We start from the raw sequence: 70,833 nt of genomic DNA, 5'->3' as shown, positions 1-70,833 counted from the left end.
ACTAGAACTTAGTGATGAACTATAATATGCAAGGGATGACAAAAGTAATTCCCAAGCTCTTCGTGATGCTGAAGTCGACGAAGGTAGAAATCAAGAAAAGCATCAAGTGTTGATGGTAAACAAAACCACTAGTTTCAAGTAAAGGGACAAAGGGAAGAAAGGGGAACTTCAAGAAGAACGGCAAGCAAGCTGCTACTCAAGTGAAAAACCCAAGTCTGGACCTAAGCCTGAAACTGAGTGCTTCTACTGCAAAGGGACTGGTCATTGGAAGCGGAACTACCCCAAGTATTTGGCGGATAAGAAGGATGGCGAAGTGAACAAAGGTATATTTATACAGATTATTGATGTGTATTTTACTAGTGTTCGTAGCAACCCCTCGTTATTTGATACTGGTTCAGTTGCTAAGAGTAGTAACTCGAAACGGGAGTTGCAGAATGAATAGAGAATAGTTAAGGGTGAAGTGACGATGTGTGTTGGAAGTGGTTCCAAGATTGATATGATCATCATCGCACACTCCCTATACTTTCGGGATTAGTGTTGAACCTAAATAAGTGTTATTTGGTGTTTGCGTTGAGCATGAATATGATTTGATCATGTTTATTGCAATACGGTTATTCATTTAAGTAAGAGAATAAATTGTTGTTCTGTTTACATGAATAAAACCTTATATGGTTACACACCCAATGAAAATGGTTCGTTGGATCTCGATCGTAGTGATACACATATTCATAATATTGAAACCAAAAGATGCAAAGTTAATAATGATAGTGCAACTTATTTGTGGCACTGCCGTTTAGGTCATATTTATGTAAAGCGCATGAAGAAAAACCATGCTGATGGGCTTTTGGAACACTTGATTATGAATCAGTTGATGCTTGCGAACCATGCCTCATGGGCAAGATGACTAAGACTCCGTTCTCCGGAACAATGGAGCAAGCAACAGATTTGTTGGAAATCATACATACTGATGTATGTGGTCCGATGAATATTGAGGCTCGCGGCAGGTATCATTATTTTCTGATCTTCATAGATGATTTGAGCAGATATGAGTATATCTACTTGATGAAACACAAGTCTGAAACATTTGAAAAGTTCAAAGAATTTCAGAGTGAAGTGGAGAATCATCATAACAAAATAAAAGTTTCTACGATATGATCACAGAAGTAAAATATTTGAGTTACGAGTTTGGCCTTCAGTTAAAACAATGTGAAATAGTTTCACTACTCATGCCACCTGGAACACCACAGTGTAATGGTGTGTCCGAACGTCGTAACCGTGCTTTATTAGATATGGTGCGATCTATGACGTCTCTTACTGATTTACCGCTATCGTTTTAGGGTTATGCACTAGAGACAGCTACATTCACGTTAAATAGGGCACCATCTAAATCCGTTGAGACGACACCGTATGAACTATGGTTTGGCAAGAAACATAAGCTGTCATTTCTTAAAGTTTGAGGTTGCGATGCTTATGTGAAAAAGTTTCAACCTGATAAGCTCAAACCCAAATCGGAGAAGTGCGTCTTCATAGGATACCCAAAAGAAAATGTTGGGTACACCTTCTATCACAGATTCGAAGGCAAGATATTCGTTGCTGAGAATGGATCCTTTCTAGAGAAGGAGTTTCTCTCGAAATAAGTGAGTGGGAGGAAAGTAGAACTTGATGAAGTAACTATACCTGCTCCCTTATAGGAAAGTAGTTCATCACAGAAATCTGTTCCTGTGACTACTACACCAATTAGTGAGGAAGCTAATGATGATGATCATGTAACTTCAGATCAAGTTACTACCGAACCTTGTAGGTAAACCAGAGTGAGATCCGCACCAGAGTGGTACGGTAATCCTGTTCTGGAGGTCATGTTACTTGACCATGACGAACCTACGAACTATGAGGAAGCGATGATGAGCCCAGATTCCGCGAAATGGCTTGAGGCCATGAAATCTGAGATGAGATCCATGTATGAGAGCAAAGTATGGGCTTTGATTGACTTGCCCAATGATCGGCGAGCCATTGAGATTAAATGGATCTTCAAGAGGAAGACGGACGCTGATAGTAGTGTTACTATCTACAAAGCTAGAATTGTCGCAAAAAGGTTTTTGGCAAGTTCAAGGTGTTGACTACGATGAGAGTTTCTCACTCGTATCTATGCTTAAGTCAGTCCAAATCATGTTAGCAATTGCCACATTTTATGAAATCTGGCAAATGGATAAACAAAACTGCATTCCTTAATGGATTTATTAAAGAAGAGTAGTATACGATGCAACCAGAAGGTTTTGTCAATCCTAAAGGTACTAACAAAATATGCAAGCTCCAGCAATCCATCTATGGACTGGTGCAAGCATCTCGGTGTTGGAATATATGCTTTGATAAGTTGATCAAATCATATAGTTTTATACAGACTTGCGGTGAAGCCTGTATTTACAAGAAAGTGAGTGGGAGCACTACAACATTTCTAATAAGTATATGTGTATGACATATTGTTGATCAGAGATAATGTAGATTTATTCTGCAAAGCATACAGGAATGTTTGAAAGGAGTTTTTCAAAGAAAGACCTCGGTGAAGCTGCTTACATATTGAGCACCAAGATCTATAGAGATAGATCAAGATGCTTGATAAGTTTTCCAATGAGTACATACCTTGACAAGATTTTGAAGTAGTTCAAAATGGAACAGTCAAAGAAGGAGTTCTTGCCTGTGTTACAAAGGTGTGAAGTTGAGTAAGACTCAAAACCCGACCACGGCAGAAGATAGAGAGAGAGAATGAAAGTCATTCCCTATGCCTCAGATATAGGTTCTATAAAGTATGCCATGCTGTGTACTAGACCTATTGTATACCCTGCCCTGAGTTTGGCAAGGGAGTACAATAGTGATCTAGGAGTAGATCACTGGACATTGGTCAAAATTATCCTTAGTGGAATAAGGATATGTTTCTCGATTATGGAGGTGACAAAAGGTTCGTCGTAAAGGGTTACGTCGATGCAAGTTTTGACACTGATCCAAATGACTCTAAGTCTCAATCTAGATACGTATTGAAAGTGGGAGCAATTAGCTAGAGTAGCTCCGTGCAGAGCATTGTTGACATAGAAATTTGCAAAATACGTACGGATCTGAATGTGGCAGACCCGTTGACTAAACTTCTCTCACAAGCAAAATATGATCACACCTTAGTACTCTTTGGGTGTTAATCACATAGCGATGTGAACTAGATTATTGACTCTAGTAAACCCTTTGGGTGTTGGTCACATGTCAATGTGAACTATGGGTGTTAATCACATGGTGATGTGAACTATTGGTATTAAATCACATGGCGATGTGAACTAGATTATTGACTCTAGTGCAAGTGGGAGACTGAAGGAAATATGCCCTAGAGGCAATAATAAAGTTATTATTTATTTCCTTATTTCATGATAAATGTTTATTATTCATGCTAGAATTGTATTAACCGGAAACATAATACATGTGTGAATACATAGACAAACAGAGTGTCACTAGTATGCCTCTACTTGACTAGCTCGTTGATCAAAGATGGTTAAGTTTCCTAACCATAGACATGAGTTGTCATTTGATTAACAGGATCACATCATTAGGAGAATGATGTGATTGACTTGACCCATTCCATTAGCTTAGCACTTGATCGTTTAGTTTGTTGCTATTGCTTTCTTCATAACTTATACATGTTCCTATGACTATGAGATTATGCAACTCCCATTTACCGGAGGAACACTTTGTGTGCTACCAAACGTCACAACGTAACTGGGTGATTATAAAGGTGCTCTACAAGTGTCTCCGAAGGTACTTGTTGGGTTGGCGTATTTCGAGATTAGGATTTGTCACTCCGAGTGTCGGAGAGGTATCTCTAGGCCCTCTCGGTAATGCACATCACTTAAGCCTTGCAAGCATTGCAACTAATAAGTTAGTTGCGGGATGATGTATTACGGAACAAGTAAAGAGACTTGTCGGTAATGAGATTGAACTATGTATTGAGATACCGACGATTGAATCTCGGGCAAGTAGCATACCGATGACAAAGGGAACAACGTATGTTGTTACGCGGTCTGACTGATAAAGATCTTCGTAGAATATGTGGGAGCCAATATGAGCATCCAGGTTCCGCTATTGGTTATTGACTGGAGACATGTCTCGGTCATGTCTACATAGTTATCGAACCCGTAGGGTCCGCACGCTTAAAGTTTCGGTGACGATTATATTATGAGTTTATGTGATTTGATGTACCGAAGGTAGTTCGGAGTCCCGTATGAGATCAGGGACAAGACGAGGAGTCTCGAAATGGTCGAGACGTAAAGATCGATATATTGGACGACTATATTCGGACATCGGAAAGGTTCCGAGTGATTCGGGTATTTTCGGGGGTACCGGGAGTTACTGGAATACGAGGAAGTAATGGGCCTCACGGGCCAAGTGGTGGAAGAGAGGAGGCAAGGCGCGCGCCCCCCCTAGCCCAAACCGAATTGGACTAGGGGGCCGGCCCCCCTTTCCTCCTTTTCCTCCTTCTCCCTCCTTCTCCTTCTCCTCCTTCCTTTCCTCCTCCTAGTAGGAGTAGGAAAGGGGAGTCCTACTCCTACTAGGAGGAGGACTCCTCCTCCTGGCGCGCCCATAGAGGGCCAGCCGGCCTCCCCCTTGCTCCTTTATATACAGGGGCAGGGGGCACCTCTAGACACAAGTTGATCAGTTGATCTCTCCCAGCCATGTGCGGTGCCCCCCTCCACCATATTCCACCTCGGTCATATCGTAGCGGTGCTTAGGCGAAGCTCTGCGTCGGTAGCAACAGCATCACTGTCACCATGCCGTCGTGCTGACGGAACTCTCCCGTGAAGCTCTGCTGGATCGGAGTTCGCGGGACGTCATCGAGCTGAAAGTGTGCTGAACTCGGAGGTGCTGTGCGTTCGGTACTTGGATCGGTCGGATCATAAAGACGTACGACTACATCAACCGCATTGTGCTAACGCTTCCGCTTTCGGTCTACGAGGGTACGTGGACAACACTCTCCCCTCTTGTTGCTATGCATCACCATGATCTTGTGTGTGCGTAGGAAAATTTTGAAATTACTATGTTCCCCAACATATTAGCATGTGTGCGACTGACAACCCATTGCAGTTGTGCTTGGTCGATGTGGACTATTCTTTCCTCAACCCAAGAAAAATTCAATTGTCTTTGTGGGAAATTAATTGCACAATTATTTCAGACAAGGTTCGTAGTATAGTTATTCCCGCATCTGCCCAACTAGGTCCATTGATGATATTGATATTCATAAATTAGCAACGACAATAAAAGTACCTTTAAGTGTTTGACCCTGATAGAGATCTCATTGATATTGCGGTGTTCAATGTTCGGTATGGGAGAAGTATTATCTTCTACAGATGAGGTCGCAAAGGTACTCCCAACGAATCAACAAAATATTTCACCATGAGGACGTCGCATAATCAACTTCAAAATATGCATGCACACAGAATTAAGCAAGGCAACCTACAACGATTGTCCATGTTGCAAAGGTACTCCCAAGCCAACCTACAACGATTCTCCATGTTGTTTTGAATATGCATGCACATAGAATTAAGCAAGTTGACTCCAACTATCGATTTTCAGAATAATTGTGAGGGCATCCTCTCATCTCCTTGCTGATCTTATCTGAATAATTGTTGTACTTGTATAACTACAACCTTGGTATGTAGAACTGAACACGAGATGAGACATTTTGATTTTTTACTTCTACTTCACGTCATGCACAAAAAGTGTGCCTAATTTCTTCATATTTCCCAAGGTCTTTCATGTTACTCATGTCAACCCTGAGCCTTTGTGTCTTAAGTTAATGATAAAAATATTGGTAACTTTGTCATAGTAAGTAAGAGACTCGTGTCTTTTTCTAGCTTGAGATTGAGGATGTCGGATAAATTTTTATCATAGGATGCATTCTTGTCACAACAACAGGATGCCAAAATTTTATAGGTTACTCCTCCCGCTTGATCGTAGGAACAAGAATTTTGGTAACAATCCTATCAATGCGCTGATGGATAGATCGTGCAGGTCCTGTTGAGGCCTCGCGCCAAGCGGAAGAGTGGGACGAGGACACTTGGCAAGGACGCGATAGCTCATGGTTGACCGTGCACATTGGCCAGGAGTGTGTTAATTTTTGGGGCTTGAAATTAACTACTTAACCAGGGTACGTGATGTATTTACTAATGTGGATTTCTATTGTTCATTTGCAGTGGTATTGGACTGAATGGGGAATTTATTGTGCATCTAATTTGTAGAATTGGGGGCATAGCAATTTTGGCTCATCCGTAGACAGTGCAACAATCATTTAATTTAATGTGATAAAAGGACATGAAAGGTGATCGGCTGCATGCCATTGAGGTCTTGTTTCTAGTCAAATTATAATTTGATTGATTTCCATTATGATTGATTTTATTTCTAGGCAAACTACAAATGGACCAGAGCTCTCTCAGAGCTGCAATCAAAAGTTGTCGCCAATGGTTTAATTGCTTTTCATTTATCTTTATAGGCTATGAGGTCTGATTGTGCTTCCAGATTGGAATTGTTGGAAAGCTTAGGTTTCCTGATCTAGCTAACAAACCAAGCAGTCTATTTCACAGCAAGACAATGGCATATCTATATGTACCTTGAGCTCTACATTTTCTAGCAACAAGATAATAGCATATCTATATGCACCTTAAGAATTGCATTTTCTACCAGCGCTTGTATTACTAATACTACTGGATTGATATAAAGTCAGCGAGTTCAAATTTTTTATGTTTAGTTTCGACTGATGTTACGGTTCTTCATTGAGTTTTGTTCCAGGTATTTATCTAGATCCTTGAGATGCTATTCATATTGGCCTGAATGCGGGTTGAATTCTGAATCATAAAGAAGCTAGGAGATTTGTCTTCCATGTAGTGGTGCTGATGCTTATGATTTTTGATACGTCTCCAACGTATCTATAATTTTTGATTGTTCCATGCTATTATATTATCAACCTTGGATGTTTTATATGCATTTATATGCTATTTTATATGATTTTTGGGACTAACCTATTAACCTAGAGCCCAGTGCCAGTTTCTATTTTTTCGTTGTTTTTGAGTATCGCAGAAAAGGAAAACCAAACGGAGTCCAATTGACCTGAAACTTCACGGAGATCATTTTTGGACCAGAAGAAGCCCACAGATTACCGGAGCCGGGCCAGAAGAGTCCTGAGGCCACCACGAGGGTGGGGGGCGCGCTCTACCCCCTGGGCGCGCCTCTCTGCCTTGTGGCCCCCCTGACCGACTTCTTTCGCCTATATATATCCATATACCCTAGAAACATCAGAAACGAGAATAGATCGCGAGTTCCGCCGCCAGAAGCCTCCGTAGCCACCGAAAACCAATCTAGACCCGTTCTGGCACCCTGCCGGAGGGGGGAATCCCTCTCCGGTGGCCATCTTCATCATCCCGACGCTCTCCATGACGAGGAGGGAGTAGTCCACCCTCGGGACTGAGGGTATGTATCAGTAGCTATGTGTTTGATCTCTCTCTCTCTCGTGTTCTTGAGGTGGTACGATCTTTATGTATCGCGAGCTTTGCTATTATAGTTGGATCTTATGATGTTTCTCCCCCTCTACTCTCTTGTGATGGATTGAGTTTTCCCTTTGAAGTTATCTTATCGGATTGAGTCTTTGAGGATTTGAGAACACTTGATGTATGTCTTGCACGTGCTTATCTGTGGTGACAATGGGATATCATGTGATCCACTTGATGTATGTTTTGGTGATCAACTTGCGAGTTCCGTGACCTCGTGAACTTATGCATAGGGGTTGTCACACGTTTTCGTCTCGACTCTCTGGTAGAAACTTTGGGGCACTCTTTGAAGTTCTTTGTGTTGGTTGAATAGATGAATCTGAGATTGTGTGATGCATATCGTATAATCATACCCACGAATACTTGAGGTGACATTGGAGTATCTAGGTGACATTAAGGTTTTGGTTGATTTGTATCTTAAGGTGTTATTCTAGTACGAACTCTATGATAGATCGAACGAAAAGAATAGCTTCATGTTATTTTACTACGGACTCTTGAATAGATCGATCAGAAAGGATAACTTTGAGGTGGTTTCGTACCATACCATAATCTCTTCATTTGTTCTCCGCTATTAGTGACTTTGGAGTGACTCTTTGTTGCATGTTGAGGGATAGTTATATGATCCAATTATGTTATTATTGTTGAGAGAATTTGCACTAGTGAAAGTATGAACCCTAGGCCTTGTTTCCTAGCATTGCAATACCGTTTGTGCTCACTTTTATCATTAGTTACCTTGCTGTTTTTATATTTTTAGATTACAAAAACCTTTATCTACTATCCATATTGCACTTGTATCACCATCTCTTCGCCGAACTAATGCACCTATATAATTTACCATTGTATTGGATGTGTTGGGGGACACAAGGGACTCTTTGTTATTTGGTTGCAGGGTTGATTGAGAGAGACCATCTTCATCCTACGCCTCCCACAGATTGATAAACTTTAGGTCATCCACTTGAGAGAAATTTGCTACTGTCCTACAAACCTCTGTACTTGAAGGCCCAACAACGTCTACAAGAAGAAGGTTGTGTAGTAGACATCAATTTTCTTTAAAAAATATACGATGATATTGAGATGACAAGGGTAGTCACCTGCTGTGACTAAAGGTTCAGTTTCATACTTATGATGATATTTTTCGGATGATTGCTCTTGTACTATTCTTTTTTAGCAAGTATTAAAATATCTTGTTGTACGGAAATCTGATTTCTACTAAAACTTTGTCAAGAGGCTCATTTTCTTGTACTAAAATCTGCATTTTTTACTGATTACTGAAATGTACCTTGTTACTAAAATTTCATAGTAAGGAGGTTAATGGAGCAAAAGGCACGAGAAGGAAGGAGCGGCGCCACAGGGACGACGTTGTCGGCAGCGCCTTTGGAAGGATTCGCTTCAGAGAAATTACGGTAGTCGGCCATCGCGCTGGGGAAGCGGGGAGGATGTCGTTCGGAACGGTTGGGCCTAGAGGAGTGTGTCCAGGTGGACAGGTGGTGGCCGAGGATGGCCACGAGCAGTTGGGTTGGGCATTTGTCAACGCGATGGAATTGTTGCTCAAGGTACCAACACCCTTGTTTTGACCCAACGTTTCTCGGCTAGTTGTGCATAGTCAGGACTGTTTCGTGCATCTGGGCGATGGCTCATGCCATCCACTTTCAAAACAATAAGGTAGCCATCCATGTCATTGTCTCTTGTTGTTAGTTTTGTTGGATTCCATACTTTATGTGGTGTTCCTTAATGCATGAATCATTTTTAATATGGACGGAAGTCTGAAAATTGTTGTAAGGTTATCGCCATTTTTTTAAACTACAGAAGTCTGAAGATTAGAAGCATGATCTTTTATTTTCATGTTGCTCTACCTCTGTAGTGTCAAGTCGCAGAAACTTTTATCACATATCTTCATGCGCAATATGCTAATTTCTCCTTGATGGCAAATAATCCGAACAAAATATTGGAAAGTAATGGAGTCCTCGCCAGAGTAAGGGGGGAAACTGTGGGAGTGGATGCACATCATGTAGGCGAGACGTCATAGCTGTGGTCGTAGTGGCCATGAGCGGGCATAGAGGAGTTTACACTAATTACTTCTACATTGATATTATTGCTTGTAGACTTGAAAGGAGAAAATAATGGCAAAAGGTCCCTCAAAATTCATAGCATGGGTGTAGAAGGTTTGGGGATTTTGAGCCGGATGGGACATTGATGATTGCGGCTGGCTTGGATAGGGAAGGTAGAGATAGTAAGTGAAGAGGAGCAGGAGAACGAAGATGAAGAAGAATAGTGGTTTATAGGCAGAAAAAAAAATCAAGAATGTTGCTTAATGTGCATGAAGATCCAAACAATGTATGTTTGACACGATTAAAGTTGACTCATGTCGAGCCTCAGGGTGGTGGTGGAGCAGTCATGGCGGACGGTTGGTTGCGGCCACCGTGTAGTTGTGGAGCTGGTCCTGGGAGAGAGGTGGTCGACGAGCCCGTGCTGGAAGAAAAGTGCTGCCGGTAGGCAAGGTAGGGTGGATGGTGACCATCACGGTGTTTTCGAGTGAGCGAGGCGTCTGCCATCGCGCAACCAAAGAAGTCAAAGTCTGTGTCAAGATTGGCCACCGTGGTTGGCGTGAAAGTGGACGGACCCGAAGGCCGGTGAGAAAGACATTTTTATTATACTTGCTCAAATATCGTATGAATGAAACTAAAGATAACATTTCTGATATTGTGCGAGATTTTTTTAAACACATCAAATATATATTAATTTGTAACAGATTTTTAGTTGGATCATTGCTCTATATGTATGCATTGTCAAATTGCCTTTTGTTAACAATTTTTAATGTAAGTGAAGCAGACTTAAATTATTACTCAATATGCCCGTGCTATTTTTTTCTACATGTGAAATATAACATACATTATATTTACATAATTCCAGCAAAATATTTCAAAAGCCTGTGATAATACACGGCGGGCATTCTACTAGTTATTATAGGTCATGCCTTTTTGAAGGACGATTTATTTTGCCCCTCTGTAAGTCTGTGAGATGTAATTATCTGTGGGGCTTGTTTGGCCCCAGCCGGTGTTAGTGGAAGCAGGTCTCTGAGTTCGAAAAAAAAGAAAGATCTACTCATGGACATTGCCGAAACATGAACGTGGCGTGGGTTGTGAAGCGGAAACGGCCCATGTTCCTTCATCTCCCGCCCCTACTGCCCAATTGGCGGGAAACTCTCTCCCACGCGCGCCCTTTTCACATTCTCCACCATCTTCTTCTATAAGATACAATCTCTTTCCTCCGCGAAAACCGAAGAGCCAAACACCCACCCAATCCACTAACCAAGCGATGCCTCCCAAGCGCAAGTCCCCGGTTGCGACGGCGGCGGCCCCCGCAATGCCGCCTAGGATGACCCGGAGCATGGCCGCCGGGAAGCGGGGCGCCGACGCTCCGGCCAAAAAGGAGGAAGCACAGGCGGCGCCGGCGGCGGCCGCGGAGAAGGGGAGGAAGAAGGCCAAGAAGGAGGTGTCTGCGGTGGCGAAGGAGGTGGAGACGGTACTGTCGCCTCCTGCAGCGCCCAAGCAGAAGGTGAAAAAAAATGCCAAGAAGGAGGTGGTGGCGGGCGGTGCCGGTGCTGAAAATGGGAAGCGCGTCATCGTCGAGGCTTGGTAAGTGCTTGCGCCGGTGCACGTGACGGTTAGGTTTAGCTTTTTGTGACCATGGATGATTTTAACTGATTTTGTGTCGGATTTAACGGGACTTTGGGTACGATTAATGAATGAAAAAGGTGTTGTTTAAGATTATTATTTCGTAGTTTAGATGGGGAAAAGGTTGAAACTGATTTTGGGGGGAAGATGAACGGAGCGACATTAAGCAGATCTGTTATTTTCACTTCTTTTTTTTAATTATATATGCTGCTGCTTGTAGATGGTTCCACACAGGAACTACTTCTACTCTTCTTGAATCTCATCACATATTCACTCTGTAGTTAACCGTGGAAAAAATCAAAATATGTGATTTAAATGGTATGCATCATGCATGATCATGATCAAATATGTATTGCATGCGTTCCAATTTGTAAATAAATATAGTATAATATGATTCACAAGTCGGAATATACTAGGCTACTGTTCTAAAATGTGATTAATAATATGAAAACATCAGCTGAAAATGTAAGTTTCATTCTGCCAGTTGCCATCTTAACCACCATCCAAAGTCCAAACATCATGTTGGATTAAATACGTCCATTAAGCTGGCTTGGAGAATCATCTATCTTTGCAACACTTGCTAACTTGTTGAATAGTTAGCACCGAAAGAAGGTTACACCATCTTCTTTTTCTGGTTCTAAAAATTCCTCTCCTTTGGTGGCTTTCTAACAACAGTCTTTTTGTTTCTTTCATACCAATTTCAATGGAAAGATTAAATGATTTTCAGTAGCAAGGGTGGTAGAATACCCCATTCGCGCTCTCTTTAATTGCACCTTTCCATTACTGTAATTTGATATATGGCAACTACACCCAAAACAACCTGTTCTTTATTGTTTCTTGGAGATATTTCTCTTCTTATGTAGGAAACTGGAGTAGTGAATTATAGTTGGCTGGGTGCAACCATTGTTCTGTATCATCTACTAAAAAACCATTGTTTTCTACCTTGATACTCAAAATATTTCTGACATGGTTACATTTGATCTGGACATACCTTAGACTCAAAGCATGTACTTCAATATCCTTGGTCATTTAAATAATCTGCAAGACTTCTCCAGCTGTCTGTATGTAAACTCAATAAGCTCTGCAGTTATGGTTGTTCTTTCGTCTTACTGATTGCTTGTTTGTTGAACTCTCCAGCACCCAGTGCCAACAGTTCAAGAGAAGAGCTTTAAAGGTGAAGGAGGATCTTGAAAGTGCTGTCCCTGGGGTTTCTGTGATAATCAACCCTGAAAAGGTATCTTCACTGTGTTTCATCTACATAATCATCAACTTTGCCACATCTTTTTTGGCATATTTTTTGTGTATATTGATCTTTTAATTGGCATTTTTTCGTGTATATCTACATCTGAATTGACATATCTTTCTGTCTTTTTTCAGCCACGCCGTGGATGCCTCGAGATACGGGAGGAAGGTGGTGATGTGTTCATTTCACTGCTGGTAATCTTAACTGTCTCTGGGTTAATTTCTGAACCATACTACACTGATCAGATAACAAAGAACCTCATTTTCCTGTGAAAGCTTGCTAACTACTCCCTCCGTTCTAAAATAGACGACCCAACTTTGTACTAACTTTAGTACAAAGTTGTGTCATCTATTTTGGAACCGAGGGAGTATTTCTCCGTCCCAAAATTCTTGTCTTAGATTCGTCTAGAACTCTAGATACGGATGTAAGAAATACTAAAACATGACTTGATACATTCGTATTTAGACAAATTTAAGACAAGAATTTTAGAACGGAGGGAGTAGTATAATCCATATTCTTTGTTTGTTCCAGTCTGATGGTTTCATACTCCCTCTGTCCGAAAATACTTGTCATTAAAATGGATAAAAAGAGATGTATCTAGAACTAAAATATATCTAGATACATTCCTTTTTAACCATTTTGATGACAAGTATTTCTGGATGGAGGGAGTACTAGCCAACAATTTAGAGAACCTAAACTTGTTGCACAGCTTGATGCCACTCCAAATATTTTTAATGCTGAAAATTGACATGCAGAACATGCCACGGCCCTTCAACAAGATGAGGGAGCTCGACATGGACAAGGTTACCAAGGACATTGCCCAGAAAATTGCTTGAATCTGACGTGGCATTAATGTATGGATGCCCTCCTTTTGCAATTGAAGTTTAGGGCTTATTTTGTGTGGGAACTTGGTATTGCAGTGGCCGTAGAATGTGGGATCAGTGTTTCGTTATTGTGTCCTATGTGGGCTAAGACATGCTGAAATTATCGCAGTGGCAATGGATATTACTCCTCCCTCGGTTGCCCTTGTGTTATGTGCTTCCTGTCCTGAAGCCTTGGTTGCTCTTAATATTTGAGTACCTATATGTTCTACGTTTCCAGCCGATGCTGTAACCTTTCTATGACAAATTGGTCAACTGAGAGATATAACTCACAAATAGTCCTTGTGCAGTAACATTGTCTTCTTTCAACGTATAAACAAGCTTGTCGCTTGTTTTTTTTCGAAAAAGGGAGACTCTTTGGCCTCTGCATCAGAACAATGCATACGGCCACATTTATTAAAAAATAAATGAGGTTCAACAAGTTTAGTCTGAAAACAAAAAAGAACGGTTAGTAATAGAATGCACAAGAAATCATAACTGGTTGGCAAAATAGAAGATAGGTAAACTAATCGCTTATCCTATTACATGACTAAAACTAGAAGGGGACGCATGCTTTGTTGTGCCTTCAATGGGTCGGCACACTTCTTCTGCCTTTGTTTGCACGGACAAAAATCATGGCCTATTGTGGTGACAGAGATAGACTGATGTCTGTTTTGCTGTCTATTTTGATTCATTTTCAGCCCAAAATTTGACTTGGTTTATGTCTGCGTGGACACGCCGCGGACACCCGCCCATCAGTGGCATACCATCTTCACTCTACCCTTTCCCTTTCCAAATCTTGTGCTTAACAACAACAAAGAAGTCTTTAGTCCCAAACGAGTTGTGATAGGCTAGAGATGAAACTCATAAGATCTGTCACATGGATAGCAAACTTCCACGCATTCATTGTCCATGGCTAGTTCTCTGGTGATACTCTAGTCCTTCATATCTTTCTTTATGAACTCCTTTCATGTTAAGTTTGGCCTACCCCGACCTCTCTTTAGCTGTCTGCTATGCATCGACGCTTCTGGAGGCATGCGCTGAATATGCCTAAACCATCTCAAACGATATTGGACAAGCTTCTCTTCAATTTGTGCTACCCCAACTCTATCTCATATATCATCATTTTGGACTCGGTCCTTCCTTGTGTGGCCACACATCCACCTCAACATGCACATCTCCGTCACACCTAACTGCCGAAGATGTCGCCTTTTAGTCGATCAACACTCAACGCCATCCAACATTGCAGGTCGAACTGACGTCCTATTGGCACTCTCTTGTCACAGAGAATGCCGGAAGCTTGACGCCACTTCATCCATCCGGCTTTGATTCGATACTTCACATCTTCATCGACATCCCCATCGTTCTGCAGCATTGACCCCAAATATCAAAAGCTGTCCTTCCGAGGCACCACTTGCCCATCAAGGCTAACCTCCTCCTCCTCGTGCCTAGTTGCAGTAAAAGCGCACCTCATGTACTCAGTTTTAGTTCTACTAAGTCTAAAACCGTTTGATTTCAAGGTTTGTCTTCATAGCTCTAACTTCCTACTGACCCTCGTCTCACCATCATCGACTAGCACCACATCATCTGCAAAGAGCATACACCGTGGGATATCTCGTTGTATATCTCTCGTGACCTCATCACCAAAGTAAAAAGATAAGGGCTCAGAGCTGACCCTAATGCAGTTCTATTTTAATTGGGAAGTCGCCAGTGCCACTATCACTTGTTCGAACACTTGTCACAACATTGTCGTACATGTCCTTGATGAGGGTAATGTACTTTGCTGGGACTTTGTGTTTCTCCAAGGCCCACCACATGATATTCCGCAGTATCTTATCGTAGGCCTTGTCTAAGTCGATGTACACCATATGCAGGTCCTTCTTTTGCTCCATACTAGAACAATGCCCGTGTGTTGCAACAAGATATAAATATTCTAGTACGTTAGCTTGTGACTTACCTGTCAATAATAATACGATTGTGTAAATAAATGTTCATCAAATTCTGACTGTGAATTACCTTATATTTTGATTAGAACTTTGGTAAGTAAATTAAAGTGGAATTGAAGGTAAGTAAATTAAAGTAATTGATTATCATATACATGGAAGATTGAACGAATGGGTGGTGAAAAGAAAGGTTAAATGGGAACCTTACGTTCCTTTTAAGTTTTTTAGGGAAACGTTCTTTTTAAGTAGTAGAGATATCTATCCATGAGTTGTCGTACCAAGAAAATGGCGCCCACGCAGCCACTCCCATGGGCTGGCCTAACAACGTGCTGGTAGCTCCCACAATCATACATTCGCTCGCTCGCTTAGTCCCCTAAAAAAAGAATTTGCTTGCTCGGTCAACGATTGACCGATCAACCATATTTTTGAAAAAATCAAAAAAATCATGAATTCAAAAATGTTCATCGAATTTGAGAAAAAGTTCATCATTTTTCAGAAAAAGTTCATTGATTTTGGAAAAAATCATTGATTTTGAAAAAGAGTTCATCATTTTTTAAAAGCACACAAATTTAATAAATTTCATCAAATTTGGAAAAAAGTTCATCTATTTTGAAAAACAATTCTCAAATATTAAAAAGCTCATCAATTTTGGAAAAAGGTCATCGTTATTGAAACAAAATGTGCATTTTGAAAAAGAAAAAAGTAAAACATAATTTTTGTTAAAAAATAGAAAAAAAATAAAACTGGTCCAAAAAAACAAAATTAAAAAAATAAAAAGAAATAGAAAAAATAGAAACAAAAAGGAAAAATGATGAAAGAAAATAAATAGAAAAAGAGAAAAAACAAAATCCGGTAAAAAAATCCAGAATGAACAAAAACCAAAAAGACTAGCTGGAGAAAATATAAAAAGAAAATACATTATCACAACGTGTGGTCTGTCTAGTTGGTTAGTGCGAGTCCAGAAGAAAGTGGAAGTCAAACCGGGCCGCGGGCCGGGGGGGGGGGGGGGGGGTGTTGCGCCAATTTGCCAAAGGGCCTATGAATGGGTGGCTGAAGCGCTAAGTAGGAAATCTCCTGCATTGCCCGAGCACCGGGAGCAACTAACAAACAAGTACTCCTTCGGAAGCCCTTGCAAGAGTCATCTCAGGTGGGCTAAGAGCGCGCCACTCTCACTCGCCGTCACGTGTCGCACTTTGGGCGTTCTTTTTAATTTTTGTTTCTTTTTATTTTTCCACACATTTTCGTCTTTTTGGTTTTCCTTAGGTTTTAAAACAAAAAAATTGATTTTTTCCGCGAATAAACTCGTATTTTTCCTTTCATGAGAGGTATAAATTTATTTCTCATGCAGGAACGGATTTGCTTCCGCGAGAGGTACAACTGTGCCTCTCGGATTTGCTTCTGTGAGAGGCACAATTAAACGCGTTTTTTCCTTCCGCGAGAGGCACAGTCGTGCTTTTCTCGAAAAAAAACACGTTTTTCCTTTCGTGAGAGGCATGGATTTGCTTTCGCGAAAAAACATGTTTTTTCCTTTCTCGAAACGAAAAAAATGCGTTTTCTTTTTTTCCCTGCGAGAGACACAGATTTATGCTTCCGTGAGAGGCACATTCGTGCCTCTTTTTGAAAGGAAAAAAATGCTCCCGGCTTGACTTTTTCGTCTATTTTTTTCGTGAAAACCTATTAACATGTGATCTACTTTTGAAGAACTCGGCGCGAGGAATTCAATGGTGAAAACGGTTTCAGATTTGAAGGCACGGTTTAAGGGATAAAGCGTTTTGAATAAATGAATCTATGAAAAAAGAAAAACTCTTAGATTGTAACAGGTAGCTCACATGCACCATTTATCACAACTTTGAAAGATGGAAGTGACCTTTGTAAGAGTGTTTGGTTAGGGAACAAAGTGGAATGAAATGTCATGGTTTCATGACATTCTGTTCCACTAGAAATGGGTTGGTTCCGTTTCTATATTTGGTTGGACAAATAGGTGTAATAGAATGGTTCCATTATTCGATAAAGATAATGTCACGTATATGCATAATTGTCACAAGTCTTTGTATTTTTAACGCATAATAAAAAAGTGCCAAACAAAATACTCCCTCCATTCCACAATGTAGTGTTTCCTCTATCTCCGTGTTTCAACTTTGACCATAAATTTAACTATTTAGACCGATTGCAGCAGGAGCAAAAATTATATCAGTGAATTCGTATTTCAAATAAGTTTTCAATTATATATTTTTTTCTCCCGCCGCAGTTGGTCTCGTTGATTAAATTTATGGTTAAAGTTGGATCTCGGGAAGCGCGGACGCATTATATTTTGGAATGGAGGGAGTACTAGTTATCACTCATATACATGTCAAAAATCTGTCAAAACACTGGCCTAAAAGTTGTTAAAATACAAGTCGTGCATTCATATTCATGTCAAAATACAAGTCATCCATCCATATAGATGTCAAAAAATCTGTCAAAATAGAAGAACGTGGGGCAGGCACGGGACGGACCCGTTATATTTCATCCGGTGACCAAAACCAAAACCAAAACCAAATACAAGTCCTCCTTTTGATTTCGCTGAGCATCGCCGAAGGGTGGAGCTATGTAAGGGCCAACCTGGGCCGTGGCCCGCCCATCGCTGGAAACCAAATTTAGCTAGGCCCAGCCCACACCAGCTGACCAGCATAACGCAACACGCAGCAGCCCAGCATCCAGGAACTCACGGCACGGACAACAAACACTGTTTTCTCCAGCGGCCGCCGCCCGCCGCCGGATCGTCACACAGGGCACAGCAGCCAGCCGCCCCCCGCTCCCGCTGGCCAGCGGCACAAATCGGCCGCCGCCCACGGACGACTAGCCCACCGGCAGCCAGCAGCGCGACGACGGCAAGTCGGCCGACCCACGTAAGCTGCACAGCTAATTTTCTTTGATTCGTTCCCAATTTCTTTCATTTAGGTTATTGTCTGTTCGTATGTGGACTGTGGTGGCATAAATAAACCACTGAAAATCTTATCGTTTACATTTTATGCAAAGCCATCGTTTACAGTTTATACAAAGGCATTGTTCTGTACATTTTGACAAAAAAATAATCCAGTTTGGCAGTATCAATAATTCACTCAATTCGTCTGTAGTTTGATATCTCCAAGCTTTTGTAATGGCTAACTAAAATAGTCTAATGGGGAAACTGTATTGCGGTATAGCTTCTTTTGTTTATATCTACTCACTTTTTCACGAATACACTTAGGAGCGTATCATTGCATTGATAGGGGGGGGGGGGGGGGTGAACATACAGGTTGGCATCACGGACGCGTACACAGAATGGCGCTACCGTGATGCTCAGTGAGCATGGGAATGGGTTGCTCAGCCCTACAAAAATGTTTAGATTACAGGGATGATAGTGCTAAGCGTGCCTCCTCCTGTATCGCAGCCAGGAGAGAGGCGGAAGAGGTCGTAATCTTGTCGAAAATCATGGCGTTGCGGTGGCGCCAGAGTGACCATGCCGTGAGCACCGCGATGGTGGAAAGGCCACGTCGCTTGTCGGTAGTCATCGATGGGAGGATCCTGCTCAGCCAGTCAAAGAACCCAAGAAAACCATCCGGAGCCGCAATCGTGGGGCAGCACCAGGAGAGGATGCCATGCCAAATGACGCGAGCGAAGACGCACTCGATGAGAATGTGGTGCAAGGTCTCGGCCTGTTGGGAGCAAAGCACGCATGTCGGTTCATGTGGAAGCGCGCGACGGACTAGGCGATCAGCCGTCCAGCAGCGGTTGACGGATGCGAGGTAGATGAAGAACTTGACCGAGAGGGGGGCGCCGGATTTCCACATGAGGCGCCAATGCTCGGACGTTGTGGATCCGGTGAAGAGGGCGTTGTAGCAGGAGGAAGCGGAATAGGCACCATGCTCCATCCACTTCCAGCGAATGGTGTCGGGCTCCGTGGTCAGGGTGACAGACTGAAGCCTGCGCCAGGTCTCAACGTACTGGAGCATGGCCTCCGGGCTAGGGGAGTCATGGATATCTCTGATCCAGGCGCGGTCTTGAAGGGCGGTCGCAACTGTGCGAGAGCGGCGTGGTCGGCTCGGCACAAGTGCCACCAGGTTTGAGGCCAGGTCCTGGATGGAGTAGCCCTGCAACCATTTGTTAGTCCAGAAGCGGCAGGAGGTAGCATTGCCCAGGATCAACGTCGTCGAGGCCCGGAAGAATTGAAGGGCTTCGGGGTCCGAGGGCGGCTGGAGGTGAGACCAAGGGCGCGAGCTGTCAAAGGCGTGTAACCAGAGCCATCTAACGCGGAGAGAGATGCCAGTCCGATGAAGGTCCCGGATCCCGAGGCCGCCAAGCTCGATGGGGCGACAGACTCGCGCCCAACTGACGAGGCAGCAGCCTGCACGCGCGTCTTTGCGGCCATGCCACAGGAAGTCGCGGATGATCCTGTTCGCCTTCTTGAGGATAGGGGGGGGGGAGAGCGACATGGCCAGGAGAATGTGCATGGGCAGGGCCGTCAAAACTTGCCGGACCAAGGCAAGGTGCTCACCGCGCGAGAGAAGTGTGGCCTTCCATGTTGCCAGCTTGCGGAGCAATTTTTCCACGAGAGGTTGGAGCTGTGAAGCCGGCACCTTCCCGAGGGAAAGGGGAGCCCAAGATATTGTATCGGGAAGGCCACAACCGGGCACGCGAGGGAGGATCCGATACTGTCAGAGACATCGGCGGTGCACTGGATCGGCGCGGCCAAGCATTTAGCAAAGTTGGTGCGTAGGCCGGAGACGAATCCGAAGAAGTCCAGGAGGCCACTAACGGCAGTGAGCTCAGCCGGGTCGGGATGGCAAAAGATGACCACGTCATCCGCAAAGAGGGAAACGCTCGATGCGGCCTGACGCTCCGTGAGGCGCCGTATGGTGCCGGTGGTGACTGCGTGCTGGAGGAGAGAGTTGAGGACATCAATGGCGAGGGTGAAGAGCATCGGGGAGACGGGGTCGCCCTGCCGAAGACCTTGGTGGTGAGGGATGGGGGGGGGGGCTGGGTGTGCCGTTGATCATGACCCGCGTGGAGGCCGTGGAGATGAGGATGGAGATCCACTCTCTCCACCTTGGCCCGAATCCCAAGTGCTCAAGGACCTGGAGGAGGAAAGGCCAGGAGACAGAATCGAAGGCGCGAGCAATGTCAAGCTTGAGGAGGACCCGAGGGAGCCGGAGCCTGTGAAGCTGCCTTGCCGTCTGCTGGACAAGGGTGAAATTGTCGCGCACACTTCTCCCCGCGATGAACGCGCAGACGAGGTGCCAATCTGAGCGAGAGGACTTTGGCAAAGAGCTTCGCAACCAGGTGAATGAGGCTAATGGGCCGGTAGTCAAACAAGGAGGCTGCGTTTGGTCTTTTAGGGATCAAGGTAATGAGGGCCTCATTGAGTCGCTGGAATGCGTGCCCATTGAGCGCGTAGAGCTTGTCGAAGACGGCACAAAGATCGTGCTTGACGATATCCCAACAGGAGCAAAGGAACTCCGCTGTGAACCCATCGGGGCCAGGTGCTTTGCCGGACGGGAGCTTCTTAATGGCCTCCCAAATCTCATCAGGCGTGAAAGGCGCTTCGAGCTCGGGTAAATCGAAGGAGCGATGATCGATAGCGTCAAGATCAATCGTGAAGGCCTGATCTTCCTGGTGACCAAGGATGGAGGAGAAGTGGTCAAACGCAGCCCGGGCAAGGTTGGCATCGCCGGAGACATGTTGCCCGTCAACAGTGAGGTCTAGGATCCTGTTCTTGCCGGCGCGGTGTGACGCGTGGATTTTGGAGAATGTGGAGGAAGCCTCGCCCTCCTTTAGCCAGCGCAGGCGGATACGCTGCCACACGATAATGCGCTCGAGGGATGCGAGGCCTAGGTATTTGCACTTGAGCTCGCGGCGTAGCCATGCCTCGGCGGAGGAGAGGGGCCGGGAGTCCTGAGCCGCATCAGACCGCGCGATAAGCTCCCGAGCGACGCCCAATTGGGTGGTGATATTGGTAGTGATGCGAGAGCTCCATTGTTGAAGGCTGCGGGTCGTAGCTTTGAGGCGAGCGAAGAAGCGCCGGAACGGATCCGGTTCAGGGGGAATGGAGTTCCAGGCCGCCAGCACGGTGGAATGAAACCCATCCAGTTTGGGCCAGAATCTCTGGGAGTGGAAGCGCCGGCCCCCCGTAGATCGGACGACACAATCTATATGTAGGGGGCAATGATCCGAGGCCGTGGACGAAAGGCACCGAAGGAGGCAGTGCGGGTGGGCCGTCTCCCAGGAGGGGGTGCAGAGGACGCGGTCGTTCCGGACGAGAGTGGGATTCGTTTGCTCGTTAGACTAGGTATATCGCCGGCCGTGCATGTAGATGTAGTAGTGTCCGTGATCAAAGATGAAGCGGCGAAAGCGATTCATAGTGCGTTGAGAGATCCGGTCGTTGTTCTTATCAGCCGCCGAGGTGATCATATTAAAGTCACCCCCAAGAAGCCAAGGGCCAGCAATGCTAGTGCGGAGATCCGGAGCTCGACGAGAAAGGTCAGCTTCGCGTCATCGCCTTGGGGACCATAGACCCCGGTTAGCCACCAATGAGGCCCACCCAGGGGGGAGCTCACCGCAGCGGAGACGCGGTGTTCGCCGACCGACGGGCTGGTAAGGGATAACAAGCTACTCTGCCAAGCAAGAATGATTCCACCCCGGGTATCTATCGCCGGGAGGAAGTAGAACCCATCGAAGGGGCTACTAAGAGTCTCAAAGATGAGAACCGGAGAGACCGAGGAGAGCTTGGTCTCCTGAAGACACACAATAGAGGGAGACACGGAAGCGATAACAGAGCGAATGGCTGCGTGCTTAGCCCGGTTGTTAAGGCCCCGGACATTCCAGAAAATAACTTTGAAGTTGATATCCATAAGAATAATTAAAACACGGAGTGGAGGCCCGGCAACCAGCGCTCATGCCGCGAGCCGACATGACGGGGAAGAGGGGGGGCGAGGCCATCAAGGATCGATTGGGGGAGGTGCCACCCATAGAAATCCGCAAATGCACAAACGACCTTGACGCAAGAGGACGCTCGAAAAGCTTGTAGTATGGGTCGAGGATGGCATCTGACACCGGCTCATCATCTTTTCGGAGGCCCAAGCGGAGTAGAAGAACGCGCTTTGCCTTTGCCTCGGAATCAAGCCCCGGTTAGCCTTGGCAATGCGCATGCTACGGCGGGGAGTGAAACTTGGCGGCACTGTGCATCGGCCTCGCCGCGGACCAAGGGTAGGCAGGACTGGGTTCACTGCAGCCGAGATGGAAGCCAGGAAGCTTTGGAGTGGGGGTACGTGGGTAGGAGAGCGCTGCATGGCCATGCATGGGGAGGGGCGACGTGGCTCGCTCTGGGCCACGGGCATGGGCGGGCTTGCATGCAGGGCGGGGTCCACCCCATCCACCCAAGGCGCGGGCGCGGGAGTGGATGGATTCGAGGCAGGGGGCAGATCGTCCTCGTGATCCGGGCAAGCCAGGGAGGGGATCACCACCGGATCCGAGGCATCTTCCACAGGCCGCATGACGGTCTTCGCGACAGGATCAGGCTGGCCGTTAGCGGGCCCAGCGACCGGATCAGCTTGGCCAAAGCAGGCCTCGGGGCAGCAGGAATCTGGTCAGACTGTGCCCCCAGGGTTGGTGGCGGGGTGGGGCCACCGCATGACCGGTCCGCGGGGGGAGGGGAGGCTGCGCCTGGGGCAGGGCCAGGGGAAGGTTCCAGAGTCGCTGGCTGGACACACGGCGAAGCTGGGTTGGACTGGCTCCGCGGAGCTGAAGCAGGTGGGGTTGGATCCAGCGGATTTTGAACAAGGCTCGTTTGAACGGCCGGGGCCGGCCCCACCCTGGTCGTCGCAGGGTCCAAAGGCGGGGAAGGCCACGTCAGGCGCAGAGCAGGTGGGACCCGGGCAGTAGGCGCAGGTGTCAGACACAGGGCAGGTGGGACCCTGGCAGTAGACGCAGGGATGGAAGGGTGCGGGCCCAGAAGACCCTGCCACCCACGGTGAGGGAGCGGCCGGCGGCGAGACCTTCGGCCACCTGAGGAACCAGAACGGGGCGGGGGCGGGCAGCCCGGCTCGCCGGGCGACGAGTGTTAGACCTTTGAACCTGTGCATTGATAGTTGTGGATGACACTAGGAGAGTTGGGACAATTTTCGTTGGTTTATTTCTCACAATGCCATGCCAACCTGAGAGGTTGGGGATACATACTTATAGGCTGCCAGCCAGCCAAGCATATGCTGAGATGCTGCTAAGATGCTAGTCTAAGATGCCAGTCTAAGATGCTATCCTAACTGCCAGTCCTTGATGGTCAGGAACTCTATCCTAACTACCACAAGGACCATGTGCTGCAGCCCCACAACGACCCTAGTACACAGACTTATCCATCATTCTCCCCCTAAGTCTTGTATGTCGTCTTGTGGGAGAGTTGAATCATCCCGATCCTGGAGCAAAGCTCGAGGAACTTGACCCTCCCAAGAGGCTTGGTGAGCAGGTCTGCGAGCTGGTCCGTGGTGTTGATGTAGCTCACCTCGATGCTCCCTTCTTCCACACAGCTGCGGATGAAGTGATACCTCAGTCGGATGTGCTTGCTCCGTTCGTGGAACACGGGGTTCTTTGCCAGGGCCAGGGCGGACTTGCTGTCCACCAGGAGCTGCACCGTTCTGGTGTCTTGAACGGGAAGATCACCAAGCAGTCGAGCGAGCCAGAGCGCCTGAGTGCAGGCGGTGGAGGCCGCTATGTACTCAGCCTCACAGCTGGACAGGGCCACCACCTGCTGCTTGACTGATTGCCAGCTCACAAGACACTTGCCGAGGAAGAAGAGGATCCCGCTCGTGCTCTTGCCGGTGTCGATGTCGCCGGCGTGGTCGCTGTCACTGTACCCGACGAAGTGTGCCGCTCCCGGACACCTAGGGTAGTGGAGGCCGTGGTCGAGGGTCCCTGCTACGTAACGGACGATCCTCTTCACTGTCTGCTGGTGTTCCGACGTCGGTCGCTCCATGAACCGACTGACATAGCCGACGGAGAATGCTAAGTCCGGCCATGTGTGGGTGAGGTAGCGAAGGCTCCCCACAAGGCGTCGGTACTGCGTAGCATCCACTTCCTCCGTCGTGCTGTCGCGGCTCAGTTTCAGCCTCTCCTCCATCGGAGTGAGAGCTGGGTGGCAGTCGGTGAGCCCAGCTAGCTCAATGATGCGCTTGGCGTAGGCGGACTGTCGAAGCGCGATCCCGGAGTGGTCCTGGTGTACCTCAATCCCTAGATAGAAGGAGAGGAGCCCCAGATCACTCATCTGGAAGGTGGCCTTCATGTCTTCCTTGAACGCCGCCACCTCTGCATCTTTGGTGCCGGTGATCACCAAGTCGTCAACATAGACGCCCACCAGCAGGCCATTTCCTCCACTGCCCCGTCGGTAGACGGCAGCCTCATGCGGGCTTTGCTTGAAGCCCATCTTCTTTAGCGTGGAGTCCAGCTTGGCGTTCCACGCCCTAGGTGCCTGCCGTAGGCCATAGAGAGCCTTGCGCAGGCGGAGTACCTTGCCCTCCTGGCCGGGAATCGCAAATCCCGATGGCTGATGCACGTAGACTTCCTCCTTCAAGTCGCCGTTGAGGAACGCTGACTTGACATCCATGTGATGGACACGCCAGCCCTCCTGGGCAGCCAGCGCAAGGAGAAGTCGCACGGACTCCATCCGTGCCACGGGAGCGAAGGCGTCGTCGAAGTCGACTCCTTCCTGCTGCAAGAAGCCTCGGGCCACCAGGCGAGCCTTGTGCTTGATGATGGCGCCAGCTCCATCCCTCTTCAGCTTGAACACCCACTTAAGGGTGATTGCATGGTGACCACGAGGGAGTTCAGCGAGCTCCGAGGTGCGGTTTTGCTCGACCGCATCCATCTCCAACTGCATCGCGGCGCGCCACGCCACATCTCCCTTGGCCTCTGCAAAGGACCGTGGTTCGCCGTCCTCACACGCGAGTTGTAGCTGCGCCTCCAGGTCACGTGGCATCAGTCCCGGCACCGGTTGGTCGCCGAGTAGATCATTCATCGTGCGATACCGCAACTGTTCGCCTCCATACCACGCGTCGACACGCTCCTCGTCGTGAGTGAGCGGGGAAGCGAACTTCATCGGGCTGTGCTCTGAGTGAGCTGGTGCTGATGAAGACGAACCCACAGTGGTGACTGCCGGGGCTGGAGTATGCGGCGTCGCCAGTTGTGGTGCCGTCGGCGTAGCAGGCGCCGGAGTCGATGCAGTTTTGGGGGTCGGGGTAGACGTGCCCGGCGAAGAGGAGCTGCTTGCTCCCCCGGCTTCCTTGAAGTGGGCATACTCGACAATGAAGTCGTCATACGTCAGCGTCGAGCCGTCGTCGACCGCCTTGTCCCATTGCCACCCTCGCCCTTCGTTGAACACGACGTCTCCTGTTGTGCGCACACGCTGTGTCTTTGGGTCGAGGATGCGGTAGGCCTTTGACCCCTCCGCGTAGCCGATGAAGACTCCCGGAGTGCTCCTGTCGTCGAGCTTGCCGATGTGGCCGAGCTCCTTAGCGAACGTAAGACAGCCAAAGACCCGCAAATGGGAGACCGCCGGCTTCCGCCCATGCCAGGCCTCGTATGGTGTCCTGCCATCGAGTGCCTTAGTAGGCGAGCGGTTGAGGATGTAGACGGCCGTCAGCACCGCCTCTCCCCAGAAAACAGCCGGCATCCCTCTCTGCTTGAGGAGAGCCCGAGCCATCCCCACAACCGTCTGGTTGCGCCGCTCGACGACTCCGTTTTGCTGCGGACTGTACGGCGTGTAGTGGCGTTGGATGCCCTCATCGGCGCAGTACGGCGCGAATTCAGCCGCCGTGAATTCGTCGCCGTTGTCAGTGCGCAACACGCGCAATTTGCGGCCGCTCTCCGCCTCCACACCAACCTGCGCGCGCCTGATGGCGTCTGCCGCTTCTCCCTTGCTGCCGAGAATCACCGCCCACATGTAGCGAGAGAGATCGTCGACGAGTAGCAGGAAGTAGCGTCGACCTCCTGGTGTGGCTGGCGTCACCGGGCCGCACAAGTCTCCGTGCACGAGCTCCAGCTTCTCCTTGGCCCGAAAACTCGCCTGTTTGGGAAAGGGGAGTCGTCTCTGCTTCGTCAGTACGCAGATGTCGCAGAACTGCTCCACATGGTCGAGGCATGGCAGGCCTCGTACCATCTCCTTGGCACTTAGACGCTTCAGGGCCTCAAAATGAAGGTGCCCAAAGCGCTCATGCCATTGCCATGCCTCGTCGTCCCGACGGACAGCGAGACAGACCGGTTGTGCCACCTGCACATCAAGGACGTAAAGTCGATTTTCACCTCTGGGTACCTTGGCGAGAAGGCGACCCTGGTGATCCCAGATGCGTAGGACCCCATGCTCAATCAGCATGCGTGAGCCGTTCTCATCCAGCTGCCCCAAGCTGATGATGGAGTTCCTTAGCGCGGGGATGTAGTAGACACTGGTGAGCAGCCGGTGCTCTCCCGTCTTGGTGGTGAAGATGACGGAGCCGACGCCCTTAATTTCCACAGCGGAGGCATCCCCAAACTTGACGGAGCCTCGCGCATTGGAGTCGAGCTCGGCGAAGAATTCCCTTCGACCGGTCATGTGGTGGGTGGCGCCGGTGTCGAGGCACCACCCCGTAGTCTTGTCCTTCCCGGAGCCATCGCCGAGAAGAGCGTGTGCTTTTGGCTCGTCGAGGTGGATGAGAGCTTTTGCGACTGGTGTCGCTGAAGATAGCTCAATGCTTGCATGCGCCATGAACAGAGCCGTCTCCTCCTGCTTCGCCTGTGCGACGTGAGCCTGGCCTTGTCGTGGTTGCCAACACTCATTGGCCCAATGGCCAAACCGGCCACAGTTGTGACAACTGTTGTCTTGTGCCGGCTTGGGCTTGCTAGCGGCGCCGTCCTTAGCGCCTCCGCGGGCGTCACCTTCGGCACGTCCTTGTGCCCTGCCCGGGGGGCCTCTTCGCGTCTTACGCTGCTTGCCACGCTTGCGGCCGCCCGTCGTGGAAGAAGGCTCCCCCTTCTTCCTGTCACCAAGGCTGGCTTCCCACGACTCCCGAGTTAGGAGCAGCTTCCCGCCGTTGGTGATGGGCCCCGAGGAAGGCTGTGGCTCGTCGGTGTCGACGACCTTGAGGCGACCTATCGCCTCCTCGATTGTCATCGTGGAGAGGTCCAGCAAAGACTCGATCGACCGAGCCATCTGCTTGTACTTCTCGGGGATGCACCGAAAAAGCTTCTCGACAGCTCTCTCCTCGGTGTAGGTGGCATCACCAAACTTCACCAACTTCTGCAGCAGAGTGTTGAGACGGAGAGCAAAGTCATCAACGTCCTCACCTGCATCTCGGGCGGGACTGCGGCGATGAGGGCGTCCAGCGCCCGTCGGTCCTCTTGGTGGTCGACGTTGCTGTCCTGGACTGCCTCCCACATGCGCCGCACCTGGAGCCTGATCTTCATGATCCTGGCCCACTCGACGTAGTTGGTTTTAGTGAGGGTAGGTCACCCGACACTGGGACCAACATCCCTGACCACAGTCCGGACCTCGTAGAGGCCGCGGTCCTGGTCGTTGCAGCCGCCGTCGCAGTGCGCATCTCCACCTGGAGCGCGGGCGTGCTCGGCTGCCCACTGCGTCGTCCGCTCTTGCGCCACTTTGGCGCGGTCTGCGTCAGCGCCGTCGTTCGCAGGCGTGGAGCTGTTGGAGCTGCCGGAGCCGCCGCGGAGTACCTTGGCATCCGCCGTAGCCTCACGTGCTGCGTCTGCTGCTGCTGCTGCTTCTACCTCCACCCTGGCTGCTGCCAGCTCCGCTGCAGCCAGCCTTGACACCCTTGCTGCCGCAACAGCTGTTGCTACAGCTGCTCGCTCACGCTCCTCTGCCACGACGCGCTCGGCCTCCTGCCGGCGTCGTATGCTCGAGGTAGCCGTGTGCTGAGAGCGACTTGCAGACATGGCTCGCTGCAGGGGGGCTGTTGCGTGAGGAGGAGGCTGTTGAAGACAAACTGCTGCTCGACAGTCCTGAGGGAGGAAGGTAACCAGAGGCAGACGGAGCAGCTGCTGCTACCGACTTAGGCTGCTCACAGGAAATGCTCAGGGTACAGGATAACGAGGCTCTGATACCACTTGTTAGACCTTTGAACCTGAGCATTGATAGTTGTGGATGACATTAGGAGAGTTGGGACAATTTTCGTTGGTTTATTTCTCACACAATGCCATGCCAACCTGAGAGGTTGGGGATACATACTTATAGGCTGCTAGCCAGCCAAGCATATGTTGAGATGCTACTAAGATGCTAGTCTAAGATGCCAGTCTAAGATGCTATCCTAACTGCCAGTCCTTGATGGTCAGGAACTCTATCCTAACTGCTACAAGGACCATGTGTTGCAGCCCCACAACGACCCTAGTACACAGACTTGTCCATCAACGGGGAGGCTGCTCGTGGCGACGGGGCCAGGGGCCAGGGACCGGAGGAGAGCCACGGTCCGGGGCGTCCGGATCAACGTCGGGCGGCGAAGGCGGGCCCGGGAGGCGGTAATCTTTAGTCTCCTCGACGTGGATGGAAACCGGGAAGCGGAGGAGCGGGCGCGCGAACCGGAAGACGCGGTCTGGGTCGGCGCGGTGATCAATCCCGTCGCGCGCCGGCAAGAGGAGCTCGGACATGCGTGGGATGCTGTCAGGATTGGCGGTCCAAGCGAACAGGCGGAATTCCGACATGTCCTGGCCGGAGCTCGTCTCAGGCGCCAGGTCCTCAATGAGGCAGAAGGGGGCCAGGAGGAATTCCGCAGAAGAGCGGGACCAGGCATGATCTGGGATACCGCGGATCGAGATGCGCACACGGAAATGTGCGGTCACCGGCTCATCGCCGGCGAGGTGGCTCCAGGGGCTGAACATCAGGCGAAAGCGGGGGGAGCGGAGGCTGCTGGCCGCCACCTGAGCACGGTCCTCCAGAGACCGGAAACGGACGAGGAAGTCGTCGGGATAGTGGCGGTTCACGGAGAACGCGTGACGCTGGAGGCCAAACCACTCCAGGAGCGCCGCGGTGATCTCGACAGAGATGCCGCCGCGGTTGCCGTCCACCGTAGCCACAAGCGCAGACTGCAGCTCCAACTCAGCCTCCGCCATCTTATCGCACCACGGGAGGTAACAGACCGCCGCCGCGGGGCGCAGGGATGGATGGCCGGACAGCGGCGAGGCTGTGGCAGAGGACGGACCAGACCGAACCGCGGGGGGGATGGGGGGGGACTCCGAAGTCGGCGGGGAGGCGCGCGGCGAGGCCACAGGCGGAGAGGCGGACGCCGAGGCCGCAAGCGAGGACGGCACGGACCGAGCCCAGGAGGACGCAGGGCCGCACGGTCCAGCGACGCTCGCCGCAGACGATCCAGGGGAGCGGGGGTGCAGCCGCTTGTGGGGCGGCGAACCAGAGGAGTGGGCGCGCGGAGCGGAGCAGAACCGAGCGACGTGGCCATAATGGCGGCAGCGCACGTCGCGCCGACACTCGGCAGGGCGGTGGTCGGGGGAGGGGCTGAGGCAGCGCGGGCACTCCGCGGGCCACGGGGAGGCAGGGTCCCGGTGGGGAGCGGCCCGGTCGCGGCGAGGAGGACGCGGGCGCAGGCGGGGACGGCGGTCACGACCACGGCCGCGGACATCGGTCCAGCCTGCATCCGCCAGCAGATCCACAGGCTCCTCCACCGGATAGACGCGGTGGATCTCGGAGTGTGGGCACGGACGGGCGGCCGGAGGAGAAGGCGACGGGGGCGAGGCTGCCGCCTGGGCATAGGAAGCAGGGCGGGCCGAGGCAGGGGAGCCGGTCGGGCTGGCATCTCGCCAACGAAGCTCACGGGTCCTCCCATGCCCAGAGGAGGGGGGGAAGGAGGCCATGGCAGTAGCGAGCGGAGGCGCCAGTGCGGGCGAGGGCGTGGATGCCGGGGCCGGAGTGGCCACCGGCGGTGTGTGGGTGCGGGGCGGGCGGAGCAAGCTAGGCGCGGAGCAAGCTAAGCCAAGTCCCACATCTACTCACTTGATCTTGTAACAAATGGGAACAGAGGATACTTACTAATGACAATGATTCAGAATTTTAAAATTTTCGCGTTCTTCTTTAGCTTGGCCCGCCTAACAATTTCTTTGTAGTTCGCCACAGCGCCGAAATCAATGCTACTCCAGCTTTCCGATCTAATACTGATCCAGCAGTTCGTGTTTCTGCCCCCCCCCCCTCCCTCCCCCAACAACGATCGAGCGAACGTACTCAGCGATACGATGGCAGGTACACATGTATCTGGCCCCCCCTATCAGATTATCCTCAACGTGACAATCTCAATAATGGAAAAAAGGCCCATGTGAAAAAAGCCCAGTAGTAGTGGCCGATGGGCATTGACTCTAGTCTGCCACCCCTATCTTCCATCGTAGTAACTGCAAGATTAGTCGCCGCCGTTCCAGTTTTCGACGCCCTAGCCGACGTCGTCCGTTCGCCTCTTCTCGCCCTACTCCCAGGACCCAGCCCTGCTGCTCTTGATCAGTCGATCTGATTCACAGATTCAGGTATTTGGCTGCTGCACTTGTCAATTTTTCCCGCTTAATCAACGAACGAGCAAAGGTTTAATCTCTGTAGATTCTCATCCTGTATCACTGTCGATTGTGGAATTGATACTCCAGATTTTGTTTTGTTTTGGTAATTTGCTTCTGTAATTTGTTAACGCTTCTGATCAGGATATGTCTATTTTGTAAATGTCACAGTCCCACAATTATCATGAATTCAGTGGTGTACTGGTGTGTCTCGGCCAGTTCCTATTTTTGTGATGCAAATTACCTTGTATTAGTTCCTATCTGTGATGCAATATTTTTTATTGTCGAACTTATAGATTATGTTAATTCTCCATTGCAATCCAGCAGGCAGAGGTTATGAAGAGAAAAGCAGGGCCAAACACCATTAAGATTAATGCTTTTTAAGCCGGTTGCTTCAAATCTGAGTCCAGTTAACCGCAAGTATGTTTTTCTACTCTCTAAAAGTACTTATACTGCATTAAGTTATATCTTGGTTGCTTTTTATCTTCAGAATTGAGCCGACTTTATAATCAAATTATTAATATTTTTGATCTTATTGGCAGTCGTAGAGGCCACTTTAAATTATTACGAATGTAATGATATTTTTATGTCACTTAAGCAAAACCTTGTTCTATACGATTAATTTTTGTACTGGGATTTTCTTTGTTACTTGGCTTGGCCCCCCCACAGTAGTGCCCCCCCCCCCCCCCCTATCCAAATCCTGGCTCCGTCCCTGAGTAGTGAAGATGTTGCGGCGGCCGCAAGCTGTCCTGTGTCGCGTCTCGCTGGCGAACCTGTCTCCAGCGGCATGGACTGGTGGTGGGGCGAGCTACCATGGCTCCTCGTCAGAGGGGGGGAAGGGAAACGCGGCGCCTTTGCAGGTCAGAGTCTATCTTCTTACAGCTTTATGTGGGCTACACTTGTCCTCAAGCTTGTTCCGACGAATCAACGACGAGCCAAGGCATTGAATACCCGTTGTTCCAGGCACGTGGGATGGTGGATAGGTTCCGGCTACTTGCCAGGGGTGGCGACGGTGGCAATGGCTGCATCAGCCAAAGGCGCTCCAGGTCCGATCGCCAAGGCAGGCCCGATGGTGAGCCTTTCCAAATTTAATCCATTATCTTTTTTTGTGCACTGTTCATTGCTGTCATATGTATGCAAGCCATCCAAATCCTTGTAGACTGATAAAGCTCTGAATTCAGAGTCTGATGCAACTATGGTTGTGGTGTTATCGGTTCTGTTTGTTTGCATCATTGACCATCCAAATGTATGTTACTATGGTGCAACGGATCATCTGATTTGGTTGTGTTTCATTGAGCTCCGGATGCTGTGAAAAATCATTGTAGATTTATACTGTGCCATCTACACTATGTCAAAATGTTTCTAATAGCCCAAGTGATTTTCTGCTACTTAGTCTAGTTTTCATGCGCCCAGAATTTCTTATTCACAATAAAATATTGCAGGTGGCGATGGAGGGACAGGTGGTAATGTCATTCTTGAGTGCTCAAGATCTGTCTGGGATTTCAGTAACTTGCAACATCACACGGTATGCTTTTGGTATCATCTTATTTTGTGTTTCGGCATGAGGTATATAGATGTCATGGGCTCTTTGTTTTGCTAGATGCATTATCCCTCTTCGTAAAAGAACTAATCTCTTGGTGTAAATTCTTAGCCTGTGCATATTATCGAGTTAGAAGCTCACCCTTACTTCTGTTGGACTTAAGACTAAGAGCGACTTATTCACACTCTAACTTAATATCACATTGAGTCTTTGCAAATGAAGAAGATTCTGCAGAATTTATGCTTTTCAGTGTCATGGTTTTACACTTATTTACTTTGTGTTTCCAGAAAGCAGTCCGAGGAGGCAATGGACTTTCTAAGAAACAGATAGGGACAAGAGGTCCTGACAAGGTTACCAGAAATATATGTATATACATGTGCATTTCGCATTTACTAAGTTCCTTTTCGAAATATATAACCTTCTCTTCGTGTGTCTGACAGGTTGCACAAGTACCAGTTGGCACAGTGATTCATCTAGTCCGAGGGGAGCGGCCGTCTTTCACTGTAAATAAACCAACCAGATCTCTAGATCCCTGGGATATCCCAGATGCTGTGGATGACTCTGCAGACAGTTCCAATCAGAAGAACAAGGATGGCATTAATGGAAATGAAGCTGAAAGAGAAAGTAGCAATCAGCGGGAGAAGCAAACATACCCTAGTACATGCTCCAAGACTGGGTTTTCGAATGCTGAAGATGGTGATGCAAGTAGCATTCAACATCAGGTCGAGTTTGATGAAAATGATCAGTTTGATGACGACGATGAAGAATTTTGGGAGGATGAAGATGAAACGGAGGAAGAGGCTCTAGATGCAGATGGGGAGAGGGAAGAAGATGACATACAGTATTCTGTTGCTGAAATGACAAGACCTGGGCAACGGTTGATCGTAGCACAAGGAGGGGAGGGTGGGCTAGGGAATGCTTCTATCGGCAGAGACGTCCGTCTATCCAAAGGAAATAGACAAGAGGAGGTAGCCCGTTTAAGTACTGGACAGGCAGGAACAGAGTCTTTTCTTGTCTTAGAACTGAAGAGCATTGCTGATGTTGGCCTTGTTGGTTTGCCTAATGCCGGAAAGAGCACACTTCTGAGTGCTCTCTCTAGGGCTCGGCCGGAGATCGCTGACTATGCATTCACCACACTAAGGCCCAATATTGGTAGCCTGACCTACGACGACTACTTGTCAGTGAAAGTTGCTGACATGCCTGGTCTTATCAAAGGTGCCCATGAGAACCGTGGCCTGGGCCATGCCTTCTTGAGGCACATTGAGCGCACCAAAGTTCTGTCCTATGTACTTGACCTGGCAGCAACACTCAACGGTAGGAAGGGTATCCCACCATGGGAGCAGCTATGCGATCTGGTCGTGGAGCTAGAGCATTACCAAGAAGGCATGACAAAGCGCCCATCGTTGATTGTCGCAAACAAAATAGATGAAGAGGGAGCTGAAGCAATGTATGAAGAACTGAAGAGGAGAGTGCAAGGTGTTCCTATATTTCCAGTGTGTGCCATCTTGCAAGAGGGAGTACCTGATCTGAGAGTTGGCCTGAGAGACCTTATTGATGCCTCGGATCCGCAAGGTGTTGATTTGAGCAAAATTATTGTAGACTAAAAGGCTTTGCCCCTCGTTGGAGAAGAATTATTCTCTGATTTTTTCCCCTTGAGCACTGTCTGCTTACAGATGCACTGTAGATCCATGTTGCAAAAATTGCTCTAATTTTCTGCGTTGCAGAATAGATCATCTATTGTTTTAGAAAATTCAGTGTAATAATAACTAAGGGTTACCAGTATGTATGCTTTGGTCTTTCATAGGAACAGCAATGCGTACTACCAAAAAGGTTCATTCAAGCGCTATTTCTAGTGTCCGAAATATCACAGTAATATTTTTTCTGGAAATAAATACAATTTGATTTGCATTTAGGACAGTGTACTGGTGAGTTTTGCATGGGACCTATCACCAAGAACTTGACTGAAACCTGTAGGCGTACTTTGCTTTGTTTCTCAAAGTCATGGTCTCGTGGAGGTGCACTGACGTCCATTTGGTCCAGATGCCATGGATTTTGATTGTTATTGACTGGTGTATGCTGAAACTTGCGCCAAAGTTAAGCAACTTTGCTGATGTTTATCTATTGTATTTCAAGAATAGAGGTCACCATCTGTCAACTTTTTCCGAGTACAGCGAACAATTAGAATGCTGAAAAAGATTAATCAAATAAGCCCGTCTAGCTCAGTTGGTAGAGCGCAAGGCTCTTAACCTTGTGGTCGTGGGTTCGAGCCCCACGGTGGGCGTGTCCACTGTTATTTTTTTAAAGCCAGCCACCCTTGTCATATAGTTTTTTGGATCCACCAGGCCATTACTTTTCCCGTCAACTCTCAACTGCCCATCTACATACAGATATTGGTATTTATATACTGCATATGCCACCAGTTCTATGGAGTACAGTTCGTGATTTCAAAAAAAAAGTCCATGCTATATATATTGGTATATTGTTGACAAGATCATGCCCCAACTCACTTGGCTATGAAGTCTGAACAAAATGAACCTACATTTGGAAGCGTTGTCATTTCTGAAAAAGCACGGCACAGCTGCCAAACCAATCCTCTAAACTGTACTCTCAACTGCCAGCCACCCTTGTCATACAGTTTTTTGGATCCACCAGGCCATTACTTTTCCCGTCAACTCTCAACTGCCCATCTACATACAGATATTGGTATTTATATACTGTATATGCCACCAGTTCTATGGAGTACAGTTCGTGATTTCAAAAAAAAAGTCCATGCTATATATATTGGTATATTGTTGACAAGATCATGCCCCAACTCACTTGGCTATGAAGTCTGAACAAAATGAACCTACACTTGGAAGCGTTGTCATTTCTGAAAAAGCACGGCACAGCTGCCAAACCAATCCTCTAAACTTGCCACCCTTGTCATACAGTTTTTTGGATCCACCAGGCCATTACTTTTCCCGTCAACTCTCAACTGCCCATCTACATACAGATCTTGTCAACGTGTCCACTGTTATTTTTTTAAAGCCAGCCACCTTTGTCATACAGTTTTTTGGATCCACCAGGCCATTACTTTTCCCGTCAACTCTCAACTGCCCATCTACATACGGATATTGGTATTTATATACTGTATATGCCACCAGTTCTATGGAGTACAGTTCGTGATTTCAAAAAAAAAGTCCATGCTATATATATTGGTATATTGTTGACAAGATCATGCCCCAACTCACTTGGCTATGAAGTCTGAACAAAATGAACCTACACTTGGAAGCGTTGTCATTTCTGAAAAAGCACGGCACAGCTGCCAAACCAATCCTCTAAACTTGCTGAATTTGAATGACCTTGATAAACAGGAAGCGTTTCAAAGTGACAAGTAACAGCAAGCATCTTTCGGCTTGAAATTTAGGCATGAAAGCTATCTTTCTGGTACAAGTGTGAAGCATTTCAAACCGATAAGTGACAGCAACCAGCTTCAACTTGAAATCTAGGCATGAAAGTTATCTTTTGGACACGGGCGCAAGCATTTCAAACTCACAAGTCACATCAACAATTTTAAGAAACTAGGCATTGATAAGTGACGGAGCCAATAATTCCAGCACGTTAGTTGAATCTAATAGAAATTTACTGCAAAATATGCCGATTTCTTTTTCACTGAAGACTCTTGTGATCTGATGCGTGATGTTTCGACGTTTGTAGCCATAGTTTAGAAACCTGCCCAGGATTGTTTTTCTTTGAGATTGGAAGTAATTATTGGAACAAATAGCTTCAACTAGCTTCATAATCCACGTGGAGCCAAGACGTCATTAAAAACAAATCTTCAAACTGTGATATGAAGATTTATTCTGAAACTATGATTCATAGGAGAAAATAGGCCTTGTTGAGTTTCTGTTGATGAGATATTCTCCGCCGTGGAGTTTGTCCAGTACTTAATTCTCTTTTGTTTTTGACGTGCAGGACTAGTTAGTACCTAAGGATGTGACATAATCTTTGTTAATGTTTTGTGATAAAGTTTTCTATGTCCCGCATCAAAATAAGATATCTCCTTCTAGATTGTCGATGTATTGGATGTGATGTTTTGTTGCGGTCTCGGTTACAAGAACTAGAACAAACAAGCTGTGATCTAGCATCATCAATGTTTAAAAAAAAATAGTTCTCATATAGTAGTAGTCTTCAGAATGATCATTGCTGGTAATGCATACCATTGTGATTCATACGGGCTTCTTCCTGAAACAGAAAACTGTGACATGCAATTGGAGTGGAGAAAACAATTGCTTCCAGTACAAGTATACCCCATGCTTACAAAATACTAATTCGTTATGTACCCTCTCGATTGAGGGAACTAGTGAAATAAGAAGAAAGTTATCCACAAAAAAAAGTACTTATGTTCACCATACTTTCTTTAAAAGAAATAGAAATATTGCACTTTTATTCCCTACAACTTGTAGATAGATATTAAATGAATGGTTCTTTGTTTAATATCTAAAAGCTACTTGATGTACGGCAAAAGAAATTTTGAGAAGCAACAAAAAAGGCCCACTTCTTGCCGTCTTGCAGTAGAGAAAGTCATATATAGAAAATCATAGTTTTTTCTTTTCTTTTCGAGAAGATACAAAATGATGTCGAATAGTTTGAAATCAAAAGAAGGGGAAGGGAAGGGAAGTCAACTACGCATTATTCCTTTTGACACAAACCATCCATGCATGTCTTCATCAAGGAACAGTATACTGCGAATGTAATCCAGAGAGAGATTTGAAGGTAGAGGAGGTCCATACGTTGGATTTGTTGGCGTGCCGAACTATTATTAGTGGGCTTGGATATTTTTTTATTCGTTTTTTCAGGAAGCAACTAGAAAGATCAGCTCAGGTTTGTCTTCGTGCTTAACTTAACCAGCTACCGCAACCCCTTTTATCACTACAAGAAATTCACTTGTAATGTCAAAAACGCTCTTGTATTATGAGAATTACATCTAACCACCTCAAGGATAATAAAAAAATTATCGAGTGAAGAGCTTTTTGTCTCTGTCTTAAGGCAATCGATTTTGAGAAATTGGACTAGTTCCGGGAGGCCGGCGCACCAGTAGCATCGTGCCACGCAACGGCAGCTTATTAGACTAGAGTGGCCTCCTCTTGTACGCTACCAAAGCTTGTGTACACCATTCGTCTATAAATAGTGGCGCCGGTGTGAGGCTATCCATTCAATTCAATTGTGCGCATCATCATCCCTGATACCAAAGCTCATCTTCTTCTCCTTGAAATCTTTTTGGGTCCACAGATTTGGAGGATGTCTTGCAACTGCGGATCAGGCTGCAGCTGCGGCTCAGACTGCAAGTGCGGGTATGGATGCTTTATTTTATTTTTATTTTTTGATTGACGTTAATGGATGCTTCTCCTTGCGAAAATACTCTCATGCTATTTATCTACTTGATCTGGTGATCTCTGTATCTGGTAAGAATTAGTTCCTTGTGGTGATGAACTATCGATTTGATTCGCCTACCGGTTGCCTTCGCCCGTTGCAGGAAGATGTACCCTGATCTGACGGAGCAGGGCAGCGCCGCCGCCGAGGTCGCCGCCGTGGTCGTCCTCGGCGTGGCGCCTGAGAACAAGGCGGGACAGTTCGAGGTGGCCGCCGGGCAGTCCGGCGAGGGCTGCAGCTGCGGCGACAACTGCAAGTGCAACCCCTGCAACTGTTAAGCTGCATGCACTCGTACGTAGTACGTGTGATGGTGTGAGAGTATACGTGAATAACGAGCGTCTGATCTGATGGAGTGGAGCAAGTGTGCGTGTGTGTGTGGTTTACTTGCTCGCTCTCCGCCTATGCTCTGCCCTTGCTGTCCCTGTGTGTATGTGTATGCATGTGTCCCTGTAATTGCTTCATCTATCTCCACTATGGATGGAGTGGTGAATATGTAAGAATGAAAGATTTACCTAATTAACTACTCCTAAATCGCTCCTTCAGTTAACTGGTTTTCTTGATTTTCTGGGCGGCGCATCTTCGGCTATTTATCCTCTAATAACATGAAGTATACAGCGAAGAACAAATTGACCCCTTTTCCTAAAAAAAACAACAACAAAAACAAATTGACCCAAAAAATTGCTGATTCCTCCTATACAATGAAGATTTCGATCGAGAATTGCAACCGTCAGAACGTTCAATGTTTCTTAACCGGAAAACTAACAAAAAAGAAAAGAAAAAAGGTTGTACACAAGTGAGCAACTATGTTGCTGTGTTGTTTATTTTCTGGGCAGCGCTCTGTGCCGGTCGATCGGCGCAGGCCCTAGATCGGTCCCCGTCAAAGACATTCGATCGAGATGGCTGTAACCGTTGGATCTGCCCCCTTTGCCGTTCCCTTCATCTCACACAAAAAATGAAACATTTCCTAGTTCGAATTAAGTGATGGCACTATTTCAAGATATACTTTTAAAGCTAAACTTTTCCATCTCGTGCAAATACGTGCATGTAGAATTACTGGAATATTTTAATTTTTTTTTGGAGAAACATGAATTTTGGTCAGTTTTACAAAATCGTGCTATAGATAAACCAAACGGGGCATTTCTAAGCAAGTGGTTTTCCAACTTTCGAGAATTAAAATGGTGCTATAGGTAGACCAAAATGGGGCATTTCTAAGTAAATGGTTTTCCAACTTCCGAGAAATAGTCTGAGATTTTTATGACAAGCTTATGTACCGATGTTAAGAGACCGTGAAAAGTTTCACAATTTTTTTTTCTTCTTAAAAGTTGAAGAAAATGCTAAACTACATTTATTACATAACGAAAGATGATTTTAATTCACATTTCTTATTATATATCTTAAACCATGGTATATAAATTTTTTGAAGTGGAAAAATGCTGATCACTAAAATTGGGTTTATGGAATTTGCATTTGTTATGGGAGATAGTCCATTTGGTGAACCAATCATTATTTCTTTATTTGTATTCTTCTTAGATTTTTATCATAACCTATTGTACCAATATTGGGACCCCTGATTAACTTTTAGTATTTTGTGACAACATTAAGATGTTTTGTTTTGTCATCCCCTCTTAAATAGTAGAAGAAAATGCCAAATTATGATTATTATTACATAACAAAAGGTGATTTTAATTCACATTTGTTCACCAAGCCCTCGATCACGGTGTTATGATTATGATTATGACAACACAACGAGCGGTGATTTTAATTATCATTATGATTATAATCATAATCACAATTTGCTAAATTATGAGCATGGTTACTACTCCCTCGGTTCTGAATTACTCGTCGCAGAAATGAATGTATCTAGATGTATTTTAGTTCTAAATACATTCATTTCTGCGATGAGTAATTTGGAACGGAGGGAGTACTTGACAGCCCTCGGCCGCGACTGGGGCGGCCAAACACGCCGGAAGTTGTTGCCCTCTGTTCATTTCTGTGCAGAATGAGTTTGTCTTGATACTGCCAAGAAGACCAGGCTATTTACAAGTTGGTTTTGAAAAAGAAAGAGTTGACGGGATATTCAAGTCAAGCGTGGCAAAGGAATATTGTATGCTAGATTTCAGGATATGCTACCCTTCTGCGTCGAGTTTCAGTGTATTCTTCTCCACTCAACTACCAGTCATGCAGACATGGCAGTGCCATAGTACTTTTTTGAATGTTGGCAGGAGAGCTGCCAAAACCATTAATGACAAATTGACATATACTGAAATCCAATTTAAGGGGAGTGGATAACTGCAGTGAATGAGCCACATAGTCTTCTTATGATCACTGCACCAGGAATCTGAAAGGCTGCCGTACTTGTTTGCAATTTGTTGACTTCAAAAGGTCTTTTTTGCAGAATGTTGAAAGCCGAACTCGTATCATGGGAGCATTTAAGCCCCGGTATCACCTGATACGCAATATCACAAAGGTCCGAACCCAAACGCAATCATGCAAATGTCTTGTTATTTAACTCACAGGCAAAACCAGAATAAACAGACAATACCATGCTTCACAATCACAAACACAGTAGTAACGACAAGCATATTTCATTCTGGTACAGTATTTGGAATACCATGCTTCAGAATAACAACCAAACCAATACAGACATGAAGGTGAAGTTACACGAGGAAACTGGTAGTGGAACAGTGGTCTGTAGTTGAGTGGCTTAGGCCTTGTTTGGATTACCGTTTCTGTCTCAAATACCCTTGTAAAAGACACAGGTCTCTGCTCGTCGTTTTGTTTCCAGCTGAAAATCTGTTCATGGCTGGTAAGACACACGTGTAGAATAAATACATCCATATTAGAATACACCGCATCCAAGCGCGGCCTAAATACTAATTTCGAGACCAACAGGGTCAATGTCACCGAAGAGTATGCCGCCACTGCACCCCTTGAGTTCTAGGACATTGTCGCAGCGAAGTCAAAAACTCACTGGTGATTTCCCGGAACGAAATATGCTTTACGTGCGTGAGAAACTCTATGCCAGGTGGGACCTCCACCATGCCTTCAAGGTTGACTAGTGTCAATATTTCCAGGCTCACCACGGCACCCTCCTTCATCTCTAGAACCTCCAGATTTGGCAGGTCTCTCAGTCTCAGGGTTTTTAGCTTGGGGAACCACTCGGCAAGAAATGTCATCTGCTTTCCGCTGTATGCCCTGGTGAGCATCAGGTCTGTCAAATTTGACAGTCGAGAAAGAGATGGTAAGGGGTCTTCTATCATCTGGGACCAAGATAGAGACAGTGAATACAGGTTCCGCCCCGCAGTTTGGAAGAGAGGAGACTCTCCCAATGTGCATTCCGCTAATCGGCCAGTCAAGCTAAGCCTTTGCAGGTTTGGGGGTAGACCATTCAACCGGAGAACCTCATTGTCTTGGCTTGCATTCACATGTAGGTAAGAAAGGTGTCGCATCTCGGCTAGAGAAGCACATATATGTCCGCAGTAGGTTCCTTTCACATTCCATATCTCCAAGCTTCTCAGTTGCCTCAGCTCCCCCAACTGTCTAACGGACTCATCCTGCGCTTCCAGTGATACTAGTGTCTGCAGACTTGTCAGGTTCTCAAGGCCCTTGGGGATGCATACACCACTGCCGCACCGGAAATCTCTCCTGAATCGATCACTAGCTTTGTCAGTGAATAACTGCCTAAGCTTTTTTAGTTTACCAATGCCTCTAGGCAGCTCCTTCATGCCAGACCCTGAAAGGTCCAGTGTCAACAAACTTGAGAGTTTCTCAAGAGACCTGGGAAGGAGCTTCACTTTTGAACCACGCAGACCCAGATAGCGGAGATTGAAAAGATCTCCAATACCATCTGGAACCTTCCCAATGGGTAGGCCACTTAACTCCAGCACCGACATATATCTGGACTTCTTTGCTATTAGAGGCAGTAGAGTGGATGATGGAATATTGATGTCCAATGCGATAACAGAGCGGAGACGGTGTACACCCGATACTGACTGATAAATATCCTTCTTCATTTTGTGTATTACCAGCCGACGTGCATCCGTCTCATCAAGAGATTCCATGTGTTCATCCTCCTCATAAACAACACCAAAGCATTCCCGGCGACACAAATCTACTGCCAACTCACGTACAATATCATGCATCCGGAATGATTTTATCCTACCAAATGGGTTTCTTGTATCAACTTGAAGCATATTTCTGTGAACCAACTCTTCTAGATAACCTTCAGCCACTTCCTCCATTGTGCTTTCACCCCTTCCCTTGACGAAGCCCTCTGCTACCCACAACCGTATCAGCTTTTTCCTTTTGAAAAGATAGTCCTCTGGGAACAAGCTGCAGTATAGGAAACAACTTTTCAAGTATGTCGGGAGGTACAAGTAACTCAAATAAAGGATATTCCTGACATGTTCCAAGCTTGGATTGTTAATTAGCTCCCAGTCGAGCTGGTCATGTATTCGCTTCAGTTCCTCTTTGGTCTTGTCACGTACAAAGAGGAGCTTGCCAATAGAGACAATTGCGAGGGGTATGCCTTTACACTTGTCAACCACTTCATGTGCTAATTCTGTCAGTTCTGTGGGACACTCATATTTTGTATCTCTGGGAAAAGCTGTCTTACAGAAGAGTTCCCATGATCCATCCTTTGATAGAGGTTTTAGTGTTAAGACCTGTCCTTGAGAAGCAAGTCGAGCAACATTGCCTTCCCTGCTTGTGATCACAACTCTGCTGCCCTTCTTGTTACGAATAACCACCCCAGAAAGATCATGGAATGCTTCAGGAGTCCAAACATCATCCAGCATGATCAAATACTTACGCTGCTCTAAAAAATTCTTCAGTGCCTCTTCAAGGCTTATGATGTCCATGGTCTCAATATTAGATGGAACAATGGCTTTATCTTTGAAAAGCTCCTTGATTAATTTTTTCAAAACATCTTCTCTGGAATAAGTTTGAGAGACAGAGACCCAACAGTGGCAATCAAAATTTTCACTTTCCTTCCTGTAGACATTTGCAGCCAAAGTTGTTTTACCAAGCCCTCCCATACCATGCAGCACTATCACAGAGCGTTCCAACTCATCACCTGCCAACCACTGCTCAAGCTTTTTTCTGTTTCCATCAACCTCCACGAGATCTTCTTCGGCAAGGGAACGTGAAGTGCTTGCTAGATGCTGAGACCTCTCAACAATGTAACTCGAGTCATTCATATACCCACTATCTACCATTGACACCCATCGATCTTTAGCCTGGAACAGGTGCACAAGATTGACCTCCGCTTCCTTAACCAAAGAAGCTATCCTGTTTAAAGAGAAGAAAACATTTGGTTGTTTGAATCCTTTCTTCAGACAGGCACTCCATCCACTGTCATGTTTCTGACCAACAAGATGCAAATACTCATCCACAATGTCCTCAATCCCATGAACAAAGATTCTCACCTCCTCCACCCAGATTTCATATGTCTGATTGTTGCGATTCCGTATGTCCATTCGGCAAAGATATTCATGCATCAATCTGAGCTCCCTTCTGATGCGACCCATGCTTCCTTGAAGCTCTGTTAGCTGTTTTATAAAGTTATTGAACTGTAAAGTAGCCTGGTTCATTGCTTCATTCCCCAGAGCTACACCGATCTTTGCCACTGCCGAGAGAATCACAACCTCGGCCATTGCACCTCAAGTCAGAGCTGAGACAGATATGTTGCACAGCAGGTAGCCTGTGTGTCTTCAGATAATTTCTGTGGCCCAGCCTAAAAAATTACAAGGTATATATTATTATCACACTGCAGTACTAAACCATGAATTACCATACTTCTGCAAGGAGATACACGAATTATGAGCCAAGCATATTAAGGAACAACGAAGAATTTTAACTCATAAGGTGCTATTTCCTCCAAACAATTTGCAGATCTAGTCTAGAAGGAAAACAATGGATGCATAATACCAAGCAACCTACGGGAACAATGACTCAATGGCAAGTTGGCAACTAAAGTCGGCTGAAGCTGGGTATTTGAGTAGTTTGGTTTTGTAGGATCTTGCAGTTTTGAGCCAGATCTTGTTTTGATTGGTGGTTGGGAGAACAAGAAGATGTCTGCACCAGCAAACTATGGAGGCTGATACATGCAGATTAATCAACGAAAATAACTTATGCATACCTGCTAAGGTAAGCCGCTGCTTTGTTGAGAAGATCTGCCGTTCGTCGATCCCATACTTCTGATGAGAAGCACTCCCAAGCTCAGGTCTGTTAAAGTTTCTATGGTCACAAGATGTGTATCTTTGTACCAAACCAATAATTGCTCTCACCAGCCCTTGAGAAACTTCGGGAAACATGGCGTGGCCGTCATGTTTCAGTGTGCAGATGAAGCACGGCAACGAGAAGTGTCTTTACTCTTTAGTACTACTCACCAGTCAGCTTATTTATAAAAAATTTATGCACACCAGTCACCACTTTTATTAATTATTATTGCTAAATACAGAGCTTGGGATCCTTGCCAATAATTAATTCTGATAGTTGATGCTGGCAGGCATGGTGGCATGGATGATACACCAAGGACAATCTGATCGAGACCTGTCGACAGGTAAAACAATTCAGAATAAGCCATAAAGGACCGGAGGAGAATCGGCAGCTACCTCTACCTGCACGGCATGAGAACATGACCGTCCTCAACAGATCACGACCAAGAGACCCTAGCTAATTTTTCGCCAGAAAAGTCTTCAGGAAACTGTGTGCTTTGTGAATTTACTCACAGTATTCGACTCCGGTAAGATAAAAGGAGATCGAGAGGGTGCATCGGGCTGATACGTACTTGCACCTTTGATCAAGATACACCATAGGATACATTTCGTTTTGTCAGCGGAAGCAGCATTCAAGCAAATGCAATAGCACGGGTATCTGTACCGGCGACTTCGCTAGTGGTGAAGTTGGATGGCTTACCTCGCTGTCGCCGCCGCCAGGAGTCAACTTCGCGTCGGCCACGGTGGGCGAGGGAGACTTGGCCGGCAGCTGGGGGTGCGCCTGTCGCCGCAGGCGGAGACGACGCATTCTCCTATCCTAACCCTCGCCGGCGGTACGGTCTCCTTTTTTTTTCTTTGAGCAATTCCAGTCCATTTTTCTTAAGGACAGTTCAGTCAGTTTTTTTTTGAGAACTGACATTTCATTCAGTAGGTGCCTTGTGAGCACCTGGCCAAATGGGCCGGCTCGACCCCTTGCATGGCATGGCCCGTGACGACCCATTATACAATTTTACTTTCGCGAGAGGCACAGTCATACTTCTCGAAAACAGAAAAAATACACATTTAGAGACATAATTTTTCTTTCACAAGAGCTATGGTTTTGCTTTCACGAGTGTTTCTAGAAAACAAAAAAAAACACATTTTCTCTTTTTTTTCTTCCGCAAGAGGCACAACCGTGCCTCTCGAAAACGAAGAAGAATGTGTTTTCTCTTCTTTTTCTTCTTCCGTAAGTTGTACGGTTTTGCTTCCGCGAGAGGCACGTCTGTCAACATGGATATAGTTTTGAAATTCTTGATGCGAGGAATCCAATAATGAAAAATGTTTGAGATTTAGACGCACTGTTTAAGAGATAAAACATTTTAAATAAATGAATCTACGAAAACAAAGAAAAACTCTCATGTTGTGCGCACATGTAGCGCGTCATTTGTCACGACAGGGGATGATCTTTGAAAGAAGTACTCCACAATTAGTGATTTCGCATATCTATTATAGTTGATGCCGGCAGGCATAGTAGGAGGCCCATATGGCAGGCACAGTGGTAGGTCCATGCACGACATATTAGTTTTTTCTCATTTATCTTGTATGGATTGTTTGTTTTTAGCCAATTTAGCTATTTTGGGTGTGTACATCAGAAATATTTTTTTGAATAAACAATAAATAAACAAATGGTTGTGTCATGCCGGCATGCGGGTTTGGCTTTGTGGCCCGGCATGGCCTCACACATATGGTGTCCCATGCCGGGTCCATGACGTGCTAATGGTCGACGCGATCTATGTGGCTAGGTTTGATTGTGACAAAGAGTGAGCAAACTTAGACCGGTACAAACACGACACGACCCGCCTATAAATAGACCTGACACACAGCTTGCCCGAAGGCCTAGGCTCAAGAAGCATCCTGGCATCCGACTTAAAAAGGGCGGTTTGGCATGCCACGGCTACAGGCCGGCTCGTGTTAAGAAAAAACCATTCAACACTAAAATCACTAATTAAAGGCTACTAGTAAGTATGCACGTGCAACACATATCTCGATTAAATATGTTCTATTATGAAACTTAATAATTCTGTCATAACATAAATCTACTTTTTGAACAGCTGAAATCTCACGCAAAAAGCATATAATTCCTAACTCGTATAAATGACTGTAAATATTGTGCTCTATAAATCAACAGGCCCATGTCCACTGCTTAGCAAATACCATTGATCATTAACTAATTGACATAAAATCAGTCCATCAAGAAAATTTAATTGTGGCCTATGGCCAAGCATGCACCCCTAGCTAGTGCATCTCGACAACCAAGGTCATTACCAACATCTCGCCAGCGTCCACAGTGCCATATAGATATTCATGTATCATGAACAAAATTGTTTCTCATATATCACATTCCATGGCCTCTTAAACTGTATAACTGACATAATTCACCAGTTATTTCGATCTTCGAGTCATCAGTGTATCCAAACTGAAGTAAATTTGAGGTATAGTATTTCCAACCAAGAAAAATACATCTTTGATCTTATTTTCTTCTAGGTCGTGCCTATGAGTGGGCCATTGCCAATAAGCAACAGAAAAAAAAGATATGCAAGTGTGTGTACAGAGGCAATGATAAATAGTACTCTTTTTTTTCACATAAGCTGATCAAATGAAATAATTCATCAAGGTTGTGAGATACAAGTTTGTCCACCTAAGAAACAAAACATTGCTAGTTAGCAAACCAAGCTGCAGCACCTGTGGCTGTTCCAAGCTAAAATCACGTACCCGTGAAACCAGCCTGAGAGACAAAGCAGATGCGCAAACCACTGAAGGTAGAACCACGCTTACTCATAATCTAGAGGCATTTGTGGTCATTTAGTGTTCATCCTTCCATGGCAAGGTCCAAAGCAACGAAGGTATTTGCAACCTGATATTTGGAAAAGCTCGCCATGTATCTGACCCCCTTAGTCTATGTTCGGTTCCAACAGATTATATCCACTAGTGGATCTAATACCTGCAGGGTTTTGGTGTCGCCACCCAACCCCCACGTGGAATCATTCCACTAGGGGGATTAATCCTTCTCACCTAATCTCTGTTCAACTCACCAGCAAAAACACTTCGTAGTATACGGCAGCATAACAACAGTATACAACATCACAGCAGCACAACAAGAGTAATATAAGTCTTGTTCATTAGTGAAAGCAATCAGTTACAATTACAAGAAGTAGGAATCAGCAGCATGCTTAGAAGCCAACAAAAAAGCCTGTGGTTTGTTCAAAAAAGCAGAGAAATTACCTTGTACAGAGTTGTAGATCAGTAGATAAAATTACGATCAGCAGATGAAATTACGATCAGTAGATGAATCATTTTGGGACTTCTAGCGCCCAGACTACGAGCTGGACAATCGGAGCAGCAGAACTGCACCACCGCGGACGCCGGAACTGCAGCCGGAAGGCAGGGCCATACCCGCACGGCCGACGGAGGAAGTGGAGTGGCCTTTGGGTCCTGGGACCGACGGAGGTCGGAGGGAGAGGGCTGCCGTCCGCCGGATCTGGAAGCCTTGGCGTCGTTCGCCGTCGCCGCCGTCAGTTAGGTCCGGGTCTCCGCCGAGCTTGCCGCTGCAACTAGATGCTGTGGCGCCGGTTGGACAGGAGAGAGAGGGGGGAGGGGGGCACGCCGCCGCAGTCTCTGCAGTCTCCGGCGCCGCCACGACACGAAAGAGGTCGGGCGAGAGAGTGTGCCGTTTCGCGAAAGACAGAGAGCTTCCACGAGATGTGACGCGTGGGCCGTTTCCCTGCGATTTCCACGGAGTTTGGGAGGGAACTAATCCTGGCCAGGTCTAACCGAAGACTGTTATAAGCCAGACCGGGATCTGACCCTAGCAGGGGAGAAACCCACGGGGATCAGCGGGGTTTCGACCCGATCCCGGCGGGGGTGGGGATAATCGAACATAGCCTTAGTTTTGCGAAAGCAAAGAAATCAATCTCTAGGAGAGTATTAACACATATCACTGATGATGAACATAACTCTGCAAAGAAAAAGGAAAAACTGTGAAGAAGATTAACAAACGTAGCTGTACATATGCTACATCAATTTCCATCTAATCTTCAAACCATGTTCCCGGTCTGCAGTATGTTGTCTTGCTCGTCCAGCCTGAACCAGCCTGAACTGATAGAGAAAGTTCCCCGTAGCACTTTATTTGTGAGGATATAACATGAGTCAACAACAAATTTATCATTGTTATTCATGGCAAGATAATAGATCATTCATAAATATATATTTTGTTGGTTGTTGATTACTGGAAAGTAATACCAATATGGGCTTACAATTTTGGGCATGTTTCTTTGCAACGACGACTTCTATTAGCAGAGGTAAATCATAATCTTATAAACATATGTTACTAATAGAAAATATTGAGAAAATACTACTTTTATTTTTATATTACTTTTTTTTATAGAAAAGGAGGTCAGCCCCCGGCCTCTGCATCAAAGCGATGCATACGACCATCTTATTAATAAGTAAATTGTACCAGCAAAGTCTTCAAATCTCAAATCATAAGATACAAAATGCTCACACCGAGCCAAAAAGGAAAAGACAGGATAACCACAACCGGTGGCATAAAAGAAAGATAGGACCTAAATTCCTATCATATTACATGACCGCCATCCAAACCGGTTGAAGATAGCTCGTGCTACCATCTCCCAACGGATAGACCTAGTAACCAAATGCTTCCTGGCATCCATCAAAGTGAGTAGCGACCACATACGGATCAGAGTAGTGGCCCGAAAGATAACCTGCAAGAAATGCACATTCTTGCTCTGTTAAAAACCATACCATTCCTGCAATTCCATATAGCCCATAATAGTGCACAAACGCATACACGGATGTGACTCGCTAATTCTTTGTCAACTCCGTTTAGCCACATCCCAAAAAACGTGTTGATACTAGTTGGAGGAGTAATGTTAAACGCTATATGTACCGAGCACCATAAAACTTTGGCCAGCGGGCAATCAAGAAAGAGGTGTTTGATAGATTCATCACGGTCAGAGAAACTACATCTCGAAGACCCATTCCATTTATGTTTGGCCAAGTTGTCCTTAGTGAGAATTACTTATTTATGGACAAACCACATAAACACTTTAATCCGTAAGGGTACTTTGGCCTTCCAAATGTGAACAGACCGAGGTATGGGTACAAAGTTGATTAAATCCAGATACATGGACTTCACTGAAAACGTTCCATTTTTTGTTAGTTTCCAATGAATCAGATCTGGCTGCTGAGACAACTGGACATCCATCAATCTTCTCACAAGATGGAGCCATGCTTCCCAACGATTTTCGACCAGCGTCCTTCTGAATTGAATATTTAGAGGGTTGGACTGTAACACTGTTGCAACATAAGCATCTCTACGTTGAACAATATTATAGAGAGATGGATATTGGATAGCTAGGGGCGTCTTCCCAAGCCACGTATCTTCCCAGAATCTCGTGGAGAAACCGTTACCAATGATAAACTTTGTTCTATTGAAAAATGCTACTTTCACTTTCATTAGTCCTTTCCAAAATGGTGAGTCAGTTGGCCTAACTGTCACCTGTGCTAGGGTCTTAGTGGTAAGGTACTTATTACGCAAGATCTGGGCCCATAAATTAGAACAGTCACTTTTCTTTTTATATTACTTTAATTAGAACAGTCAATTTCTTCCATGTCCCGAAACTTCTCATAGAGCCTCTCCGGCTTTAACTCGCCAATTTTGGGTTAGGGTAAAATCATGGGTTTTCCCCAAAATAAAAAAACAACAATAATAAAGAAACCCTAACAATTCAAGCCTATCAGACAATCATGCACTTCCGATGGCAGGTCAACAATTGGACATACGGAAACCTTTAGTCCTCAATTTTTTCCCATTACAAAATTAACCATGGAACACCTGTGTGTGTGTGTGTGTGAAACAGGAAACATAACCTTTATACTCCCTCCTTCCATCTATATAGGGCCTAATGCGTTTTTCGAGGCTAACTTTGACCAAATATTAGAGCGATAATATATAACATGCAACTTACACAAAGCACACCGTTAATTTCGTGTGTGAAAGGAGCTTTCAATGATATAATTTTCACATTGTGCATGTCATGTACTATTAATATTGTCAATAGTCAAAGACGGTCTTAAAAAACGCATTAGGCCCTATATAGATGGAAGGAGGGAGTACCAACAATGCATATTAATATTAGAATATCAAAATGTGTTTCGCTGTATAACATTTCCATTACATGTGCATAACATGCTATGCATCAGACCCCCTTGCATGAGCCTCCTCTGTCGTGGCCACACTCGTATCCGGTGGTGGTGGAGTAGCCTGGGTCGTGGAGCAGGGAAAGGGGCACAACATACCAGTGCGGCCGGCGACGACGGAGACACCACGGACTGCTCGACCTCCTCAAACCCATGATGCTTTAACTATCTTGGATATCTTTCAAAAAGATTGCCAATGAGGGCGTCACTTGCTACAAATTCATGACTTCAAAGAAACACAATAATCCGTTAGATGGTTCAGTACAAATCATTTCTTCACTTGCAGTACCATGTAAAACATTGAATGGGTATGCATCACTCATCATTTCAGAAAGACTCCAAACAAAAACGTTCAACAGTTCTGACTCCACAAAGCTTAAGAAATTAGGGTGCCTAAGTCTTTATGCAGAACTGGGGACATCTTACTTATTATTTAGCTAACCACCATAATCAAGTGGCCCAGTTACGTGAATACAATCAGTTGTGCGATGTGAGGAAACGTCTTACCCTAGCTTAGGGGACGTGTACGTGTTATATAGCAGGGGCGCAATAACCCTGAGGCGCATACAGTTGAGATCTTACAAAATACTTGGAGAAGAAGAGATAGAATAGGTTACAACAGATAAATATGAATCAACTACCTAACTTATCTCTACCAAGATTCTGGACTCCTGATGCGGCTCAATGTGTCAAGGTGCGGTGGAACCAATGCAACATGACAGGTTGTTTAACACCCTCCCGCAATCACAACTTCATCAAGTTGAGATTATGCTTGAAGTCTTCAAAGCTTCTTGTGGGCAACAGTTTTGTGAATCCATTTGCAATTTGATCTTTGGAGTGCACAAACCGAATTTCAAGTTGCTTCTTGGCAACTCTTTCTCTGACAAAATGAAAGTCTATCTCAATATGCTTTGTTCCGGCATGAAAACTGGATTAGCACACAAGTATGTTGCACCTAGGTTATCACACCATAAACATGGAGCTTGAGTACTTTTAATACCAAGTTCCCTCAGGATGGATTGTAACCAAATAATTTCTGTTGTTGCATTTGCTAATGCCTTATACTCTGCCTCTGTACTGGACCTGGAGACAGTAGCTTGCTTTCTTGCACACCACAATATCAAATTAGGACCAAAAAATACTGCAAATCCACCAGTGGACCTCCTATCATCCAAGCATCCTGCCCAATCAGAATCTGAGAAGGCACTCACAAGTGTAGATGGAGACTTGCTGAAATTCAGACCAACATTAAGAGTGTTCTTGATATATCTAACAATGCATTTGGTAGTAGTCAAATGAACTGTAGTGGGTGCATGAAGAAATTGGCAAACTTTGTTAACAGCAAAGGAGATATCAGGCCTAGTAAGTGTCAGGTATTGAAGAGCACCTACTAGACTTCTGTATTTTGTACTATCATCCTGACTTAGAGACTGCCCCTCTGTAAGAGCCAATTTTTTTTTTCTGAACTTGACAAAGGAGTGGGTGAGGGTTTACAACCTTGCAGACCAGCCTTCTTTACCAGATCTGTTGCATATTTCTCCTGGGATAGATGAAGTCCATCCTCATGCTTCTTCACCTCAATCCCTAGGAAAAAGTGTAAATCTCCAAGATCCTTGAGAGAAAACTATGTACCAAGATCCTTCAAAAGTCCTATAATGGCCTCATCTGACGAACTTGTGACAATAATATCATCAACATATATGAGTACAAATATGTGTGTATTGTACTTGTTGCAAATGAACAGTGAGGTGTCAGACTTAGAAGGGACAAAACCAAGTGTTTGCATTTTGTGACTGAGACATGAGTACCATGCTCTTGGAGCTTGTTTCAACCCATACAATGACTTGTCAAGTTTGCACACAAAAGAAGGTGCATCTTTGTTCACAAACCCAGGAGGTTGCTTCATGTACACTTCCTCTTCCAGAACACCATGGAGAAACGCGTTCTATACATCTAGCTGCCTGAGACTCCAGCTCTTGGATACATCAATAGACAAAACAAGACGAATAGTGGCAGCCTTTACAACAGGACTAAATGTGTCCTCATAGTCTATGCCATACCGTTGTTTAAAACCTTTTGCCACTAATCTGGCCTTGTACTGATCAATGGTTCCATCAGACTTTCTTTTAATCCTAAATACCCACTTGCAATCAATAAGATTTTTACCTTGCTGTGGAGGAACCAGATGCCATGTTTTATTTTTCTACAGTGCCATGAATTCTTCATTCATAGCCTTCTTCCACTTCTCATTGCTTAGTGCTTCTTCAAGCGTGTAAGGTTCACCTGTAGAGCACACCATCCCATACTTAGTTACACGTTTATAATCAACGGACTGTATTACCCTTTTTTGTAGTTGTGTACGGCGTGGGGATGATGCAGCTTCAATTTGTGGCACAGAAGATCCTGCAGCCGAATCTGAAACAGTACCAGCAGCAGCATCTGTGCGCGCCGGATCTTCTGTGGTGGTGGTGAAGCAGTAGGCGTTGCAGCAGGCACAGAAGATCCTTTCCCGCGTGCCTCATCATTGGCGCATGATTGTGTGGGCCGGCCATCAACGTGGGATCCCACGCCTGACAGGCCAACAACTATCGGGTGGCGCACGTCTCGCCTTTTGTAGCATATTGGCTGGGACGGAAAATGAGCTGAGGGCCCTGACGAAGCTATGTACCTAGGGTAGGGTCATGGACCTGTTCAAGATACCCTCCCCAAGGACATCTCTAAAAGAACCAGAAGCAGTCGAAGAGAGATCATCATCCACTCAACCATGAAGTTATGTTCCACTCGACAGCTTTGAAGACACTCGACCATGCGAACAACCACTCGACCACCAGAAGATGTGAAGCCACTCACTCCGCAACGGTCAGGATTTAAGTCATAGCTTTAATAATCATTTATAGCACTTTACTCTGGACATTACCAGTAACGCTCCTCCTTTATGAACATTGAACCATGTGTAACGGAGGGGAGCTGGGGTCCTGGCGCACTCTATATAAGCCACCCCCTCCTCTGGGACAAGGGTTCACACCTTTTCTAATTCACACGCATATATCCAGTCGACCGCCTCCGGGCTCCGAGACGTAGGGCTGTTACTTCCTCCGAGAAGGGCCTGAACTCGTAAAACTCGTGTGTACAACTCTTCCATAGCTAGGATCTTGCCTCTACATTCCTACCCCCTATTCTACTGTCAGGCTTAGAACCACGACAGTTGGCGCCCACCGTGGGGCAGGTGTCTTAGCGATTTTTTTGGAGAAGTTGCAAGTTTTCCGATCCCCGTCATCATGGTCTCAGGTGGAGGTTTGGCTGAGGGCCGCGAGATCCGTCTCGGCGCGCTCGTGTTTATCGCTGACGACTCCGCTTGGCTTCAAGAGGCTCCACTCGACGTCGACGCGCTCCCCGTCCGCGGGGCGACGCACTTTCGCGTGTGCGTCCGCGGCGTCCTCCTGCGGCAGCTGTCGACCCAGTATCAGTCGGCTCTAGCAGCTTTCCCCCTCCCTGTGGCTCGGCGGAGCAAACGTTCCGGTCGGTCGAGGCTTCAGCGGTGGGTGAGGCATGCGGTGGCCTGCCAGTTGGCCACCCCTCAAGTCGCGGCAATCGAGCCCGACGAAAATCTCTACGGCTTGTTCGATCTGTCGACTGGCTCCGTAGAGACTGCATCCGAGTGCGACAGGAGCGACCCAGTGGCAGAAGTTTTGATGGTCAATGGACCACACGGTCCTCCTGGATTCACCCGTGAAGACGGAGGTGATGGGGACGGCGATCCGTCACGCGTTCATGAAGAGTTCCCCCCCGAACCCCTCTCTTCGCATCAGAGGGAGGAACTTCGCCGCTGGAACATGGATGCACTGCACACTCCTATAGTTGGAGAAACCCCTGAGACCCAGGCCTTGGAGCAGGCGCGCTTGGCCAACTTGGCTGAGCGCACTCGACTGGAGAACCTCCAGCGCGCACTCGACGATCGCGCTCGGCAACATGCTCCCGAATCCAGTCGACGCCAGCTTTTTCCACCTCCGACTCAGGTATACCGAACCCCGATCCAGAATCTAGCAGCTGCTGCCCGGATAGCGGAGTCGATCCAACCTTCCCAGTCAGAAGCTGGCCGAGGTTTGGTGCAGATCCGAGCTTTGCTCCGAGCGGCGGGAGAATAGAACACAGCCGTATCTCAGTCGCGGAATAGGATCCATAGCAGATCCGTGGTTGCAGACACAGTTCAGCCGGCCCACAGCCCAAGATCGCCCCCGAGGCATGAGGGACGTGGAGATCGACGAGATCAGTACAGAAACCGTGAGCAGTATGATCACCGAGTCGATCGCGATGATCGTCGTCGAGTGCCCACGCCTCGCCCAAGGAGTGGGTCGTACGTGCCTCAGCAGCATGAAGACATGCGCCCTCACAGCGTTGGGCGAGGGATTCCAGTCGACCCCAGGGAGCCAGGCTTTGATGCGAGATCTATTCTCATTCAGGGCTTGGTCGACAGAAACAGAGCTCACCGAGAGGGCCATGATAGGGATCTGCAAACCAGCAGCAAGGTGCATGTCTCAGGTCCAGAGTGCTTCAGCAGAGCCATCAGGGCTGCAGTGATTCCCCCCAACTTCAGATTAGCGACTGGAGTCAGTAAGTTCACTGGTGAGTCCAAGCCTGACACCTGGCTTGAAGACTACCGAGTGGCTGTCCAGATTGGTGGAGGCAATGATGAAGTGGCCATGAAACACCTTCCTCTGATGTTGGAGGGCTCGGCTAGAGCATGGCTGAATCAGTTGGCACCTAGCAGTATTTATATTTGGGAAGATCTCGCCCGAGTGTTTGTCAGAACATTCGAGGGCACTTGCAAACGGCCGGCAGGTTTGACAGAATTACAGTGTTGTGTTCAGAAACCGAATGAAACTTTGAGGGATTATATCCAGAGATGGATCACCCTGCACCACACGGTGGAGGATGTGTCTGATCATCAGGCAATTTGTGCCTTTAAGGAAGGTGTCAGGTATCGGGAGTTGAATCTAAAATTCGGTCGGACAGGAAATATGACTTTGACTCGGATGATGGAGATTTCCACCAAGTATGCCAATGGTGAAGAAGATGAACGACTCCAGAGTGGCAAGCACAAAGCAGTCGCCCATGAAGCCGGAGGAGGAAACTCCGGTCGGAAACAGAAGCGCAAGGCCGAGCCAGCTGCTCCTGGTGAAGCCTTAGCTGTGGTTCAAGGCAAGTTCAAGGGGAAGCCCAAAGGGCTGTGGAACCCCAAGAAAGTAAAAGATCAAGATGGAAATGACGTGCTGGATCTGCCGTGCCACATCCACACCAAAAAAGATGAAGAGGGTAATTTCATTTATCCGAAGCACACCACTCGGAGTGTCGACTCCTAATCCAGCAATTCCGAGAGAAACATCCCAAGGAAAAGGAGAAGGAAGCAGACAAGGCTGAGGATGAGGAAGAAGATGATGATGGTTATCCCCACGTGAATTCCACTCTGATGATTTTTGCTGACGTTGAGAGCAAAATTCGATTGAAAGTCATCAACAGAGAAGTGAACATGGTCGCTCCGGTGACACCCAGTTATTTGAAGTGGTCGCAGACTGCCATTACATTTGACCAGTCTGATCATCCAGCGCACATAGCCACCCCTGGGAGGCAAGCACTGGTGGTCAACCCGGTAGTCTAAGGCACTCGACTGACAAAGGTCCTGATGGATGGTGGCAGTGGCTTGAACATACTGTATGCAGAGACGTTGAAGGGAACAGGCATTCCGATGTCCAGACTCAGTGAAAGCAATATGAGTTTCCATGGGGTCATTCCAGGCAAGAAGGCTGCATCACTCGGCCAGATTGCTCTCGACGTGGTTATCGGTGATTCCAAGAATTACCGCAAAGAAAAGTTGACATTTGAAGTTGTGGATTTCTAGAGTGCCTATCATGCCATTCTGGGCAGGCCAGCTTATGCACGTTTTATGGCTTGACCATGTTACGTATACCTCAAATTGAAGATGCCTGGTCCCAAAGGGGTGATCACTATCACTGGTAATCGGAAGAAGGCAGAAGAGTGCTTCCAGAAGGGTTCAAAGATCGCCGATGCACAGATGGCCGTGGCAGAATTGCAAGAATACCAGAAAAATATAGATCCGAGTGATTTGTTGCGAGCCAAGAAGCCAGCCACAGATTCAGCATTCCAGTCGTCTGGTGAAATGAAGTCGATTCACATTCACCCGACAGACCCCAATGCTGCTCCGACTCACATTTCAGCCACACTCGACTCCAAATAGGAAGAAGTGCTCATCCAGTTCCTCCGTGAGAACTGGGACATCTTTGCATGGAAACCTTCGAACATGCCGGATGTTCCCAGGGCACTGGCTGAACATCATTTGCGAGTCGACCAAAAAGTGAAACCAGTCAAAGAACATCTTCGACAGTCCGCCATACAGAAGAGAAAGGCAATCGGTGAAGAGGTGGCTCGGCTTTTGGCAGCTGAGTTTATCCGAGAGATTTACCACTCCGAGTGGTTAGCCAATGTTGTCATGGTCCCAAAGAAGGACGACTCACTTCGCATGTGCATTGACTTCAAGCATATCAATCGAGCATGCCCGAAAGATCACTTTCCTCTCCCTCGCATCGACCAGATAGTCGACTCGACTGCGGGGTGCGAGCGTTTGTCCTTTTTGGACGCCTACTCCGGGTACCACCAGATCCGTCTGTACGGACCCAACGAGATAAAGACAGCTTTCATCACCCCGTTTGGGTGCTTTTGTTATGTCACAATGCCATTCGGTTTGAAGAACGCTGGAGCCACATTCATGCGGATGATTCAGAAGTGCCTGCTCACTCAGATCAGTCGGAATGTGGAAGCATACATGGATGACATCGTGGTCAAGTCACGTAAAGGTTCCGACCTACTGACTGACCTTGCTGAAACCTTTGCCAACCTCAGAGGGTATGATATCAAGCTTAATCCATCAAAGTGCACGTTTGGAGTTCCGAGCGGAAAATTACTCGGTTTTCTCGTTTCCGAATGAGGGATCGATGCTAACCAAGAGAAAGTGGGTCCTATACTCCGAATGAAACGCCCTGTGCGTGTGCATGATGTACAGAAGCTTACTGGTTGCTTGGCCGCCCTAAGTCGATTCATTTCTCGCCTTGGTGAAAAGGCACTGCCTCTTTACCGACTGATGAAGAAATCAGATAAGTTCGAGTGAACTCCTGAAGCTGATGCAGCATTTGCAGAGCTAAAATCCCTGCTTTCCACCCAGCCGGTGCTTGCTGCCCCAATCAGCAAAGAGCCTTTACTGCTTCATATAGCAGCCACTGGACAAGTTGTCAGTACAGTACTTACGGTCGAGCGGGAAGAAGAGGGAAAAACCTACAAAGTTCAGCGCACAATTTATTATATTTCTGAAGTTCTGACTCCGTCAAAGCAGAGATATCCGCACTATCAGAAGCTCGTTTATGGAATTTATATGACCATGAAGAAGGTTGCACACTATTTCTCTGATCACTCTGTTACAGTCATCAGCGACGCTCCATTATCAGAGATTCTGCACAACAAAGATGCAACTGGTCGAGTGGCAAAATGGGCGATTGAACTCCTTCCCTTAGATATCAAGTTCGAGGCAAAGAAAGTTATTAAGTCCCAAGCAATAGCAGATTTCCTCGCCGAGTGGATTGAACAACAACTGCCGACTCAAGTTCACTCGGAGCACTGGACCATGTTCTTTGATGGACCCAAAATGCTGAATGGTTCCGGTGCTGGGGTGGTTCTGGTATCCCCCCGAGGAGACAAGCTCAGATATGTCCTCCAGATTCACTTTGATTCCTCCAATAATGAAGCTGAATATGAAGCACTCCTGTATGGGTTGCGTATGGACATCTCACTCGGCGTCCGTCGCCTTATGGTCTACGGCGACTCAGATTTGGTAGTCAATCAAGTGATGAAGGAGTGGGACATCAGAAGCCCAACCATGACTGATTACTGCAATGCGGTGAGGAAGTTGGTAAAGAAGTTTGAGGGGTTAGAGCTCCATCACATACCCCGACTAAAAAATCAAGCTGCCGATGACTTGGCAAAGATAGGTTCCAAGAGAGAAGCCATTCCCAGCAATGTGTTTTTGGAACATATTCACACACCGACCGTTCAAGAAGATCCTTTTACTGAAGAGCCCCTGCAACCTAAGAGCACCACAGATCCGACTGAAGTTGAGGTCCTAGCAGTGGTCGACCTGATCATGGAGGTTCTGGCCATCACACCCGACTGGATAGTGCCATACATTGCATACATCCTCAGAAAAGAACTCCCAGAAGACGAAGAAGAGGCTCGGCAGATCGTCCGTCGATCCAAGGCCTTTACTGTGATAAGAGGACAGTTGTTCAGGGAAAGCGTGACTAGAGTCAGTCAGAAATGCATAACGCCAGAAGAAGGTCGAATGATCCTCAATGACATCCACTCAGGGACCTGTGGTCACCATGCGTCCTCTCGGGCCATCGTGGCTAAATCATACCGAGCCGGATTCTATTGGCCACGAGAAAATGAAATGGCGAAAGATATAGTCGACAAATGCAAAGGCTGCCAGTTTTACTCCGACATGTCTCACAATCCAGCGTCAGCCCTGAAGACCATTCCCCTTGTCTGGCCCTTTGCTGTTTGGGGACTAGATATGGTTGGACCACTGAGAACTGGTAGGAGCGGCTTCACTCATGTGCTCGTTGCAGTCGACAAGTTTACCAAATGGATCAAAGCTAAACCTATCAAGAATCTTGAAGCCAGCACCGTTGTCAGTTTTATCAGAGAATTGCCATTCAGATATGGAGTCCCCCACAGCATCATCACTGACAACGGATCGAATTTCGATTCCGATGAGTTTAGAGCTTTCTACGCTTCTCAAGGCACACGAGTCGACTATGCTTTAGTCGCTCACCTGTAGTCGAATGGACAAGCAGAAAGAGCCAATGGCCTAATTCTCAAAGGATTGAAACCCCATTGATGCGTGATCTCAAACACGCAGCAGGCGCTTGGGTCGATGAACTTCCGTCAGTTCTGTGGGGTTTGAGGACAACTCCCAACCGATCGACTGGACGAACTCCTTTTCTTTTTGGTCTATAGAGCCGAAGCTGTTCTACCAAGTGACCTGCTCCACAACGCACCCCGAGTCGAGCTTTTCTCCGAAGAAGAAGCAGAGCAGGCCCGACAAGATTCAGTCGATCTCCTAGAGGAGGAAAGAGAGATGGCCTTGATCCGGTCGACCATCTATCAGCAAGACTTGCGTCGATTCCACGCCAGAAATGTGAGAGGTCGAGCCTTCCAAGAAGGAGACCTGGTTCTTCGAGTGGATCAACAGAAACCACACAAGCTCGCCCCGGCTTGGGAAGGCCCCTTCATCGTCACCAAAGTTCTCCACAATGGAGCATACCATCTTTACAGTGTTGAGCATCAGAAGGACGAGCCACGAGCCTGGAACGCGGAGCTACTCCGCCCCTTTTATACTTAAGCACTTGTTCGAATAAAATGTAACAAGAAACACCTTTGTAATTTGTTTACCAAAGACAAGAGCTTTATAGTCCTCTCTTACGATTGTTGTTGTTCTTATTTACCTCTGAAATCCCCCAGTGGGTGGGCTTAGCCGCGAATCTGTTTCGCCTAAGTTCGAAAGAAAATCCTACCGAGTGACGAGCAAGCCTCTCATTCGGGAGGCTTAGCTGCGAATCCGTTTTGCCTAAGTTCAAAAGAAAACCCTATCGAGTGGTGAGCAATCCTTCCACTCGGGGGCTTAACTGCAGTCCAGTACTCGCCTAAGTTCTCTCACTCGGAGACTTAGCTGCAGTCCGACACTCGCCTAAGTTTGAAAGAATCCTACCAAGTGGAGAGCAATCCTCCCACTCGGGGGCTTAGCTGCAGTCCAGTACTCGCCTAAGTTCTCTCACTCGGAGACTTAGCTGCAGTCCGACACTCGCCTAAGTTTGAAAGAATCCTACCAAGTGGAGAGCAATCCTCCCACTCGGGGGCTTAGCTGCAGTCCAGTACTCGCCTAAGTTTTCTCACTCGGAGACTTAGCTACAGTCCGGCACTCGCCTAAGTTTGAAAAAATCCTACCGAGTGGAGAGCAATCCTCCCACTCGGGGGCTTAGCTGCAGTCTAGTACTTGCCTAAGTTCTCTCACTCGGAGACTTAGCTGCAGTCCGACACTCGCCTAAGTTTGAAAAAATCCTACCGAGTGGAGAGCAATCTTCCCACTCGGGGGGCTTAGCTGCAGTCTAGTGCTCGCCTAAGTTCTCGCACTCGGAGGCTTAACTGCGGTCCAGTACTCGCCTAAGTTTGTAAAATCCTACCGAGTGGAGAGCAGCCCTCCCACTCGGGGTCTTAGCTGCAGTCCAGTACTCGCGTAAGTTCTCTCACTCGGAGACTTAGCTGCAGTCCGGCACTCGCCTAAGTTTGAAAAAATCCTACCGAGTGGAGAGCAATCCTCCCACTCGGGGGCTTAGCTGCAGTCCAGTACTCGCCTAAGTTCCCCCACTCGGAGACTTAGCTGCAATCCGGTACTCGCCTAAGTTTGAAAAATCCTACTGAGTGGAGAGCAGTCCTCCCACTCGGGGGCTTAGCTACAGTCCAGAGCTCGCCTAAGTTCTCCCACTCGGAGGCTTAGCTGCGGTCCAGTACTCTCCTAAGTTTGTAAAATCCTACCGAGTGGAGAGCAGCCCTCCCACTCGGAGGCTTAGCTGCAGTCCAGTACTCGCCTAAGTTCGAAACATATCCCTATCCACAAGGACGACGAGGTGTAGGTCGACTGCAACCTTCTCCTTTGGAGCTACGACACAAGTACAACGTGTGCTCCATCCCTATCTGCAAGGATGACGAGGTGCAGGTCGACTGCAACATTCTCCTTCGGAGCTACGACACAAGTACAACATGCGCTCCGTCCCTATCCGCAAGGATGATAAGGTGCAGGTCGACTACAACCTTCCCCTTCGGAGCTACGCCACAAGTACAACATGAGCTCCATCCCTATCCGCAAGGACGACGAGGTGCAGGTCGACTGCAACCTCCTCCTTTGGGACTATGCCACAAGTACAATGTGCGCTCCATACCTATCCGCAAGGGTGATGAAGCGTAGGTCGACTGGAGTCGCCATCTCAGAACTGCGTCTCCGACGCAAAGACTATTCCGAGCAGAGAACAAAGTCCACTTGAAGGCAAAACACAAGCATACTCGGAAATAAACCAAATTCGGATAAATCCTAAGGTTCCAAGCAGCAAACCAAAAGTATCCGAGCATCAAGCCCGAAGGAGTTTAACGGTTACAGCAACCACTCGGCATTCCGAGGCAAATTTAAAGCAGATTCAAGTCTCATAAGTTTGTTCACTCGGCATGAGGAGGGCTGGCAGGCTCCACGAATTTGTCCAGGTTGATCCCATCCGCGATCCGAGTGGCAGCAGCGATGAAGGTCTCCATGAAGGACTGGAAGTCATGCTTTTTGGTGTTAGCGACCTTGATCGCCGCCAGTTTGTCTTAACGAGCTTCCTTGCAGTGGACTCGCACCAAAGACAGCGCCACGTCAGCACCACACCGGGCGGAGGACTTCTTCCATTCCTGCACTCGGTCAGGGATCTCGTTGAGTCGAGCCATCAGGGATTCCAGGTCATTTTGAAGCGTCGCCCTTGGCCAGAGCAATGAGTCCACTCTTGAGACTGCCTCCTTCAGGCGCGCGAGGTAGCTTGTGACCCTGGCGACACGAGACTCCAGTCGGAGCACGTTCATTGTAGTTTCGTCGCAAACTGGAGAAGCGATAGGGTCCAGACCCGTCTCGACCTTTCCAGTTTCCTCATCAAAGTCTTGGCAGAATTCTGCAGCCGAAAATTAGTCAGTCGACCGGATAGGATCCGTTTGCAAGCATCAACACAGTCGGTCTAAAAGAAATACCTTCCAGCATAAGATAAAGCTTCTTGGCGAGAGTTCTCAAATAAGCCTCCGTGTCATTCCTCTTGTGGACCACAGACTCCAGCTTTTCGTTCAGAGTAATTTTGTCCTTCTTCAGACGAGTCACCTCTCGGTTAGACTCGTTGAGACAAGACTTCAGCTTGGTCACCTCCCCTTCCAGTGTTTCGACTGAAGCCAGCTTCTGGTCTGCGAGGGCAGTTTTGTCTTGGGCTTCTTTTTGTGCAGCGGCGAGGTCCGAGTCCTTCTTCTCTAGAGCCAACTTCATTTTCTCTGTAAAAGAAGCAATCGGATCAGACAAGAGCTCGAAGAAATGTTAAAAAAAACAGTCGACAGGTAGTTACCTTCCATACCAGCAGCTTCGTCTTGAGCTTTCTTCAGATTCTGCTGGGCCAACTCCAAGTCGAGGTTGAGTTGCCTCTGCTTCTCCTGAAGTTCAGCAAACTTGGAAATGAGAGTACAAGACTTCTGCAGAAGGCAAAAGACGTGTCAATCGACAAGATCAAAGGTTGTTCACTTCGAGTGGATAAAACTTAAAGAAGTTCGCTTAGACCCCAGCCGACCGCACATAGTCGACTGCGGTCTCGGGGGCTACACCCAGCGGGTGCACTTGGCGTGCCCCCGCTGATCCAGACCCCACTCGATCGGTCCGCCCGGATCGAGTATAAAAAAACACTGTTCAGACCCCAGTCGACTGAGTCGACTGCCAGCAGTCGACTGCGGTCTCAGGGACTACACCCAGTGGGTGCACTTAGCGTGCCCCCACCGGTTCAGATCCTACTCGACCGGTCCGCTTGAGTCGAGTGGAAGAAAAGAAAGGAAGGTAGAACTCAGACCCTAGTCGACTGCCAGCAGTCGACTGCGGTCTCGGGGACTACACCCAGTGGGTGCACTTAGCGTGCCCCCACCGGTTCAGATCCTACTCGCCCAGACCGAGTGGAAGAACGCAACTACCAAAGACAACAAAACACCCAGTGGGTGCACTGATTCGACGCAAACAACAAGAGATTGTATAGAAGAAAAAATTTCGGTTAGCATATCCTGATAGAACAAGGTAGTCGAAAAGTCTACTTACCTGGACATTGGCCCGGAGAGCAGCGCTGGCGTCATAGGCAGCCTGGCTATTCTCATGCACTGTCTTCATCCGCTCCATCATCACGTCAGCCTGTCGGATGGCTTCCGCAGCCGCTTCCGACTGGTTGTCCGGAACGGGGTAGCTGGTGAAGAAGAGAGCAGACGACCCAGGTGCAGCCGCTTGGACCTCCGAGGCATGAGATGGGACGACTGAAGGAATGACCGGTACAGTCAACGGTGCGGGGCGCTCACTCGCCAAGGGTACAACGAAGGTTACAGAGGCCCCGCCCGCGTCTTCAGATTGATAGACGGTTGGTGTTGTCGTAGGTCCCTGCTAAGACGCCTTACCAGCCGTCGCCTTTTTATTCTTCCTGGGCCTAAGAGCCACATCTTCATCGTCATCTGGGAGATCAATGACGTTGGACGGAGCTGCGGAGAAGACCAGTCGACTCTAAAGTAAACCGCTAGAATTCAATCGACCGAGTAGCCAAGAGCAAGATCATAAGAGTTTTTACCTGGGTTGGAGGTGACCGCGTCTTCCATCTCCTCGTCTCAGTACTGGAGAGAAGAGGTTCCTGATGTAGCAGCACTGCAAAGACCCGCACCCAGTCGGTTATGTTCTGTTGTTCGAGTCGACACAAAAAAACAAGTCAGATGATTACCCGGGGATGGTAGGGATGGTCACTTTGATCCTGGGCAGAGCTTTTGGCAGTTTGGAGGAGGTGGCTTTCGGTGCTTTTGGCGCTGGAGGCAGCACAACCTTGGGCTGCTTCGGAGCCTTCTCAATCGGCGCTGGGGAAGACGTCCTGGGACGCTTCGAAGACTGCCCAGTCGACGCAGTCACCAGGCCCGGAGTGCTCACTGGGTCATGAGCGTGTTTGGATCTCCTCTCCCCGCGAGGAGGCGGGTCGACCTCTTCGTCTTCAGTCGATTCGTCGCTCTCCTCGTCCTCCTCGGCATCCGAGCGCCACTCGCCGCTCTCGCCCCTGCTCGCTCCTTCCTCGACGTCTTGCTCCTGCACTCCATTGGGCATCGAGTACATGTCAATGAGGGCCTGAAAAGACAACGATCAGAAGAAATTCAGTCGACCATCAACAAGGTGTCACACAGTGAATCGGAAAGATACTTGGTAAAACAGAATCATACCTGCTCCGGCTGGCGCGAGTGGTCGAATGGAATCACCCTCCTAGACCCCCGGGGGTTGTCTTTGTTGCTGGTGATTCCCATCAGGCACTTCTCCAAGATGTCCTCGCTGACGTCCTCCGGGTGGATCCGAGTGGAGTCCTCAAGTCCAGAGTACATCCACATCGGATGATCACGAGCCTGAAGCGGTTGGATGCGTCGATCGAGAAAGACCTCTAGCAGGTCCATCCCAGTCACCCCGTCGCGGATGAGTTGGACGACCCGCTCGACCAGCACCTTGACCTGCGCCTTCTCTTCTGGGACCACCTTCAGGGAGGAGGGCTTCTCCACTCGAGCTAGAGAAAAGGGAGGAAGTCCAGTCGACTGACCCGGGGTCGGCTGATCCTTACAGTAAAACCAAGTCGACTGCCAGCCCCGGACCGAGTCGGGAAGGATCATTGCTGGGAAGGTGCTCTTGTTCCTCATCTGGATCCCCAGACCCCCGCACATCTGGATCACGTGCGTCCTCTCATCACTCGGATTGGCCTTTTTGACCAACTAGGAGCGGCAGGTGAAGATGTGTTTGAAAAGACCCCAGTGCGGTCGACAGCCCAAGAAATTTTCACACATTGACACGAAAGCAGCCAGATAGACTATGGTGTTTGGAGTGAAGTGGTGGAGCTGAGCCCCAAAGAAGTTCAAAAAGCCCCGAAAGAAAGGATGGGGAGGCAGAGAAAACCCGCGATCGACGTGGGTGGCAAGGAGAACGCACTCACCCTCCCTTGGCTGCGGCTCGGTCTCGTTCCTTGGGAGCCGCGCCGATTTGTGGGGGATCAGTCCCCCCCTCCACTAGGTCGTCGAGGTCGTCCTGGCTGATCGTCGAGTGGATCCAGTCGCCCTGGATCCAGCCCGGCGGCAGGCCGGATCTCGACGAGGATCCGCCCCGGCTGGTCCGCTTGCCCTTCGCCTTCGCGGTCGCCTTCTTCACGCGCTCCAGCGCCATCGTCTTCTCTTTTCCCTTGACGACGGATCGAGTTCGAGCGAGGGTTCAGCGACGAGAGCAGGAGCGAGCGTGGCGGAGAGGTCAAAGGAAGAAGAAAAGAGAATGGGAGTGCACGGGGCAGAGACCCGGTCTGGTGCCTTTTATAAGGTCGTTCCCCGAGTGACTGACTGGTAGGCCCAGACAATCTAAACAAATCCCACAATAGTCACGCGCGCAGTACGTGGCGAAAAAGGTGGCATGGAGATCGAGGAGACTTGCCTAATCCGTCCCGATTACCACGGCCCCGCCCGTCTGGCGCACTTCCCGAAATTCGAATCCCGCGAAATCTGCGGAGAGCAGAGCAACTTGTCAGACTGAAAACGTCCTCTACATTATCATTCGGAATTCTACCATGAAAATTCACTCGACAAAAAACTAAGAATGGACCAAGGCGACTGAAGAAGTTGGCATTGTCTCCTCAGTTCATGGCTCCAGAACAAGTTATACTCACAGCATGAAGAATGAGTCGGAAGTGTTCTCAACTCCTTCCCCACTCAAACCCTGATCCATTTGGGGGCTAATGACGAAGCTATGTACCTAGGGTAGGGTCATGGATCTGTCCAAGATACCCTCCCCAAGGACATCTCTAAAAGAACCAGAAGCAGTCGAAGAGAGATCATCATCCACTCGACCATGAAGTTATGTTCCACTCGACAGCTTTGAAGACACTCGACTATGCGAACAACCACTCGACCACCAGAAGATGTGAAGCCACTCACTCTGCAACGGTCAGGATTTAAGTCATAGCTTTAATAATCATTTATAGCACTTTACTCCGGACGTTACCAGTAACGCTCCTACTTTATGAACATTGAACCCTGTGTAACGGAGGGGAGCTGGGGTCCTGGCGCACTCTATATAAGCCACCCCCTCCTCTGGGACAAGGGTTCACACCTTTTGTAATTCACACGCATATATCCAGCCGACCGCCTCCGGGCTCCGAGACGTAGGGCTGGGCCTGAACTCGTAAAACTCACGTGTACAACTCTTCCATAGCTAGGATCTTGCCTCTACATTCCTACCCCCCTATTCTACTGTCAGGCTTAGAACCACGACAGGCCCGGCGGCTGATCGCCAGGTGTCAGCTGTTGATTGGTGCGGAGCAGAGGGGGCTTCATACGTCCATTTTGCATCATGCTTTTATATCGATATTTATTACATTATGGGCTATTATTACACATTATGTCACAATACTTATGCCTATTCTCTCTTATTTTACAAGGTTTGCACGAAGAGGGAGAATGCCGACAGCTGGAATTCTGGGCTGGAAAAGGAGCAAATATTAGAGACCTATTCTACACAACTCCAAAAGTCCTGAAACTCCACGGAAGTCAGTTTTGGAATATATAAAAAATATTGGGTGAAGAAAGCACCAGAGGGGGGCCACCCATCATCCACGAGGGTGGGGGCGCGCCCTACCCCCCTGGGCACGCCCCTGTCTCGTGGGCCCCCTGGCAGGCCTCCGGTGCCCATCTTTGGCTATATGAAGTCTTTCGTCCTGGAAAAAATCATAAGCAAGCTTTCGGCACAAAGCACCGCCGCCACGAGGCGGAACCTTGGCGGAAACAATCTAGGGCTCTGGCGGAGCTGTTCTGCCGGGGAAACATCCCTCCGAGAGGCGGAAATCATCACCATCGATCCTCTCATCGGGAGGGGGTCAATCTCCATCAACATCTTCACCAGCACCATCTCCTCTCAAACCCTAGTTCATCTCTTGTATCCAATCTTTGTCCCAAAACCTCAGATTGGTACCTGTGGGTTGCTAGTAGTGTTGATTACTCCTTGTAGTTGATGCTAGTTGGTTTATTTGGTGGAAGATCATATGTTCAGATCCTTTATGCATATTAATACCCCTCTGATTATAAACATGAATATGATTTGTGAGTAGTTACGTTTGTTCCTGAGGACATGGGAGAAGTCTTGCTATAAGTAGTCATGTGAATTTGGCATTCGTTTGATATTTTGATGAGATGTATGTTGTATTTACTCTAGTGGTGTCATGTGAACGTCGACTACATGACACTTCACCATTGTTTGGGCCTAGGGGAAGGCATTGGGAAGTAATAAGTAGATGATGGGTTGCTAGAGTGATAGAAGCTTAAACCCTAGTTTATGCGTTGCTTCGTAAGGGGCTGATTTGGATCCATATGTTTCATGCTATGGCTAGGTTTACCTTAATACTTCTTTTGTAGTTGCGGATGCTTGCAAGAGGGGTTTGATGTCTACTACACAACCTTCTTCTTGTAGACGTTGTTGGGCCTCCAAGTGCAGAGGTTTGTAGGACAGTAGCAAATTTCCCTCAAGTGGATGACCTAAGGTTTATCAATCCGTAGGAGGCGTAGGATGAAGATGGTCTCTCTCAAGCAACCCTGCAACCAAATAACAAAGAGTCTCTTGTGTCCCCAACACACCCAATACAATGGTAAATTGTATAGGTGCACTAGTTCGGCGAAGAGATGGTGATACAAGTGGTATATGGATGGTAGATAAAGGTTTTTGTAATCTGAAAATATAAAAACAGTAAGGTAAATAATGATAAAAGTGAGCGCAAACGGTATTGCAATGCTAGGAAACAAGGCCTAGGGTTCATACTTTCACTAGTGCAAGTTGTTTCAACAATAATAACATAATTTGATCACATAACTATCCCTCAACATGCAACAAAGAGTCACTCCAAAGTCACTAATAGCGGAGAGCAAACGAAGAGATTATGGTAGGGTACGAAACCACCTCAAAGTTATTCTTTCCAATCAATCCGTTGGGCTATTCCTATAGGTGTCACAAACAGCCCTAGAGTTCGTACTAGAATAACACCTTAAGACACAAATCAACCAAAACCCTAATGTCACCTAGATACTCCAATGTCACCTCAAGTATCCGTGGGTATGATTATACAATATGCATCACACAATCTCAGATTCATCTATTCAACCAACACATAGAACCTCAAAGAGTCCCCCAAAGTTTCTACCGGAGAATCACGACGAAAACGTGTGCCAACCCCTATGCATAGGTTCATGGGCGGAACCCGCAAGTTGATCACCAAAACATACATCAAGTGAATCACGTGATATCCCATTGTCACCACAGATACGCATGGCAAGACATACATCAAGTGTTCTCTAATCTTTAAAGACTCAATCCGATAAGATAACTTCAAAGGGGAAACTCAATCCATTACAAGAGAGTAGAGGGGGGAGAAAACATCATAAGATCCAACTATAATAGCAAAGCTCGCGATACATCAAGATCGTGCCAAATCAAGAACACGAGAGAGAGAGAGAGATCAAACACATAGCTACTGGTACATACCCTCAGCCCTGAGGGAGAACTACTCCCTCCTCGTCATGGAGAGCGCCGGGATGATGAAGATGGCCACCGGAGAGGGATTCCCCCTCCGGCAGGGTGCCGGAACGGGTCTAGATTGGTTTTCGGTGGCTACGGAGGCTTCTGGCGGCGGAACTCCCGATCTATTGTGTTCCCCGATCGTTTTAGGGTATATGGAGATATATAGGAGGAAGAAGTATGTCAGGGGAGCCACGAGGGGCCCACAAGGGTGGAGGGCGCGCCCCCCTACCTCGTGGCTTCCTCGAAGCTTCCTTGACGTGGACTCCAAGTCTCCCGGGTTGCTTTCCTTCCAAAAATAAGTTCCGTGATGTTTCAGGTCAATTGGACTCGGTCTGATTTTCCTTTTCTGCGATACTCTAAAACAAGGAAAAAACAGAAACTGGCACTGGGCTCTGGGTTAATAGGTTAGTCCCAAAAATCATATAAAATAGCATATAAATGCATATAAAACATCCAAGGTTGATAATATAATAGCATGGAACAATAAAAAATTATAGATACGTTGGAGACGTATCAGGGTTAATCATAAGTGGGATGCTTGTCCAAGTAAGGGCAGTACCCAAGCACCGATCCACCCACATATCAAATTATCAAAGTACCGAACGCGAATCACATGAGCATGATGAAAACTAGCTTGACGATAATTCCCAGGTGTCCTCAGGAGTGTTTTCCTTTATATAAGAGTTTGTCCAGGCTTGTCCTTTGCTACAAAAAGGATTGGGCCACCTTGCTGCACCTTGTTTACTTTTGTTACTTGTTACCCGTTACAAATTACCTTATCACAAAACTACCTGTTACCGATAATTTTAGTGCTTGTAGAGAATACGTTACTGAAAACCGCTTGTCATTTCCTTCTGCTCCTCATTGGGTTCGACACTCTTACTTATCGAAAGGACTACGATAGATCCCCTATACTTGTGGGTCATCAAGACTCTTTTCTGGCGCCGTTTCCAGGGAGTGAAGCGCCTTTGGTAAGGAAAAATTTATATAGTGTGTTGAAATTTACTGTCACTTGTTACTATGGAAAGTAATCCTTCGAGGGGCTTGTTCGGGGTACCTTCACCCCGACCAGTAGAGCAAAGAGTTGCTCCTCAACCTACTAAACCTACTGAAAATGTTTACTTTGAAATTCCTTCTGGTATGATAGATAAACTGCTAGCTAATCCTTTTACAGGAGATGGAACATTGCATCCCGATTTGCACCTAATCTATGTGGATGAAGTTTGTGGATTATTTAAGCTTGCAGGTATGCCCGAGGATGTTATCAATAAGAAGGTCTTCCCTTTATCTTTGAAGGGAAAGGCATTGACATGGTTTAGGCCATGTGATGATATTGGACCATGGAACTACAACCGATTGAAATTGGAATTTCATCAGAAGTTTTATCCTATGCATCTGGTTCATCGTGATCGTAATTATATATATAATTTTTGGCCTTGCAAAGGAGAAAGCATCGCTCAAGCTTGGGGGAGGCTTAAGTCAATGTTATATTCATGCCCCAATCATGAGCTCTCAAGAGAACTTACTGTTCAAAAAATTTATGCTAGGCTTTCTCTCAATAATCGCTCCATGCTCAATACTTCTTGTACTGGATCTTTTATGATGAAGACTATTGAATTCAGATGGGATTTATTGGAAAGAATTAAACGCAACTCTGAAGATTGGGAACTCAACGAAGGTAAGGAGTCAGGTATAACACCTAAGTTTGATTGTGTTAAATCTTTTATGGATACCGATGCTTTTCATGAATTTAGCACTAAATATGGACTTGACTCTGAGATAGTAGCTTCTTTCTGTGAATCATTTGCTACGCATGTTGATCTCCCTAAGGATAAGTGGCTTAAATATCATCCTCCCATTGAAGTAAAAGTAGTTGAACCTACTAAAGTTGAAGAAAATACTATCACTTATAATGTTGATCCTATTGTTCCAACTGCTTATATTGAGAAACCACATTTCCCTGTTAGAATAAAGGATCATGCTAAAGCTTCAACTGTGGTCAACAAAAGTAACATTAGAACACCCAAACCCTCTGAGCAAATTAAAGCTGAACCTAGTATTGCTATGGTTAAAGATCTCTTATC

At 47.2% G+C, this 70,833-nt stretch overlaps 4 protein-coding genes and 1 non-coding gene across 6 annotated transcripts; 4 read left to right on the top strand and 1 right to left on the bottom strand.

Annotated features, from left to right (window-relative positions):
• Positions 1–10,826: 10,826 nt before the first annotated feature.
• LOC125553748 (uncharacterized) lies at positions 10,827–13,588 on the top strand. The gene is made up of 4 exons (XM_048717469.2): positions 10,827–11,206; positions 12,383–12,479; positions 12,623–12,682; positions 13,244–13,588. Exons 1-4 carry the CDS (start codon positions 10,887–10,889, stop codon positions 13,322–13,324), a joined length of 558 nt encoding a protein of 185 aa, XP_048573426.2. The 5' UTR covers positions 10,827–10,886; the 3' UTR covers positions 13,325–13,588.
• Positions 13,589–17,969: 4,381 nt separating this feature from the next.
• Positions 17,970–34,152, top strand: LOC125551274 (putative GTP-binding protein OBGM, mitochondrial). Of its 2 annotated transcripts, XM_048714446.2 has the most exons (7): positions 17,971–18,179; positions 31,153–31,248; positions 31,498–31,688; positions 31,792–31,900; positions 32,271–32,353; positions 32,656–32,718; positions 32,809–34,152. In XM_048714446.2, exons 3-7 carry the CDS (start codon positions 31,554–31,556, stop codon positions 33,970–33,972), a joined length of 1,554 nt encoding a protein of 517 aa, XP_048570403.1. In that variant the 5' UTR covers positions 17,971–18,179; positions 31,153–31,248; positions 31,498–31,553; the 3' UTR covers positions 33,973–34,152. The 2 variants fall into 2 exon arrangements, with proteins under 2 accessions (XP_048570402.1, XP_048570403.1); XM_048714445.2 differs by having other exon boundaries at positions 17,970–18,179; positions 31,156–31,248; positions 31,498–31,900.
• A 424-nt stretch (positions 34,153–34,576) lies between these two features.
• On the top strand, positions 34,577–34,649 carry TRNAK-CUU (transfer RNA lysine (anticodon CUU)). Its single transcript has one exon. It is a non-coding gene; the product is annotated as a tRNA-Lys (tRNA).
• Positions 34,650–37,496: 2,847 nt separating this feature from the next.
• Positions 37,497–38,327, top strand: LOC125551275 (metallothionein-like protein 1). Its single transcript, XM_048714447.2, has 2 exons — positions 37,497–37,701; positions 37,884–38,327. The coding sequence occupies exons 1-2, from the start codon at positions 37,649–37,651 to the stop codon at positions 38,056–38,058; spliced, it is 228 nt and encodes a 75-aa protein (XP_048570404.1). The 5' UTR covers positions 37,497–37,648; the 3' UTR covers positions 38,059–38,327.
• Positions 38,328–40,265: 1,938 nt separating this feature from the next.
• On the bottom strand, positions 40,266–44,875 carry LOC125551276 (disease resistance protein RPM1). Its single transcript, XM_048714448.2, has 3 exons — positions 44,699–44,875; positions 43,920–44,332; positions 40,266–43,514 (listed from the first exon to the last, which is right to left on the bottom strand). Exon 3 carries the CDS (start codon positions 43,432–43,434, stop codon positions 40,681–40,683), a length of 2,754 nt encoding a protein of 917 aa, XP_048570405.1. The 5' UTR covers positions 43,435–43,514; positions 43,920–44,332; positions 44,699–44,875; the 3' UTR covers positions 40,266–40,680.
• Between the last annotated feature and the right edge of the window lie 25,958 nt (positions 44,876–70,833).

Source organism: Triticum urartu, chromosome 4A, assembly GCF_056163025.1.
Source record: "Triticum urartu cultivar PI428250 chromosome 4A, HENAU_Tu73, whole genome shotgun sequence".
In the NCBI taxonomy this organism is placed as follows: domain Eukaryota; kingdom Viridiplantae; phylum Streptophyta; class Magnoliopsida; order Poales; family Poaceae; genus Triticum; species Triticum urartu.
The sequence above is the reverse complement of the archived record's forward strand: the minus strand, read 5'-3'. Positions and strand labels throughout refer to the sequence as shown.

Bases quoted from the DNA above. Each gene is read 5' to 3' on its own strand.
- LOC125553748 (XM_048717469.2), top strand. From the start codon at position 10,887: ATGCCTCCCAAGCGCAAGTCCCCGGTTGCGACGGCGGCGGCCCCCGCA. The intron at 11,207-12,382 runs GTAAGTGCTTGC...TGAACTCTCCAG, and splicing joins CGCGTCATCGTCGAGGCTTG to CACCCAGTGCCAACAGTTCA. The intron at 12,480-12,622 runs GTATCTTCACTG...GTCTTTTTTCAG, and splicing joins TGATAATCAACCCTGAAAAG to CCACGCCGTGGATGCCTCGA.
- LOC125551274 (XM_048714445.2), top strand. From the start codon at position 31,642: ATGGCTCCTCGTCAGAGGGGGGGAAGGGAAACGCGGCGCCTTTGCAGG. The intron at 32,354-32,655 runs GTATGCTTTTGG...TTGTGTTTCCAG, and splicing joins GTAACTTGCAACATCACACG to AAAGCAGTCCGAGGAGGCAA. The intron at 32,719-32,808 runs GTTACCAGAAAT...TGTGTCTGACAG, and splicing joins GGACAAGAGGTCCTGACAAG to GTTGCACAAGTACCAGTTGG.
- LOC125551275 (XM_048714447.2), top strand. From the start codon at position 37,649: ATGTCTTGCAACTGCGGATCAGGCTGCAGCTGCGGCTCAGACTGCAAG. The intron at 37,702-37,883 runs GTATGGATGCTT...CGCCCGTTGCAG, and splicing joins GGCTCAGACTGCAAGTGCGG to GAAGATGTACCCTGATCTGA.
- LOC125551276 (XM_048714448.2), bottom strand. From the start codon at position 43,434: ATGGCCGAGGTTGTGATTCTCTCGGCAGTGGCAAAGATCGGTGTAGCT.